The sequence below is a fragment of the Carex rostrata genome, chromosome 1 (assembly GCF_964058835.1).
Source record: "Carex rostrata chromosome 1, lpCarRost1.2, whole genome shotgun sequence".
In the NCBI taxonomy this organism is placed as follows: Eukaryota; Viridiplantae; Streptophyta; class Magnoliopsida; order Poales; family Cyperaceae; genus Carex; species Carex rostrata.
In genome coordinates, this window is record NC_135918.1 from 1,047,214 (window position 1) to 1,119,302 (window position 72,089).

Consider the following 72,089-nt stretch of genomic DNA (forward strand, 5'->3'; position numbering starts at 1 on the left):
TTAGTCATGTTCATCGGTACCGGGTAGACATATTTTGTGCTATTATAGACACACAACTATAATTGTCTATAATAGCTCAATAGCATATTTGAATAGATAAATTTAGAACTTTTTGTGGCTTGTTTGAATCCAAGAAATTCATTTTGAGTTTTTGACAAAGAACATTTAGTGAAATTGACTTCATTATATCTTAGAAATTGTCTAATTTTGATTTTCTTGTTTTTTCCAATCAGCTAGAGAATTTATTTGTTAATGTGCATACAATGGACAAATTCTCAAATTTAAATGGGTTAAGTGAAATAGTTAGTATTATGGTACAAACCAACGAAAATAGAGCACATTCTTAAAATTTTCTTCTACTAAAGTTGACATCGATTTTACCCATGACTACAATTTACATGGAGAGAGTATTTTTTTTTTGCATTGAACTTCATTAAAAAAAAATTGCATAATAAAATGTGTGTTCAATGAATGAATGATTGCTTAAAACATATGTTGAGAAAAGATTATTTGAGAAAGTCAGTGATGATATCATATTACGTCGTTTTCAAAAAATAATAATTTGAATAAATACGATTGAGTGATAATAAATGTGAAATTTAAAATCTAATAAAAAAATTAGATAATTCTTATTGTTTATAATAGGAATTCTTTTTTCTTTTGAAAATGAGACACTTTAGAACTATGGTCATAAAGAAAGTTCGAGGCCGAGCGTCCATTGTATTAAAACTTTTCATTTTAAGTATGTAAATGTAAAGTTATTAATATTTACTTTAATGTTATTGAAACCAGGGTTGTAAACAACGGTATGTGTTCGTCGGACGAATATGGTACCGCTAAATAATTAATAGAGAATAATCGGTTATAATCGAAAATAATTGATTAATTAGTTGAAAAAATCTATGAGTTTGATCACCGCCAACGACTAATCAGCTGATTAATCGATCTAAATGGACGTTTTTTACAACTCTGATTGAAACTTTATTCTTTGTAACGTAATTCAAAATTTTGTCTAAAAAAATACTAATAACATCTAAAAAATGGGGGGGGGGGGGGGGGGGGGTGCTCAGTTCCTAGCTGAGGTCCCTCGTACCTCAACTAAATATTTTTAAATTCTAAATAATATTCTTGAAAATACTACAAAAAAACAAACAATACAATCAAAACATAAAATTGACTACTAAATAAATATCCATTGCTTGTTTTTTTGTAGTATTTTCAAGAATATTATTTAGGATTTAAAAATATTATTATTAAAAAGAGGCCCCCATTTTGGGGCGGCATCTAGGGGTCTGCTATGTCTAGCTGAGGCTATGTCAAATTTCGAATTTCCCAGATTCGATGGTTATTTGATTTTTTTTTATTATGGTATTTTTAAAAATTTCGGCTTGTTTATTGCTCAAAATCTATAATAAATATAAAAAATTGTACAATACTCCATCTCCTAATAAAAAAAAAATACAATTAAACATTAAACTTTAATATGATTTCAGACCTAACCATGCACTTGCATCTGATGCAAATTAAGCATACAATTAGATCAAAGTTGATGTGAACTGATCGTCCAATTAAAACTTCTTCTAAATACATATGTCACACTTTTAAAGTTCATAAGCATTGCTTATGTTACTAATTATATACATAAAATATATTTTTTGTTAATTTAAATATATTAGTTCGAATTTGATAAAAAAAACATTATAAAGGAGTTTTTGTTACTTCGCTTACGGATTAGATACAAATCGAATAGTAGTAAAATTATATATATCAGTATCTTTGTTTATTTTTCGAATACATATACATATTATACAGATACAATGCAGATAAGATATTCATTTTTTAATACTATTATTTATTAAAAATGATCAAAGATTATAATATTTAATTAATTATAATAGTAAATAACATAACTTTATTTTATAATATATATTAAAGTATAAAGTATATATAATTAAAATTTAAAACTATATCCGTACGGACATCAGATATCGGTGTTAAATTTTAGAATACGGATCTGGATTTGGATTTGGATATATAATATCCGATCCGTTAGCAGTCCTAGGCGAGATATCATAAGCTGTAATTGTTTTTTTTTTAAGGTGTGACAAATATAGATCTCATCTAAAATATAGATTTTAAATTTAGAATTCATCTTAGATTGACGTGGAAGAGAATAGATCGTCCAAGATCTTACTACACATAACATTTTAATAATACAATGCAATTCTTCTGTAACTTTACGGACACTCCAGATTGCGTGGTGGGTGGGCGACGAATTCGGCTTGCCATAAACATAAAATTGGAAGCCCGGACGTGAAAGGATTGCTATAGGAAACTAAAGTTTGATGTCACCACAAAGGATCTAGATTCCAAAAATGTTAATCTTATGTTTGAAGCCTTGAATGCTGGCACTCACCGTGTGGGCCCACCCAGACATGGTTTTCCTTTTCCCAGGGGTTTGACAACATCGGACCGCAATTAGACCCCAGATTCGTCAATCACCACCGTCCAGACAAAATCTAAAAGACTCTTCCTTTCTCCCACTAAAAATGTATCACTCGATCGCTCTTTCCTTCCATGGATCTTTGATCGTCTAATTCTATATACTAACTTCCTCCGCTCTTCTCATCTCTATCCTCGCTTACAAGCTATCTGTTACCTTCATCTTCCATTTCTCAATCAATTGCATTAACACCCCTCGTTTTGGTTTTCGATCTCGTCGGTTTCCGGTATGAGTACATCTACAAACAACGAACCGAAGCCTCCAGTGATGGGCTACCCAGCCCCTCCAGCCCCAGCCCCAGCCGCAGCTGCCGCGCCGGCTGCCTCCGCCTACCCTTACCCAGCGCCACCTCCCCACGCCATGGGATACTACTATGGAAACCCGAATCCATCTTACCCCGCCTACCCAAACCCTAACCCTAATTACAACCCTGGTTTGTACTCTCAACCTTCCCGCAACGCTTTATGCCTTCGCCGCCTGGTCATGATCGCCATCGTCTTCCTCCTAGCCATGGGTGCTGTCACCTTAATCACCTGGCTCGTGCTCCGGCCCCGACTCCCCGCCTTCTCGGTTTCCTCTGCCTCCGTCTCTTCTTTTAACGTCTCCACATCCACCTCCGTCTCTGTTGACATCTCCCTAACCTTTACCGTTCAAAACCCTAACCACAAGCTCAGCGTCACTTATTCTGACATCTCTACTGACATCAGTTACCTCAGAGAAACCCTAGCTGACACCAATCTCTCTCCTTTCTATCAACAAAAGGAAAATACGACACAATTCAGTGCACATCTGGTGGCAGTAGGCCAGTATGTCAGCGGTGATGTCACAAAGGGAATTCAATTGGAAAGAGGGAAGGATAATGGAGGTGTGCATTTTCAGGTTAGGATCTTCTCCTGGGTGGTTTTTAACTCGGGTGGATGGCGAACTAGAAGGCATGTGATGAGGGTTTATTGTGATGACGTGGTTATTGGTATCACTGGTAGCAACAGCTCGACTGCAACTTCAGGAAAACTTTTGGGTGCCCCGAAACAATGCACAGTCAGTATATGACTGGTAAGTTTGTATATTGGTTTTGAAATAAATTTAGATTAGTTGAGCGTTTTAGTATTTTACGAAATCATAAGAGTATAAATTGGCTATGATTGACTAGATTAAGTAATTGTAGCAGTATCAACAATGCAGTCACCTTATCTCATTGTAAGCCATAATATATTTTTAGTAAAAATGTCATTGAGATGTTTGATGTGATGTTAATTCCTTTTTGAGGCATTAATTTTGAACTCGTTTGGTTGTTGGCTGGACTAATTTATTTGCAAGTCGTTCCTTCATTGGAAAATATTAACAGTACATTTTCTAACAGTAGTTTTTGCTGGGGTCATTTTAAAAAATAAATTGTACATTAGGAATTTGAGAGGTGTAAGGCTTTTGTTATAGGCTTGCTGTTTTAATTAGTTGACTTGTTCGCTTAAAGAAAAATCTTTTCTTTCTAATAGAAATAACATAATGGGGGTTCTAATGCAAGCTAGGATGTTTTTGTGCTGGGATTCCAATTTTACAACCGTTGATATCTACAGCAGAAGAAGGTAATATGTCACACAAGGACGTGGTGATTGTCCACAATAGACTTTTGCTAACGGGTAACCCGTGACCCGTTCCGGGTTACCCGTTACGGGTAACGGGTAGGACGGGTAAAGGGGTAGGTCGGGTACGGGTAAAACCCGTAACGGGTAGACGGGTAAATTTCCAAAAATGTATATCCGGTCCGTTTATTACCCGTACCCGTTGCGGGTTGACGGGTACGGGTACCGCGGGTACGGGTCCGGGTATCCGGGTACGGGTCCGGTCCGCCCATTTTTTTTTTTTTTTTTTTTCTGTTTTTTCCTTGTTTTTTTTTCTGTTTTTCTTTCCGTTTTTTTTTCTGTTTTTTTTTTCTGTTTTTCTTTCTGTTTTTTTTCAGTTTTTTTTTTTTCAGTTTTTTTTTTCAGTTTTGTATTTCCGTTTTTTTATTTTTTCTGTCTTTGTTTCTGTTTTTTTTTCCTGTTTTGTTTAATATTTTTTTTCTGTTTTTTTTACAGTGTCGTATAAATATTATTACGTGTTTATAATTCGATTTTTATAATATGAATAGTTCGATATCAAATAGAGTATATATATACATGAAATTATCAAGTCGCGTCTTTATAATTTATAAATGAATAAAATTTGTACCTTATATATAAAAATTATTCGTACGAAAATTTGTATATTTATACGGCTAAGTACAAATCTATTTATTTATTTCTTTAAGCAAGTCATTTTATTTTATTTTCAAATTCTCATTATAATAAAAACAATAAATTATAAATAATAATATCTTAAATTAATTTATTACATTAAAAATAATTATGAATAATTTGAAAACAATAGATTAAAAAATAAAAGTTACCCTCCTCCTTTATTCCGGGCTTGGGACCGGCTATGTAAAATAACATAGGCAGAGTTCTAACTTTTTTTTTGTTAGTAATTGTTCTTTAAAATGAATAATTTAAAAACTAATTGAAATGTTTAGAAATTATAATTTTTAAAATAACCATAAATATTAAAAGAGGTTAGAAAATTATACCGACACTACCTATCTAGTAGTTTGGATTCATATACCATTGTTCGTTTTCTTCCGCACCGTCTGAATCTGAATTAGGTTGAGGCTGCGGCTCGGTAACGCTTTCTTCAGTATCAGCTGCAGAAGATGATTCTTGAGCTTGATGTTGGTTGCGCTCGTCAGCATTAATCCAATCTTTCAAGCACACAAGTCTTTCAAAAACATGTGGACCCAATTTACTGCGTTTGTCGGAGAGGATCCTGTTCGCCGAACTAAAACAACTTTCTGAAGGGACGGTTGACACGGGTACGGCAAAGACGTCGCGGGCCATCATCGCCAGTGTTGGATAAGACCTTTGATTCCTCTTCCACCACGTCATGATGTCAACGTTTTCATTTTCGTTGCGCATATTCAAATAGCTCACTAACTCGTTTGTGGATGCGTGCGGTTCGCTATCTGATTGAAAATCTGCTAACAATCCACTACTGCTAGTGCTCCTGAAAGTGGAACTATTAAAAAAAAAAAAATTAGTGGACAAATATTGTAGATATTATAAATAATAAAGATTAAAAGCATAATGTATATTTATTCATACCTAGGACCAGCCCGGGACGAAGAGGGGTTCTGGTTGCCACTAATTCTTGAGTTGTATATGTTAAACATCTCAGCGAACTTCGCATCCACGTATGCCTCGACCCCGGTTGCGACTAAATGTAGATTATCTTTGTACGCTTCAACCATTTTGATCGTGTAATATTTCTTGTATGCCGGGTTGAGGCAGCTTGCAATAATGGCCAAGAGGGGTACATCTTCCCAATATTTTAGAAATTTTAGTTTCATGGCCTCTACAATCGGTGTGAGAGATTTATCGTGGGTTTCTGCTTGTTCCAAAATACGATAAACCTTGGAAATTTGATAGATTTGCCCCAACAACTCAAATGCCGTCGGTGAATACGAGCAGGATAGTTTGACGGTTGCTTCAAAAAAGGTTCCTAGAAATGTTGAAAGCCTTTCTAGTTGGTCCCATTCCCCAACGGTGAGTTCCAATTGCATTGCCTGAGGGGTGGATCCCCTCAAAAACTCCCCTATGACAGCTTTATAAGGAAGGCATCGGTTCAACATCCTATAGGTTGAGTTCCAACGGGTATCTATATCCCAAGGTACTTTCAACTTGCTTACTCGATAGGTTACGCACAACTTCGCAAACTCTTGTCTTCTTTCATGGTTTGAAACAATGTGGTTGAGGGCATCCTTAAATTTAACTATCAATAATTTTATGGCTTCTGTTTTAAGTCCCGCCTTCACGACGAGGTTAAGTATATGACAAGCACACTTTTGGTGAAACATTTCACCATTCATAATCGGGTTTAGTGACCGTTTAAAAATTTCAATGGAAGCAATGTTGTTGCTAGCATTATCGAAAGATATTGAAAAAACCTTGTTAGCCATATCCCTCTTAAGGTTATACTCTTGTAAAACCTCAATAATAGATTTAAAAATTACATTTGCGGTGTGCGGGGAATCTAACACTCGAAAACTTAATATCCTCTTTTGTAATACCCACTGATCATCGATCCAATGCCCAGTAATACAAGAGTACCCAAGGCCATGTTTACCAGCAGTCCATATATCGGAGGTAATTGAGACCTTGTTGGATTGATATGCAAATGTACCTTTGAGGTCATCTTTTATGGTTGTAAACTGTTTTTTTATTTCACCAACCAACTTTCTATGATGCATCCTCTTGTACATTGGTTGAGCACACCCCCGAATGACCAACCGGGCAAAGGCTGTGCAACCACCCATACTGATTGGTTGGGCTTTGTGGGTTATGTACCGGGCCAATTCACTAAGCATTCTTTTTTCATCAAATTTTGGGTTGGTTAAAGTACCATCCGGGGTGATTTGAGTTTGAATTTGCGGGGTATTATTCGGGTTATAGTTTTCACCCTTTCTAATATGCACATCAACATGTCTTTTAAAGCTACTCATACCACTAGCTTGTTTATAAACAAAATAAGGTTTCTTGCAATGGTCTACCTTACAATAAAGAGTTTTCAAGTAACCGTCGTCATCTTTGGTCACATCATACCATTCAAACCAATATTGGTTGTATTCGGGAGGTCTTCTAGCCTTCTTTGCTGCTGGTTGTTGTGGGGGGCGGGGGACAATTGGCGGAGGAGGAGCGAGACCTTCTTCTTGAATTTCAGTGACACTTGTCGAAGGAGTACCTGAAATAGGGGGGTTGAGTTGACTCGACGATGCAACGGAAGAAGTGCCTCCATATGCATACGGTGGTGGTAGTTGATGTGATTCTTGTGGAATGAATGTGTTTGGATCATTTGAAGTATAATACGGTGCACCCGTTTGGGGGTTTTGTTGATAATTTGTTTGTAGCATTTGGTCTCTTCTTTGATAATTTTGGGGAGGTTGTGGATAATTAGGTGGCGGCATTTGAGAGGAACTATCAAAAAAATTTTGTGAATAATCTTGTGGATAATTTGTAGTTGGTATTTCGGGGTCAAAAATATCGGCCGACATTCTCGCGATATCTTCTTGCACCGAATCACGATGAGATGACATTTTTAATAAATCTAACATATTCAAAAATAAATACAATTACTTAACATATTCAACAAATATATCTAACCTAATTATATAATGAATTTCAAATACAACTTTATTTAAAAAAAACAGAAAAAAATAAAATTAAAAAAATCTGGAAAAAAACAGAAAAAATAGGAAAAACAGAAAAAAAAAAGAATTTGAAAAAACAATGATAAAATCTAACCTATTGAAAAATAAATCTAACATATTAAAAAATAAATACAATTACTTACCATATTCAACAAATAAATCTAACCTAGTTATATAATGAATTTCAAATACAACTTTATTTAAAAAAAACAGAAAAAAATAAAATTAAAAAAATCTGGAAAAAAACAGAAAAAATAGGAAAAACAGAAAAAAAAAAGAATTTGAAAAAACAATGATAAAATCTAACCTATTGAAAAATAAATCTAACATATTCAAAAATAAATACAATTACTTAACATATTCAACAAATATATCTAACCTAATTATATAATGAATTTCAAATACAATTTTATTTAAAAAAAACAGAAAAAAATAAAATTAAAAAAATCTGGAAAAAAACAGAAAAAATAGGAAAAACAGAAAAAAAAAAAAGAATTTGAAAAAACAATGATAAAATCTAACCTATTGAAAAATAAATCTAACATATTAAAAAATAAATACAATTACTTACCATATTCAACAAATAAATCTAACCTAGTTATATAATGAATTTCAAATACAACTTTATTTAAAAAAAAACAGAAAAAAATAAAATTAAAAAAATCTGGAAAAAACAGAAAAAATAGGAAAAACAGAAAAAAAAAAGAATTTGAAAAAACAATGATAAAATCTAACCTATTGAAAAATAAATCTAACATATTCAAAAATAAATACAATTACTTAACATATTCAACAAATATATCTAACCTAATTATATAATGAATTTCAAATACAACTTTATTTAAAAAAAACAGAAAAAAATAAAATTAAAAAAATCTGGAAAAAAACAGAAAAAATAGGAAAAACAGAAAAAAAAAAGAATTTGAAAAAACAATGATAAAATCTAACCTATTGAAAAATAAATCTAACATATTAAAAAATAAATACAATTACTTACCATATTCAACAAATAAATCTAACCTAGTTATATAATGAATTTCAAATACAACTTTATTTAAAAAAAACAGAAAAAAATAAAATTAAAAAAATCTGGAAAAAACAGAAAAAATAGGAAAAACAGAAAAAAAAAAGAATTTGAAAAAACAATGATAAAATGTAACCTATTGAAAAATAAATCTAACATATTCAAAAATAAATACAATTACTTAACATATTCAACAAATATATCTAACCTAATTATATAATGAATTTCAAATACAACTTTATTTAAAAAAAACAGAAAAAAATAAAATTAAAAAAATCTGGAAAAAAACAGAAAAAATAGGAAAAACAGAAAAAAAAAAGAATTTGAAAAAACAAAGATAAAATCTAACCTATTCAAAAATAAATCTAACATATTCAAAATAAATCTAATTATTTCACAAGTTCACATAATAAATCTATCATATTCGAAATAAATATAACTTATTCAAAATAAATTTATCATTTTCAAAAATAAATCTAACATATTCAAAATATTTCACATATTCACAAAAATGAATCTAACATATTTTTTTAACCTATTAAAAATAAATCCGAATTTCAAAAATAAAATCTAACATATTCAAAATAAATCTAATTATTTCACAAGTTCACATAATCACATCTAACAAATCTAACATAAATTAAATAAATGTAACATTCAATAAATCTAACAAATCTAACATAAATTAAATAAATCTAACAAATCTATCATAAACTAAATCTAACATTCAATTTAAATTATACATTTATCTACAACAATAAATCTAATATCAAATTTTAAATTACTCTACAAAAATAAATGAATCTAACAAAAATGAATCTAACATATTTTTTTAACCTATTAAAAATAAATCCGAATTTCAAAAATAAAATCTAACATATTCAAAATAAATCTAATTATTTCACAAGTTCACATAATCACATCTAACAAATCTAACATAAATTAAATAATTGTAACATTCAATAAATCTAACAAATCTAACATAAATTAAATAAATCTAACAAATCTATCATAAACTAAATCTAACATTCAATTTAAATTATACATTTATCTACAACAATAAATCTAATATCAAATTTTAAATTACTCTACAAAAATAAATTAATCTAACATAAAATAAATCTAACCTTTAAATTTCGCGGAAAAATCTTGCGGGAGGTGCCGAACTTTGTAATTTTGATACCTTCGTAATTCCGTAACGGGTTTAGCGAACCTCTAATTCCGTTTGCGTATTGGTAAAATGAATTAAATTACAACTATATATTTTTTTAAAAATAAATTTAAAAATTGAGAATAATGAAAAATGAGAATTTGAGATTGAGTTTGAGGGATTGAGAATTTGAGAATTTGAGAATTTGAGTTAGAATAATAGAATGTGGAGAGGAAGAGGATTAGAGGGGTGTATTTAAAGAAAAAATTGGAGAGGGAATAAAATTTGAAAAAAAAAAAAAAAAAAAAAAAAAAAAAAAAAAAAAAAAAAACCGACGTGACCCGGGTGGGTCCGGCCGGGTTTGATTTGACCCGGACCGGGCCCCTCTTGAACCGGCGGTACAATTCAAAATTTGAATTTCAAAAGTGGGTACGGGTAAAGTTGGCGGGTACGGGTAACGGGTAACGGGTACGGGTAACGGGTACGGGCAACCGGGTAAAGGGTACGGGTAACGGGTACGGGTACGGGTACGGGTAGGCGGGTATAGGGGTACGGGTAGGCGGGTACGGGTTGGCGGGTAGACGGGTACGGGTACAACGGGTTATTTTTTAAATCACGTTCTCCGGTCCGTTTATTACCCGTACCCGTCTACCCGTCTACCCGTTTGTACCCGGGCAACGGGTACGGGTACCACGGGTAACGGGTACGGGCCGGGCAAAACGGGTGCTACCCGTTCCGGGTTTAGCAAAAGTCTAGTCCACAACATGCTCGAGAGCGCAAGTGTGTTTCACAACCAAAAATAAAATAAAAAATAAGGTGCGGATCCAAATGTCTAGCACAAGATGTATAGGACACTGAAAAGTTGTATTTGCAAGTAGAGGTCAAACTTGTTCATGACTATAATTCAGTAATTCTGATTATATTTGGTTTTCTAAAAGCTCTGGATGTCATTATCTGTGTTTTGTATTTTGTGTCCTGCTAAGATTTTGGCAATTTTTGGTTAGTCTAAGAATTTCAGTAGCTGAGTTGGTTAGTCTGCTGGAATGGGCAGGGGTCCAGGTTATGAAATTTGAACCGCTGTCCTGTAGTTATTTATTCTCTAGCTTTTATAAGCTCTGTACATTCCAGGTACATTTTGTAATAAAAAATAATTATAAAGATCCTCAATTCTGTTGGATCATGACCTGCAGGCGGTATAGGAATGCTTACTCCAGTCTAGGTCCATTTAACCCATCAGGTCAGGCAAAGTCGCAAGGATTACGAGCCCTCGGTAAAATCATTATTACTATAAATTTCATAATGCATATATAGAGCATTGTCTTTTGCCACCTTTTTTTGGCACTGGGGTTGTGCTGTCGAAATTATCTTTCAAATCCAATTTCAGATTCAACCAGCTGGTAGCTTAAATTGGTTATTTTCACTCTTGGTTTTTGGAGAGAAATATTCCTACTTCATCAAAACTCAACTGGAGTTACTTGACATGGCTATGAATGCAAAGTTTGAGATGAATCCTTGAGATATTAAGTTGTGGTGCATATAATCCTCAATCTGTCCATCTGTCCATGGGAATTTCTGTTCATCATCACTTTTGTTTTTTTGGAGAAGAAATTATGAGTGTATACAACTTGAGATTGAGACACTCTCAGCTAAATAAGCTTTGTCTGGTTTTGAGGGTTTTTTGCATCGAAGAATATAGTGTTCGACTGTTGTGAGATGAACCTTCAGTCTGGTGTGCATAAGATAATATTGTAAAACTCTATTAATTTCACAATTCATGTAGGATAATTCAATTCAATTAGAAATACGAACATACATATCGCACCCTATGCAGCTTTGCACAACACAGCGTGATATTGGGCGATGTTTATTCAATTTTTACTAGGATACAATTGTCGGTGTCATGTCGAACCCATACATGATAAGAGACCAACATAAGTGAATTGAATGATCTGTTTGATTCAGTGTTGTGTTGCATGATTCAAATTGAAGACTAGTATCCTTACCCACGGGGGACTTGTTTCGAAATTCCATAAATTAGAAAAAATTTGTATGTCTTAGGCCATGCTAACAACTGCATGGCTTCATTGACTCGTTGATTTTAGCCATGGGTCACTCTCAGTAGATTGTATACGTGTAAGTGCACCTGCTCAAATTAAAAAAACATTACTGGATCATTTTCTTCGTTTATGACTGATTGACATTAGGGAATGTACTATTTGAGTCTCAGTTTTAGCTTGAAGTGCCACAATTTATAAGTTAACTTACTATTTAAATCATACGAAAACAAAAGAGGGCATAAATTCCAAGTTATTTTATCTAGGGCTGTAAACGAGCTGGCTCGAGCCGAGCTGGGTCTTAGCTCGGCTCGTTTATTTTGGTCCGAACCTGGGCCGAGCGAGCTGGACCTAGGTCATCCGAGCCAAAACTCTTGGCTCAGCTTGTGACAAGCCAGTCCGAGCTAGCTCGCGAGCTGACGAGCTGGCTCGCTGAGCTTTATTGGACTGCTATTATACAAATTCAAAAATAAAAAAATAAGAAATCTCATTCAAAAAATTTAAGAAATTGTCCAGCAGGCACATCTTCAAGTAACTAAAGCCATATCCTTTCTTCCCAAACCGAAAATACATCAATTTTGCATAATTGCACCTTTGAAAATGAGACTAGACTTAAAATTATACGGGACTAAACCCTAAATTCACTGTAGCTTAACGAGCCGAGCTGGCCCGGTCCGAGCTGACCCCTGGCTCAGCTCAGTTCACTACCGAGCAAACTGTTAGTGAGCGAGCTAGAGGCGAGCCACGAGCCACGAGCCACGAGCCGCGAGCCGCGAGCTTTTTTTACAGCCCTAATTTTATCTACCCACAAGTAATAAAGAGAGTAGACGGGGGTTTTACAGATGGATATATATACAGAATTCTTTTGGTTCTCTTTTATAGAGTTATCTGCTGAAATCCTTGCCCCTATTTCAGAATTCTCAAATTCTTTCTCTCTCCTCTCTCTTCTTTCTCTCCTGAAAGATTTCAGGATTCTGAAATCTGGGTTAGAAATTTTAGCTGATCCTAATTCAAAGTTGCGAACTTTCCGATTTTGTTTCTTGATTCCTCTCAAATTGGAGTTTTGAATAACTGAAAACAATATTGTGGACACTGAAATTCTGACAGTAACGTATGGTTGTCTGGAGGCCCATGTCTTTTATCTCTATTTCTCTCTATTGGGTTTTGTAGAGGGCTTAAAAGGTATAAATATTCTAATTTTGTTTGGGGCTGAAAAGGAGGGAGTCAACATTCATTTCACTTAACCCTCCTAGACCCACCTCCCGATAGTATGTTGACTTTTGTTGACGCTACTGCTCTTGTGCTGGTTCTCTCCTCTCCTTGTTAGTATTTCTTTAAAAAGTTACACTAAGGTCTTCACTCTGTTAAGGATTGCTTAAGCCTTGTTAAGACCTCATCTATCTCTAACTAGAATTTTCTTGCCTTCTGAAAATAATAACAGGGTTTGGAAGGAATCGGTTCATCTCGCTACGTAAATTCTCTACCGGTCCAATTTTGATGAGAGAAGGCTTTTCTTTGGTACAGAATTTAAATGAGAACAGGGATCGTTGTAAAGATCAGAAATAATATTGGATAGGTTATGGGTATAATAATAGGTACCCAATAGAGCAAATGCACATGGTCTTTATGTGAGAGGTCATGGGTTCGAAATCCTTTGTTATAATAACAAGGGTATTAAATAGTTTGGTGGCTTGACCTCCAACCTTTGCTCAAAAAAAAAAAATAATAGGTACCCAATACATGTTAGGTATTTCAGGTTCTGGATCGGTGCAGTCGGCATGCAGTGTGATAGTGAACCCTCTAATTCGACCCAGCTTCAATATTCAAGAAGTTACTTTGGGAAAAATTTGATAGATTCAATGATACACAATCTAAATAGAAACAACTCTCATGTTTATGAAGCTTTACTATGAAAATACTGGTATTGAGATCCTTGTAATCTGGTAAAGCTAGTAAGAAACAATTCCTTTTCCACCTCTTTATACCAGGAATTAGACAACTATTGGCAGTGGCTGCAGGAACAGATATTTATGTTTGATAAAGGAAAAATTGTTTTGACTTGTTTAAGAATAAAGGCAAAAAAAAAAAAAAAAAGTTAAAGCAATACATCTTTGGTGTTTGGAAGTGATGGTTTAAGCAAAAAGGATACACCTCAACCATATTATTATTTTACATGATTACATGAGAATAAATGAGTTTAGATCTAAGAAGGAGAGTCATTTGACTTGTTGTAAATCAATTTTTTATTAATGAAATTGTTAGTAGGCATTTAAAACCATTAATTTTCAAAAAAAAATATTATTATTGCCAGACAGTTGAGTACTGGTATGGTAAGATCAATTTATCTCCCTAGCTTGAGATGTGAGGATTTAGGAATGTAGGTTAATTTGGGAATAAATAAGAAACAAAATTCAAATTTGGGCCAAACTCCGATTACTGACTATTGGCACTGTTATGGTTGGTGCCTTGTCAGATTCAGTACCAGTAAGTACTAAATGAAATGCAGTATATTTTTCAGATGCAAGGTCAAAGGTGCAGTATAATTTGGAATGTTCTGATTTTAGGTGATTGCATTTCTTAAAATCAGCTATTGCAGAAAAAAACTGGAACTTAATTTCCAAGTTCGTGAGACCTGCTTTGAATGAATATGATTAAAGATCATGCAATGTAGATATATGCTATAGTTAGTTCATTGATTTTGCATTAGCATCGTTCAATATATTGATCTAACTGTTTTATTAAGATGGAATAAGGACTTACATCTCTCCTAGTATCTCATTAACTAGGACAACACTCAAACCGTATTTTTTGAATTTTAAACCTGATCGGCTTTTCTAGGAAAAAAAACTTATATGTACATCGATTGGATCGTTTAGATCTTTGCACAATCTTCCGATCTCGACAAGAAATAAAGTACATAAGAAGATAAGTTTGCCAAGTACGCGACCAACTTTTGTTTGTTTATGGATGATGAGTGTTGAACCATTAGATGTCTGATTCTTTTTTTTGTTTGAGTTTAAATAAAATTATGATAGATATGTTGTTACGGCGAAATCCTATGTTAATTCTCATTTTCTTTCCATTTATTGGATGTGTTTGTTACCGAATTTGCTCCTGGATTTCATTCACTTTTGCTAGAGAATTATTAAGAGTTAAGTTCATTTTAAAACATGATATAATACAGAGGTTAATAAAGAACTAGTCTTTGGTCTAGTGGCAAAGATACATGATTTCTATGTAAAAAGTCATGAATTTGAAATCCATATAGGAAAAATTATTTGTTGTATTATAAGAGTATTAAATAGTTTGATGGCTTGATCTCCAACCTTTACTAAAAAAAATAGAGAGGTTAATAAGTTACATGAAACATCTTTCATGTGAGGGATATTCAAAATCGAGTAAAATATATTGGAGTAATTTGAAAATTTTAATCTCATTATTATATTGTGTTTCTCTTTTGTCATCTCATAGTCATCTCTGCGATATAATAAAAACAAATAATTGAAAATAAGATGGGATCAAACCTCTAATTTCATATTTGATTGATAAATTAGAAATAATAAACATTTTAAAAAGCATTCTCTGCAATGTAATTAATGAAAGGGGAATGTGAAGTACGCTCAAAACTACATTTTCTTTTCTTTGTTTTTAGTTAAATTCAATGATACTTTAATTAGGAGCTATTATAAGTCAATGATTAACCGAAATTGATCGCACTTTTTGTGGCGTAGTCGTGCGGGGTTTCACACATTGGCGAATCATGATAAAAAGCATATCATGTGCATATAATTTGTTGGTATTATAAAAACTAAGCTGGAGATTGCAATAATAAATAATTAATAATGCAATATGAATAATTGCGATGTCTTAGGTCACACTTGTGGTTGTTCATGGTATAATTTAAGACGCAACCTTTTGTCAGTTATCACACTTTTTATTTTATATTAAAAGCTACCGGGCCCAGGAGAAGCTTCCTCTCTTATCCTGTCCCTTATACCTGCCGCGTTTGCCGTTTACTTCAGTTGACATGCGTTGATCCCTATTATATTTTCGGAGCATATTAATTAGGATAGTATATACTATGTACTGTATTCTCGACGAAGATAGATACAATTTTGCGAAAAAAAAATGATGAGAAATTTAATATAAATAATTTTATTGTGCTATGAAATACTGCATGTTATATATATATATAGGACTTGGCTACGGTGCTATGGGTTGCATAGAGGCCTCCCGTGCTACGGCTCAATATTCGAGTTTTCAAAATCCTAACGGTCGATCCGAACCGTTCATCTTGTTCTCCATATTAATATGTGTTTGGAAACCAAATTTTACATTTTTTGGAAATTTTTTACTATTTTTTTAGATTTATTGAAAATCGTTATTTTTCAGACAAATCTGGACCATAAAAAACAGCGATATTCAATAAATCTAAAAAAATAGTAAAAAATTTCCAAAAAATGTAAAATTAGGTCTCCAAACACATATTAATATGGACAACAAGATGAATGGTTCGGATCGACCGTTAGGATTTTGAAAACTCGAATATTGAGCCGTAGCACAGGAGGCCTCTATGCAACCCATAGCATATTAGCCAAATCCTATATATATATATATATATATATATATGAGGAGGGATCAAGTTACAATAATTTTTGAGTTACAACAAGTTACAACAAGCATTTTCTACATTTTCAAAGTCTAAATCGTTAATCCAAACCGTTAAATGTGATCTCTACAATAAAATGTGCTTGGAGACCAAATTTTACATCTTTCGGAATTGTTTTACTATTTATTAAGATGGGTACAAAAACTAGTCAAATTCAGACCATTGAATTTTGTACCCATCTTAATCAATAGTAAAAAAATTCCAAAAAATGTAAAATTTGGTCTCTAAGCACATTTTAACATATCCATTAAGTTGAATGATTTGGATCAACTGTTTGAACTTTGAAAAGTTTAAAAATGTACAATGTTATCCGATGTCACCAAAAAAGGGTGTCATCCGATCCCTCCTCATATATATATAGAGTTAGGCTGGGGTGCTATGGATAGCATAGTGGCCTCTATGCTACGGCTCAATATTCGAGTTTTCAAAATCCAAACGGTCGATCCGAACCGTTCATCTTATTCTCCATATTAATATCTGCTTGGAGACCAAATTTTACATTTTTCTGAATTTTTTTACTATTTATTAAGTATTTTACAAAATTGTTGATCCAACGGTGGCTGCACAAAACAGTAAAACCGTTGGATTAGCGATTTTCAAAGTGGCTTAATAAATAGTAAAAAAATTCAGAAAATTATAAAATTTGGTCTCCAAGCAGATATTAATATGGAGAAGAAGATGAACGGTTCGGATCGACCGTTTGGATTTTGAAAACTCGAATATTGAGCCGTAGCATAGAGGCCATTATGCTATCCATAGCACCCCAGCCTAACTCTATATATATATATATATAAGGAATTTGGCTAATATTTTATGGGTTGCATAGAGGCCTCCCGTGCTACGGCTCAATATTTGAGTTTTCAAAATTCTAACGGTCAATCCGAACCGTTCATCTTGTTCTCCATATTAATATGTGTTTGGAGACCAAATTTTACATTTTTTGGAAAATTTTTACTATTTTTTTAGATTTATTGAATATCACTGTTTTTTATGGTCCAGATTTGTCTGAAAAACAACGATTTTCAATAAATCTAAAAAAATAGTAAAAATTTTCCAAAAAATGTAAAATTTGGTCTCCAAACACATATTAATATGGAGAACAAGATGAACGGTTCGGATCGACCGTTAGAATTTTGAAAACTCAAATATTGAGCTGTAGCACGGGAGGCCTCTATGCAACCCATAGCACCGTAGCCAAGTCCTATATATAAGGAGGGTTCAAATGCCTCCATCTTTTGTGCCTCCATCATGCTTCTATTTTTAAAAGCTTTAATAACTCAAAATTTAAATCTTAAAATTCAAAATAAAATCGTTGGATATTAACTACATCATTATGTATGCACATGTAAAAAATTATGTCATTTCAACTCTGTTTTGGTTGTCATCTTGAGCTTGTAAAAATGTATACTAATGTGGATAATTTATAAACGTTGATTTTTTAACTTATTGATTCACATAAAAGTAAAATTAAAATGTGATATTTTTTATGGACACAGAGAGAAAATAAAATAGATCACATCTAACGATTTTATTTTGACGTTTAAGCTTTAAACTTTGAGTTATTTAAGTTTTTAAAAATGGAGGCATTTGAACCCTTCTCTCTCTCTCTCTCTCTCTTTATATATATATATATAGAGAGAGAGAGAGAGAGAGAGAGAGTAAGGCTACCAATACCATACATTGCAATTAATGCATAGGCATGTTTGTACATTGGACTATGAATCACCGGATTCAAAGTCCAAATAATCGATCCAAACCGTTCATCTTGTCCTCCATATTAATATATGTTTGGAGACCAAATTTTATATTTTTTAGAAATTTTTTACTATTTTTTTAGATTTATTGAAAATCATTGTTTTCTTATGGTCCAGATTTGTCTGGAAAACAACGATTTTCAAATAAATCTAAAAACAAATAGTAAAAAATTTCCAAAAAATGTAAAATTTGGTCTCCAAACACATATTAATATGGAGAACAAGATGAACGGTTTGGATCAGTTATTTGGACTTTGAATTCAGTGATTTATAATCCAATGTAAATAAATGTCTATGCATTACAATGTATGGTAGGCCTTAATTACTCTATATATATTGAACTTCTTTTAACATAGTATGATAAAAAGCAAATTCCTAATTATAAATTTGGCTTTAAAAACTAATTTACTTTATGAACTGCTACAATTAAGCCTTAAATTTATCAATAATTAACCAAACTAAGCTTCCCATTTGTCCTATATATTTGGTCTCAGGTTTCATATATATACCTACAAATTCTAAAATTGAAGCAAAGTGGAATAGTAGTTCCAACACTTTCCCAAGCATTAATCATTTTAAGGCGACCATTAATTCTGCCCCTTGCCTATCTCTAATAGTGCACCTAAATACCTACTATCAAGCTAGCGTTTGTTAACCTAATAACCTAAGCATAATTCCTCCACTTTCTAGCTATATATAATTTAATCTTTTAAACCACAAGCCAATATCTGATAATTCATAGCATGCAACAGACAAATTGGTGACAAAGTTGTGGGTGGTGATAAAAGAAATGATGTGTGTGTGTGTGTTCAATAACGAAAGATAATAAATATATATATATTATATATGAATTAAAATAAAGATAATTCAATAGTGGAGTGAGATATGGGGTAGTGGGGCTCTTGCAATGGGACAAAGGGCTGGTTGTTGGCGAGTCAAATGTGGATACATTGGATGGTTTTAGAAGATTACTTGGGTACTTTCTTTTCGTTTCCAACTTGATCACATCAAGTCGCTAAAGGACTACCTACCCTTTCGACCACGGCTAAGGTCACCCCTAAAGGTTAGAGGGACCCTTTACCAACCGCATTTTTTAAAATGTAATTATAATGCTGAGAATGGAGTGGCCGATTGCTATTTTATGTGATATGTTGCTAGGTTTTCATTAGGGATGGTAATTGGCTTTGATTGAAAACTGTTTTCCAAAAAAAAATTAATTTGCATCTCTCTTTAGAATACATCATGTCCAACTCAAAAAAAAAAAAAAAAAAAATTCTCACATGAACAGTAAAATTAGTTCAAAAATTTTACAATCTCATTCCCATTTCTATTCCTCTCCGTCCCCGAACACGCCCTTATTGTGATACTTCTCCCATAATTTAATTAGCTCAGTATTTAAAATCCCAATCAGCGTATTATTTGGATTTTGTGTACACTTGAATTTTTTAATTTGACAATACCACATCAAAAATAAATATAAGTATGGTTTGTGTTTGCAATTTGTATATTGTGCTAGAATACTCATGAATAGAAATAGGAGTAGAACTAGAGTGCTCTTAAGTGAGCTTAACTCTAAAACTCATAAAATCAATTTCAAATGACGAATCCGAACCATTGAAATCCGCCTACCTTACGTGTGATGTATCTACATGTGAAATTTTTAAACATTCAAATTAATTTAATATAAAGTCAAGCGGTCAAAATTAGAAGGTTAATAAATTAATTTTAGTGCATTCATTTTTGAACGTTTTTTGACCGCTTGACTTTATACTAAATTAATTCGAATATTTAAAAATTTCACATGTAGATGCATCACACGTAAGGTAGGCGGGTTTCAACAGTTCGGATTTGTCATTTGAAATCGATTTGATCAGTTTTAGAGTTTTGGTGAGCTTAAGAGCACCCTAGTTCTACTTAGAGTTTGAATAACACCCGGGTCGGGTATACCCGACCATACCCGCCCGTGCCCGCCGCCCGGGGTACCCGTACCCGAGCCCGGGTATGGGTCGGGTACTCGGGTACGCGGGTACGGGCAAAAACCGGACCAGACCCGTTATTTTAGACCAATACCCGACCATACCCTACCCGAGTTTACCCGTACCCGAGTACCCGTACCCGTATACCCGACCACTGTTCATCCCATTTCAAAATTCAAAAAATCAGATTTTTTTTTCCCCCCCAAACCAGCAAAAAAAAAAAAAAAAACCAACAAAAAAACCGAAAAAAAAAACAGCAAAAAAAAAAAAAAAAAAAAAAACCAACAAAAAAAAACAGCAAAAAAAAAACCAACAAAAAAACCAAAAAAAAAAAAAAATACCCGTACCCGCCTTACCCGTCAAGGGTACACGGGTAAGGGTATAGGACGGGTAGGGTATGGTTTTTGAAAATTATACCCGCCATACCCGTACCCGTATACCCTTGTACCCGGGTATACCCGTACCCGAGACGTACCTGTACCCGTCCCGAGTATACCCGGAGTACCCGTACCCGCCCGAGTATAAATACACTAGTTCTACTCTAGAGATAGACCCTGAGAAATCTGATATTTAATTAATTTATTTTTCAAACGGCGTGTTCATTTAGTAGAAGTCGGTAGAACTGAACAACCTTATTGGCTTTACATGTGTGCTGGTAAGGGATGAAGGGAGGAGGTTTCATAACACGGACACATATCATATCATGTTCTTAAAAAAAATACAAATTAGTAGGTATATCTTGTGGTTTGGTACTTTGCTTTTTGTGTAATGGATTTAAATCCACCTACTAACGAACCTAATAAACTCAGCTGTCTATTATGAGTCTCATAGAAGCCTGGTCCACTCGAACAGGTCAGAATCTATCAGATTGAACCTGGTTTGTCTATAGCAAGTCCTGTTGATGCCTATAGTTTACCTTCTGAGACACTATTTAATTTATTAATCAATTTATTGTTAGATGGCATATCATGTTACTATTGATTGGTACCAATAAAATGTGACAAACGTTGGTTCTATTGTAAACGTTGCAAATAGGGGTGTTTTTTTTTGTTTGGTTTGGTTTGGTTTGGTTAAAATCAAAATAAAATAGGTAAATTAAGTTTTTATTTGGTTTTCAAAAATTTAACCGAATTAACTGAAATAAACTTACCAATCAAATTAATTAAAATTGAATCGAACAAATCGAACTAAATTTTGGTTTGTTCGGTTGAACTGGTTTAAATTCGTAAAAATTTAAAAATAAACATTTTTTTGTTTATTTTTTGAACTTTTAAGATGGATTTAAAAAATTTGTTCCATTCATGGTCTAACAGGTTTTTAACCGAACCAAGTGGTACATTATGTCGTAATTTATGATATTTTTTAATGTTTGGTTCAGACGGGTGACATGTTTAAAATTTTTGATCGGTTTGGTCTAACTGATTTTAAAATTTCTAAACCGAACTGAACTGTTAAACCAGTTTTAGTAAACTAAACTGAACATCTGAACCAATCCATTTAATAATTAATCAAAAAAACCGAACCATTTAAACCGAACCCCTTCAGTTCAACTAATTAAACGGGACCGGACTAACCCCCGTAGGTGAAAAGCAGAGAATAATGTAATTCGTGACTCAAGATATGCTTATATATTTTAGCAAAGACAATAGGTCATGTTTTTTTAGTAAAACTATGGTGTTTTTAAGGTTATCAAATTTCTTGGTGAACTCAAGTCTAAAACTCATTGAATCGACTTCAAAAGATGAATTCGAACCGTTGAAACTCGTCTACCTTACGAGTTATGCATCTACATGTAAATTTTTTTAATTTTAAAATTAATTTTGAATAGAGTCAAGTTGTCAAAAAACATTCAAAAAATGAATGCATTAAAATTAATTTATTGACCTTCTAATTTTGACCGCTTGACTTTATACTAAATTAATTCAAATGCTTAAAATTTTTAAATGTAGACACATCACTTGTAAGGTAGACAGATTTCAACAGTTCGGATTTGTCATTTGAAGTAGATTCGATGGATTTTAGACTTGAATTCACCAAGAACCTTGATAAACTTAAGAACACCTCAAGTTCTATTCCATGTTTTTTTCTTTTACAAATACTTGTAGCGCCTACAAGTAGTACAATATAGGTTATGTTAACAATAAGTTTATTTGGAAAGAAACCTCTTATCTCAAGAAAGAAATGAATAAATATTCAAATAGCAAAAGTACTTAATATATTCAATTTGGCCTATTAAAGAAGATGTCTAATTCAAAATTTTAACTATTCAAACGTATCGAAATCAATTATGAATACGAGGGTACATCTTTTTTTTTTTTTGTTACATCTATATAATAATTTTTTTAGATTTAACATCGTTGAAATTGTCTACATTAGAAAATTATAGTTGGAGAAGATTCCTTCAAGTTTGTTTCATGTGTATTTTAGTTCGATTTAATATATATTTGGTCTCTATATATATAAAAAAAAAAACTGAGGAAATTCAATTTCTAAAAATAATAATTGACTATTAGTTTGCCCAGATATGATATATCTTATTTAAAAAATAAAAATGCATTTATAATTTTTTTTTAGGGAAAAGTTGGCAGAGGCTGCCGGTGTAAATGCATTTATAATTGTAATTAGTTAATTTGAAATATATTTTTAAAGGCATGCATGTATGACAGTTAATATAAATGTCCGGAAGAAATGCTTTATTAATAAACTAAAAACTATCTTACAACGCGGTAGTAATAAAATGCCATGTTGACATAACAAAGGGAACGTTGAACTCCGCTGCTCTTCAAATAGAAGAGCGGGACTCTGCTATTCAAAACCTAACCGTTCATTTATGTTGAGATTCGTGCATGAAAAAATTTAACGGTTAGATTTTGAATAACCGAGTCCTACTCTTCTATTTGAAGAATAGCGAAGTCCGATCCACAAAGGGAACATACCGATTTATGACCTTCTATTTTTATTTTTCTAGAATAAGTTAGTATTTTACTCAACAATGGCTATTGAAGGTGAATGTAAAAAATATATAAGGAATTAAAAGAGCAATTTAGGAATATTTTCTATACTATTAAAATCTCATTTTTATTGAATTAAAGAGAAAATATGAATGTTTATGTACAATTATACACACGAGTTATCGACCAACGTTATCGCCTTTAATTTGGCTTTGTTCCTCGGTCAATACCCTCCAACCGTATTAGATAATATGATAATGATGCATATATATACATCGCTAAACTGCTCCTGTTTTGTCCTTTAGTAAGCAAAAAACTTAGGTGTGATAAGACCATAAATTCATGCACTGCTAAATGGGCCACAGAAATCGAAGAAATTCTACAAATTGTCTTTATTGCGGGTTCCGGGTTCGGCTCCACTTCAATTCTACAGATTGAATATATATATATTTTTTTTAATTACGCATCCTCTGTAATTAACGCAAGTTTAGACTGTGCGATCATAATTTGAATCAATTTGACTCGTATTCGGTGGCATAGTCAGAAATCGAATTCGAGATTTACCTATAATTTTGGATTTACTGGACAAATCGAGTTTGAATCGGGGTTCTTTTTTTTCTCAACGGATTCGAATCGTCTCTATAATTCTTTTTCCGTATCTGCCTTAGCTTGAGATGTCTATCAAATCAGGTCTCATTTTCCGTCTCTACATCTGTCTGAGCCGCTTATTTTTTTTAATTATGATTTTACTTATTTAAAATTGCTCTCTAGCTCTATTCTTTTTTCTTCGGACAAATCACATCTAATGATATGTTTTTTCAAATCGCACTATGTACATAAGTCGAATTCGGATTCAGATTTTTTTTTTAAATGAACTGCTACAGAATTGGATTGCGAAATAATACATGGCTCACTTTAAATAAAAGAAGCCGAATGGGTGGATTAGTCGAAGTGGAGAAAACAAGAAAATATATTGAACTAAAAATCTTTTCTGAAGATATTCATTTTTCAAATAAGATATCCAGACAGAGCGATATTTTGATAACACGAGAAACAGAAAAAAAAAATTTCAAAAAATCGAAAGATTGAATCTATGTTCAAGGAATCACACCTATCTAATAATCTCCATCTCTGCTCATGTATAAAATACATGAAATTTTTTAATATTCGTACGGATTTAAATCGAACTATCCGAATTCAAACTCAAAGTTGGAGTTAACTCAGAGGATGCGAATTTGGAATTTTTATTTTTTTGTCTCAAGCATACTATTTCAAGTTTATATGGTCAAGAACTCAAGATTCAGTTTTAAGCTGATGTTATTTTCTTATTGATCCGAGAGTATTATTGAATTGTACACTTGTTCTTAAAATAGAAAAAAAAAAATATGGACGGTCTTAACCTGGAATCCGTATCCTTCCTGGTACCTGATCCAGGCAAATTACAAACGAACGGTTCAGATTAATTCGATACCTACAGAAACTATAGAGGCCCTTTTCGAGATTTGTGCCTGAGTTAAAAGAAATTAATTTGAACCGTTCATTTGTAATTTGCTTTGAGTCAGGTACCTGGGGTGATCCGAATTCCTTAAAAGAATCCGCATCCTGTGCGATACGTCACATTCCTGTAGGAGCCAAACTTATTTATAAAGTGGAGCCTTCGCGCCATCCCATCAGCTTTTTTTTTTTATTTAAATGTCGAATTCAAGCTGTTAAAACAGATGCCTTTTTTTTTTTTTAATTGTTACGATTTTGAAGTATATTTTCTGCTCAATTAAGTGGTCAATAAATTAATGAATTTACAACGATATATGGATCATTTAATTTTTTTTTTTAAATCTTGATCTAGTAAAAGTCTTCAATCAATTAACATCTTGAAGACTTGAACTCTGGAAACCATACAATTTTATATATTATTTAAAATTATGTGAAGTCTCCAATCAACTAACTTTCTTAATTATATGTACATAGAGTCATAGATTGGCGAAAATATAAAATAATCAACAAATTTTGACTCAGTCGACCACATAACAATTAATAATAGTTTGTCGGTATTTTACTACGCCAGTTTTTCCTGTCAAATCGTAATCCGATTGATCGATATTTGGACTGGTATAGGCTGCTATCAGTCTACCAGTGAATTTTGCGCTTGCTGTCAAATATTTGACATTTCAGCTATTTGTCGTTAAAAAAAGGTGATACAGACCTACGCAGTTAAGAACTCCCAACCTCTTTCCCAAACAAATATAATTGAAATGTAAGTTCCACTATATAATTATTTCATCGACATGTCATATCAGATAAGGTTAATTTCTTTTCTTAGATTATTTTGGTTTGCAATAAATTTACAACTCTTGCTTAGCCACTAACCATAATGTTTGAAATAAAATAATAATAATTGGATTTGAAATTTTGAATGCATTCTTTGTCAGAAAAAAATAATATTCTAGACCTCCATTTTCACTAAATCTTGATGATATTAAATACGTCTCTTAGTCAACAGTGAAATTGAAAGTGTTGAATTAGAATTAGAATTAGAATATATTATTCCAAAAGGTACGGACGGACTTAATTTAATTAGTGATTTCGTCAAATAAAGCATTTTTTTGCAAATTATTATCATGACTGAGCAATCAAAAATTTAAATATCCTTGAAAGCGTCACAATCTGAAAGCATGAATTATGATTATTTATTCACCTCCACAAAATCCCTAATGCGCTCACTTAAGTCTGCTCTCCACTTACACATCCTTAGTTCCTGATCAGTTCATCTCTTTTCCATAAAATCTATAAAAACCAAACTCAAGAAAATTTTATATATATACCACCACATTAAAAAACCAAAGAGAACATTTATTATTTTTTTGAACAAAAGAAATCCCTCAACCATGACCATTGAAGACTGCGGTCATCATTGCAAGAAAGACTGCGGTAAACATGACGATGACGACTGCGACCAGCGCCGAGTGTACTGGCAGCTGTGCACATGCATTGTCGGCATCATCATCCTTGTTTTGTTCGTTATTCTAATAGTGTGGCTTGTGCTCCGCCCGACAAAGCCCCGGTTCTATCTCAAAGCCACGTCGGTAAGCCAGTTCAACGTTACACCTACTTTCGATTGTCTCACTACAGTAATTCAGGTATGTTTTTGAAGCTAAATTTCATAATCTATGAGTAAGATTTCAAGTATAGGTGTTGCAGTTAAGTATTATCTTTTATGCTTAAAATATTGAGATCATTAATTTTCTTTGACATATATATATTTGCATTATAGAAATTCCTTTCCATGACATGCAATTGGATTACCAGTTCCCTAATTCCTTTTTATGACTAAAAACTTAATTGTGTGCGCGAGAGTTTGTTTAATTTCTTCAGCTTTTCTGAAAAAAGGAAATTCTACTGGCTAACACAGGTGACAATAGCAGCACACAACCCGAACAATCATGTAGGTATTTTCTACGACCGCGTAGACGTCTACGCCATGTACAAATTCCAACAAATTACCGTGCCAACACAGCTCCCGTCGTTCTACCAAGGCCGCAACGACATAGCATTTTGGTCGCCATACTTGTGCGGCTTTAATGTGCCGATTACTCCATACCTGGGCAATGTTATCTTGCAGGATTGCAACGCCGGGTACATAATGCTACATGTGAAGGTCGACGGTCGAATTCGGTGGAAGGTCGGGAGCTGGATATCGGACCACTACCATCTCTCAGTCAATTGCCCGGCGATTTTGGTTACACAAGGAGACGAACCTTTTCGCTTTCAACAGATTACTTCTTGTAGTGTCGAGGTCTAACTGTCTAAGTGCGTGCTGATTTTACAGCAGGTGAATTTGGTTTAGTTTGTGACTACTAAAATATTGTTTATTTTCTGTCTTGAGGTTTGAAGGACACTGAGGAAGAAAATGCGAGATTGTGTGTGTATTTAATATTTATGTTAACTTCTCTTTTTGTATATTAAAATTTCGGAATTGGGTTCATAAGTGACGAGAAAGTTGAAATTAAGTTATAATATGGGGGCGAATAATAACAAATAAAATATAGGGTCGGAGAAAAGGTCACCTGGACATTTGGATTTAGTCCTGATAATTTCTATGTTTTTTTTTTTATTGGTTTAAAGTTGCCTGCTGTAACGGTCGTTGGAACTTAAATATCTGCTAAATCTCTGCAAGTAATTCAAGTTAGCTTTTCGCAAATTATATTGAGCGAATATTTACTGCAGTTTAATTTTAATTATAAAAATTAAACATCAAAGAATATTTGTTCTTGAGAAAAATATATGATCTTAATTAAAAAGGAACAAGTTCTCAATTCAAAGGAAGACTATGGCCGCAAATTTTGTTATTTAGTAATGATAAGATTTAGAGTCAAGTTCTTGGAAATTAATCTTGAGATATTATCATTGCTTGTATTCTTCCTATTTCTTGAATATCTCAAGATTTTTATTGTATTCCAAAAAAAAAAAAAAATTCTTGAGATATTCAAGAATTAGGAAGAATAAAACAATGATAAAAGGTAATATTATCATAAACCTATAATTGGTGTTTATATCCTGTGAGGTAAAAAAATATTTGAATTTAGATACAGTATGTTTGATCAGAATCCGGACTAATCCGGTTCGAAGTGGAACGCACGAGGTCCTTTATTATTCATTTTTAATATAAATTCCCTATAAAGACTATAATTGTATTTGTATAAGACAGGAGATTCATTTTTTTTTTTTTATGAAAGGAGATTCAATTCTTGAAGTGGTAAAACATTTTTGAAGGAGCCAGTACAGTCCTTTTCTTGGTCAGGTAAAAAAGGTTAAATAAAGCTGATGTAAAAGTACGGATTCTCCTTTTGATAAAGTTAAATTATCTTATTTGCTGCATCTTTCTAAAACTTTTCAGTGATGATATTAATGGTCCTTTTCCTTTCAATAATGCTACTGTTACTGAAGTTTACCTAGCTATCATAATTGCTCTGTTTCAGTGTTGGCACCGACCGAGTCACTCATCCGTCTCAATTAGAGTTACATCATGTTATCGTTATCGTACAGATACAGAGTGAGACGGAAATAAATATGCTGCAATTCTTTACGAGTGAACAGTGCTTTTCAAATGTATGCTTTTTCGAATTTAACCGTTAAGTTTTTTTCGAAAACAAATCTCCAAGTAACTCATTTCAAGATTTTAACAACTAGATTTCGAATAGCAGGGATTTCATGGTTACTACTTACTTTTGACTCGTTGGAATCGTAGCAGATTTGTATACAGTACTATGAAATAATATAATATTTTATTAAAGTTCAAACCATCGATCTTAATTGTTTTACATGATCTATGTATGAAAATATACTTACCAATATAATTTTTATATATTTTTTTTACATACGTAAGAAATCCCTTGACCCAAAAATTCTAAGCCATTTAAAAACAGTTTTTTTCCTACCTATTTACATAAATAGTAAAAAAAAATCTAAAATATATAAAACATGATCTAAAAATATATTTTTATATGACAATCATGCGATCATTTGAGCTTGAAAATAAAAATAGTAATTTGTAGTACGGATCAATATGTCCGAAATTTTTATTAATATCCAAAAAGAATTATAAAATTACAAAATCTATCCAACTTTTCAGAGGAATTCGAAATCTGCCCCTTTCGGTTACTCAATAACTGGACAAAATGCCTCTTTCCGGTTATTTAGTCACCGGATTCAGAAATTGAGACCGGTGACTAAATAACCGGTGATTAAATAACCGGGCTTTTTTTTTTACAAAATAGATTTTTTTTTATTGAAATATTAGAAATATTGAATATATTTCTTTAAAAATAAATATAATTTGATTTATTAGAAAGACTGACAAATAACCCGAATTAACTTTTTTCAGGCTAAATTTTTCGCAGCTGTAAGAAAAATTAATATATTTATTTATGTGTTATTGAAAAAAAATAAAAATATTTGAATTCTAAGTTATTGATCCTGTTTCAAAAGTCACTTCTAGGTAAATACAGAAAAAATTGTCATCCTTCTAGTATATTTAATTTCTAAAAATTGTATCTATTTTTGAAAAAAATACTTTAAGTTATTTAATGATTGTTATTCAAAAAGAATTCTCAAAATAGATACAGCTTTTTAGAAATTAAATGTACTAGAAGGATCACAATATTTTATGTATTACCTAGAAGTGACTTTTGAACCGCGATCAATAACTCACATTCAAAGCATATTTATTTTTTCCCAATAACACATAAAGAAATATATTAATTTTTCTTACAGCCGTAAAAAATCTGGTCTGAAAAATGTTGATCCGGATTATTTGTCGCAGTCTTTCTAATAAATCAAATTATATTGTATTCCATCTATTTTCAAATAAAATATTAAACATTTCTAATATTTCAATACAAAAAATTAAAAAAAAATCTATTTTGTAAAAAAAAAGAGAAAAAAAGAGAAAAACACAAAACCGGTTATTTAGTCACCGGTTTTATTTTTTGAAACCGGTTATTTAGTCACCGGGCCAATTCTGGATCCAATGACTAAACAACCAGAAAGAGAGACTTGGTCCGGTTATTTAGTCACCGAAAGGGGCAGATTTCAAATTCTTACGAAAAGTTGGGTAGATTTTGTAATTTTTTTGAGTATTAATAAAAATTTCGGTCAATATGTGGTTCTGCGCTATGTATATTATATATGGTTACCTCAATCCATATATGTATATATCTTAAAGTACGGTATCAGAGATTATATTTTTCTCTATGGTTTGCTTGAACTAAAGTTGTTAATGTTAATTTTTAAGACATTACCTGTGAAGTAACAAATCAATAATTCGATTTTTTTTTCCCTTAGAAAAACAATAATTTGATTCTATCATATAAAATTTCCAAACTGAAACAGTATTAAAATAAAATTGGAGATAATAAAACCTAGCAAATGTAGACATCCGTTCCCTTAATTTTCCTTATCATCCAAAGTTTCCATAAAATAAGATACACAGTTATATCACGGCACGTGTTCGATTCCGATCTCATTTAAGAGCTTATTCTAAATTTTGTTGATTTTGCAATATAAGTCTTTTCTTCGAATCTCTTTCTAATTTATGTAGATCAAATAAAGTTTATGTAATTTATTTTTGGTCCTCTTTCTCGCGTTGTGTATGTTTTTTTGTAGTGCCATAACTCTAATGTTACATGTAGGGCCGGTAACGAGGCGGCTCGGTCCGAGCTAGACCAAGCTCATGGCTCGCTCGTTTTAGCAACGAGTGAGTCATGAGCGAGCCAACATTTGAATCCGAGCTAAAAAAGTAGCTCATGACTCGCTTGTTTTGGCAACGAGCTAGCCGAGCCAGCTCGTGAAAGCTCGTGGGTCAAAAGCCCAAATGTTTTAGATAATATATTATAAAATCAACTATCATAAATTAAGTTTGTAACTAAATTCATACATATTAAATTACTAAATCTTCAAATTCATACAAACACAGTTCATAAAATAAATTGATGCATACTAAATTCACACAAATTTATATCAATGCACAAATTCATACTTGGACCGAGCTGGCTTGCCAGCGAGCTAGGCCCCAGCTTAAACTCATTTATTTTGAGTTGAGCTAGTGATGAGCTGGCTCGTTAATAGCTTGGTACACTTACAAACGAGTTGTTAGCAAGCGAGCCAAATGCGAGTCACGATCAATCCATGAGCTACGAGTTTTTTTACCACCCCTAGTTACATGCTATGCCTCGTGTGTTTTATATTATGATTATTTGCATGATGTGATTATTTTTCATGAATTTGACATGACACGTTGCATACGAAAGATCTGATCACGATACGGCACTTCATATGAACATGTGAGTCAAGCGTGATTAGGGTCTTTATATTTAAATTAAATGGTGAATCTTGAATAAATTAAATCAGAGTGAGGCAATGATACTATGCAGTGCATATTGGCTCGTGCTATGGACTCAAATTTTTAGTTTAAAAATCCTAACAGTTGATCCGAATTATTAAACATAATCTCCATATAAATGTGCACTTGTAACTAAATTTTACTTTTATTAGATTTTTTATTTTACTATATTTTTGATGGGTAAAAATCACTTGATCGTTATAGACTCATCTAAAAAACATTGATTTTCTACTCATCTAAAAAAATTTAAAAGAAAATTTTAAAAATATATAAATTTTAGTTTACAAGTACATATTCATGTAGAAATCATTTATACGGAGATCATGTTAAATAATTTGAATCAACTGTTAAGATTTTGAATATAAAAATATTAATATGTGATCACAATCTTTTTAAATTGAATCATGATATAACACATAAAATAGTCACAACACAACATGACATGTGATTCAAATTACGACGTCACTAATCTTGTATGCACATCTCTAATACCATTTGAGGAAAAAAAAAATTGAGTTTCAAAACGCCAATTTCTGATCTGCCACATACTGACCGCAGAAGATAAACAAAAATAACTCAAATGTCCAATGTCATACAGTCATACTGCACAATTCATTCTCCCGCCTTTTAGTGTAGTATGAAATGATAAACAGAGGATCCCTCCTATTTGTTTATTCAATTGTCTATTTAATAAGAGTTGCTTATATGTTAAATGATAAAATGTATGCATAAAATATGTTATTTATATACATAAATATAATACAATAAAAATATTTACAAAAGAGGTCACACGTGTGAATATCACCGATCTGTTTGCGTACTGGGTATGAGTTTTGATTCGGGATCTGTCTACACACTGAGTTTGAGTTCGTGGCTGTCACACCCCCGATCCGGAGGTGCGATGATGCAGCCGCGTCTATTTACCATAACAATATACGTAACATAAGGCATGGATCTTTTTATGCATTGCCAATAGCATCCATTATTTTTGCCACATCCCAATTTATTTACAATAATTATCTGACATTTTATAGTGGATGATGCTAGAGATATATTCTCTGCACCCTGTCAGATATAATAAACCCAAATCCCATGCCTTTAGGTGGACTTGCTGTCAATTACCCAGAAGCGCTCTTTATCTTCGTATAATAAACCTGTAACTCACAAGGGGAAACGAGTGAGAAATAATAAATTATTTCTCAGTGCTGATTGCCACTCAGATTATTGGATTCGAAGGAAATCCATATTCAGAATGAAATCACCGCACGAGAAACAACAAGTTTATTTCATAATGACGAATGCAAATGCTCAATAACAATATCCAATTGAATAACACAAATTATATAAATAAATCAGAACTCTAAGAATCTTATCAGAATAAATCGTTTGGGTCAAAATCTTTTAATACTTTAAGTATGGTAACGTTTGAGACCTAATCTTTATAACCACTAAGTCTGGTAACGTTTGGTTTCTTAACTTTACAATTTCTAGTCCGGTAACACTGATAGATACTATAACATGTATCTGTCGTGTCATGGCTTATACCGTTCTAACTATCCCGACACCTGATTAACAGAAACAATACTGTCATTATCGGAAAGAAAATCAATGATAAGACAGTTACCACAGTTCATTAGTCTTACAGTCACAATTCACATTTATTCAATATCCCCTATCCAACCGGTACTGGATTCAGTTGGGGCCATTCACCATATGCGTATAAGGGTCCTGGAGTAAAGTCTAGTAGCTAGCTAGACTTTACGTATAATAATCCTTTTTCTCCACTATATGGAGGTTCAAGGATTTCAGTATTCAATATTCATTCAATTCAATCACTGTGGTCTCAATCAATCATTTGCAATAAGAATAAACCAATCGATAAACAATATCAACATGACAGTCAACAGACTTATCTGTAATTCAGTTTCAGTTGTATTGGGCTATGCATATGATGCAATAGTTCAATCAATGCAGTCAATCAAATATTCAAAATGCACAGCGAGTTACGATTTAATTCCTAGTTATGAATCTCAGACTAATCCAATAACCTCGCACCTGATATCATAGGGCAATAAGCGAGATCACTATCAGTCTGTCCGTCTTGAACTTTCTATCTCATCTGTCTTTATTGTAATTAGTCCTATATCAGAATAATATATATTATGATCAATGCTTATAATAATTAAATATAAAAAAATAATTTACCTATTATAATCTTTAAATCTCAATTATTTGTTTATTCAATAAGCTTTGTTCAATATTTTTGTATAAATATCCCTTAACGTTTTATTTACATTTTAGTGTCATATAGTGCTTTATAATATCAAGTCATACATATAATATATCATATTTATAATCATCCCCAATTCTTGTTTAATTAAAATATCCAATTCAACCATACAAATCAAATTAAACAACCATTCAAGCAGATTGAATTAAGCCACACAATTCAACATCAGTTTATGTCAGCATATTTAACCGATAATATCAATTGAGTCTAGGTTCTCAATAACAACAATTCAATTTCAGTTGGAATCCCTGAAATAGGCGATTCCCAGTATTTTAGTCCATTAAAACAATTTCAGTATCTAGACCCCATATTCCAGTTAAATATGCTATCATAATCCGATTACCCAATTCAATAGCAAATAAACCATACAAATCGAAACCACATATTATAGAGAAGTCTGGTTACCTGATAATGATCAATTCAGAAATCCAATTCGAGTTGCAACGACTATTCAGAATCAACGCGACGTAGTCAGAAATCCAATCGAATAAACACTCGAATAAATTCTTTCTTTTTCAAAATATCTCTCTCTTTCTTTCTTTTTCTCTTCTTTCTTTTTTTATGTTTTATTTTGATTTTACGTTAACAAGAGGAGAGATTTAATTAATATAAACAACTTAGTAAATGGAGGTGGCATTAAAAATGGAGGTTACTCATGCATGGGGCCCACGTGGTAAAAGAAAATGCCACGTTAGTTCTCTCTTTATCTCTTTTTAAAAAATAAGATGGTATTTTTATACTTTAAACCCTCATGTTTCTCATAATTACAAATAATTAAAAATATATGTATTACTGGGGTGTTACAGTGGCGGAATCTAAATTCAGAATAAACGGGTGGTATTCATTTAATTCTGATTTATTAGGGTGGTATGAAAAAAAATTCGGATATTTTACATGTCAAATATAATATTTATATTTTTATTGATGTAGCATAGTGGAAAACAAAGATTCCTGTAATCATCATGTTTTTTTTTTATATTAGGATTATTTTTTCGAACTTTATCTAAAAAGGAATTAAATTTTTAGATTAAATATAATATAACATCAAATAATGTATAATATTTTTTATAAATGATTCACATAATAAAGTAACTAATTTGTAATTAAATTAGGTATATCAAATAATTTTTAAGTCGTATGATTAAAATTGACAATATATAACTATTGATTGCTCCAGTAATTGAAATTATTAAATGACATGGCATGTCTTCCTGTCTAAAGGGCCTTACAACTCAATCATTTTTTTAATGAAGTATTAATTTTGGTTTTCAGTTGATTCAATTTAATTATTCTGTTCTATAGTTTGTTTTATAATTCGTGGCGTTATTAATAAAAGTATGCTTCTAACTGTCTATCACGTATTCATGTGGCTTGTTAGCCTATTTCGAGGTTGAAGACTCCGACATTTTTATTTTTACTCCATTAAAAAATTATTTTAATAATAATAACCAAAGTTTAGCAAATATTTTAAAAATACCCCACCGTGGAAATTTTCCACGGGCTGGAATTGAAATTCCCATTTTTTTTTTTTTGTATTGAAATATTGGAAAGTTATATCTATTTTTGAAAAAAAACAAAAACTTTAAATTATTTAATAATTATTATTCAAAAAGAATTCTCAAAATAGATACAACTTTTTATAAATTAAATGTCCTAGAAGGATCACAATATTTTCTAGATTACATAGAAGTGACTTTTGAACCGGGATCAATAACTCAGAATCTAAGCATTTTTATTTTTTTCCAATAACACATACAGAAATATATTAATTTTTCTTACGGCCGCAAAAAATCCGACCTGAAAAATATTGATCCGGGTTATTTGTTACAGTCTTTCTAATAAATCAAATTATATTGTATTCCATCTATTTTCAAAGAAATATATCCAACATTTCTAATATTTCAATACAAAAAATAAAAATAAAAATTCTGTTTTATAAAAAAAAAAAAAAAAATGGGAATTTCAATTCCAGCCCGTGGAAAATTTCCACGGGTGGGGTATTTTTAAAACTTTTGCTAAACTTTGGTTATTATTATTAAAATAATTTTTTAATGGGGTAAAAATAAAAATGTCGGTTGAAGACTTATTATTGAAATGATATAATAAAGATTTCTCTAAGATGAAACAAGATAAATTCAAAAAGATGATTATCAAGTGGAGAGCGAATGGAAGAGACACCAAAAAAGAACGGATCCTCATGGGTTTGGAACCTCGTTTAATGGACTCTTCTTTTATTGAATCAATATTATGCAATTAGAAAATTACTAACAAAAATATTATTAAAGAATCTTAGAATTCTTTATTGAATTCGATGAAATGGTTCTTTAATAATGATTCTTTAATATAGCTAGAATGACCCTCTCTTTATATATCTAGAATTACCCTCGCAAATTGCGGAAGTATATAATAATTCTATTCCAAAATAGTCAAAATATATACGTAAATAAATAAAGGGTAAGGCTAATATGCTATAGGTTGCATAGAGGACTACGGTGCTACGGTTCAATATTCAAATTTTTAAAATTCTAACGGTCGATCAGAATCGTTCATCTTGTTTTTCATATTAATATGTGTTTGGAGACCAAATTTTACATTTTTTGGAATTTTTTTTACTATTTTTTAGATAGGTAGAAAATTAAATATCTGAATGGTGCAGAATTTTTTAGATCAAGTGATTTTCTAGCAAATTAGTCAATCACAGGCTCTGCAAGTTAAGACCTTGTACGTAGACTTTTCACAGGGTGGAGGCCACAGAAGATTTCGTTTCATGTAATTTACTAATTTACTAATATCGTACCCGCGCGTTGCAACGGGGACATATTATAAGATTGAATAGAATATGAAGAGACATTTTTGTTTGATATTCACACAAAATAAAAAAAATATTTAAATGAAAATAAAAGATACAAATGAAAAAAAAACAGAAATCAAAATAATAAATAACAATAAAAGAAACAACATCAAATGAAAAAAAAAATCAAATATAACATGAAAAAGTTCCTTTAATTATTATTATTATTTAATATCTAATTTTCTCCACAAGCAAGACAGGCCATTGAATGATTTAGAAGAGAAATGATATGTAAAGAAACAAAATTGAAAAAGATATGATGAAATGATTTAAATAAGAATGAAAATTTCTCTATATATCATTTCTTTACATAATTGTTCTAGATATTCTTCATTTTCTTTTCATATCAGTAATGATTTAAATAAGAATGAAAATTTCTCTATATATCATTTCTTTTCATTCCATCATATGGTCCAAAGGACTTCGGACAAGCAAAATTCAGAAATAATTTAATTGTAAGAATTCAAAATAGCTGTAAAGACAAATAAGGAAACATATTTCTAGTAATTTATTCAATTTTAATGTGACAAATTATGTAGCAGTTTGTGTAGTGAGTATGATTTTAACTAAATTTAGACTTCTACAAATAAAATAGATGTATTTAATCAAAAGAAGACATGTTATGTGTCACACCCCCAATCCAGAGGTGCGACGATTACTACCACATCTATTTACCATTTAATTAACATAACATAAGGCATGGATCTTTTTATGCATTGCCAATAGCATCCATTATTTTTGCCACATCCCAATTTATTTACAATAATTATCTGACATTTTATGGTGGATGATGCTAGAGATATATTCTCTGTACCTTGTCAGATATAATAAACCCAAATCCCATACCTTTAGGTGGCCCTGTTGTCAATTATTCGGAAGCGCTCTTTATCTTCGTATAATAAACCTGTAACCCACAAGGGGAAACGAGTGAGAAATAATAAATTATTTCTCAGTGCTGATTGCCACTCAGATTATTAGATTATTGGATTCGAAGGAAATCCATATTCAGAATGAAATCACCGCACGAGAAATTATCAGTTCAGTTCTATAATGACGAATGCAAATGCTCAATAACAGTATCCAATTGAACAACAAAAATTATATAAATAAATCAGAACTCTAAGAATCTTATCAGCATAAATGGTTTGGGTCAAAATCTTTTAAACCATAAAGTCAGGTAACGTTTGGAACCTAATCTTTAGAACCATTAAGTCTGGTAACGTATGGTTTCTTAACTTTACAATATCTAGTCTGGTAGCACTGAAAGATATCATACATGTATCTGTCGTGTCAGGGCTTATACCATTCTAGATATCCTGACACCTGATTAACAGAAACAATACGGAATCAATATCACAATACTGTCATTATCGAAAAGAAAATCAATGATAAGACAGTTACCACAGTTCATTAGTCTTAAAGTCACAATTCACATTTATTCAATATCCCCTATCCAACCGGTACTGGATTCAGTTGGGACCATTCACCATATGCGCATAAGGGTCTTGGAGTAAAGTCTAGTAGCTAGCTAGACTTTACGATATATTAATCCTTTTTCTCCACTATATGGAGGTTCAAGGATTACAGTATTTCATATTCATTCAATTCAGTCACTGTGGTCTCAATCAATCATTTACAATAAGAATCAAGCAATCGATAAACAATATCAACATGACAGTCAACAGACTTACCTGTAATTCAGTTTCAGTTTTATTGGGCTATGCATATGATGCAACAGTTCAATCAATGCAGTCAATCAAATATTCAAAATGCATAGCGAGTTACGATTTAATTCCTAGTTATGAATCTTAGACTAATCCAATAACCTCGCACCTGATATCGTAGGGTAATAGGTGAAATCTATAGCAATATGTTCTTCTTGATCATTCTGTCTCATCAATCTTTGTCATAATTATGCCTACATTAGAATAATATATTTTCTGATTAATATTTATAATCATTTTATTAATCCTTTTTATTTTAAGTACGGATTAAGGTCAAGTCCAATCAACTAATTTCATGTCCAACAATCCAATGTCAATCAATCATTTAAGTATAAAATCTCAAACTTAAGTTTAGTCCAAATAATTCAAATCCAACAGTCAAGCTCAATTTAATTGTTTTTCTTATTTACTAATCAATGTCAAAGACCTATAGTTCAAATCAATTTTCATTCTCACATTTTCAACCGGCTTTTATATCCGTAACCATAATAAACTACTACCAATAGACACTGATTTTCATAATATATTCACATCACTAATCCACTTAACAATTCATTAAAAAGGGATAAAGATACAAGTTAAAAGAATAATGATACCCTAGTTTGAGATTGGTACCGAAAGGTACAGATTAAAATTTGAGATCTAAACGAAAATTCAACAATTCAATTACCATAATAATTATTAAATTTAGATCTAATTGAAGAACTCATGGATAATAATGGACCTCAAGCATTCAATTAAAACACACTATTAAAACATACCTAGCTAGTGCCAACGTTTCACTTCCAAGAAGAAACAAAGATTGGTACAGCAATCCAATTTCAAAGTTTATTTGAAGATATATATTCGCCTCTGTTGTCTCATGGAAAGAGTAAAGAAAAATATAAATGAAAATACAAAGTTTAAAAGAAAGAGAGAGAGACCATTAATTAAGGGATATATTAAGGTGAGGGTGTTTCACTGAGTATAGGCCGCGTGGCCTTAGTGCCACATCATGCTTATTATTATTTTTTTTTTCAAACATTACAAATTAGTCCAACAACTTAAACAAAATTGTATATTACTCCTTTACATGTATTTATATGTCTCATATCACTTCTAACCTTCAAATATTTGTTCCTTAGTCTTTCAAAAATTTCAACATGTGACATTCACTTTTTATAAATCAATTGCATATTCAGAGAATTCGTATTTAGTAAATATATATTTTATTTAATAACATAATCAAGTATTTTATCTATTACCTTCAGTTATAAATTTCAAATCAGTATTTTACGATATGTTACATTATGTGATTGGAGAGTTGATATTCAATTTGAAAATTCATCTTTCAATCTCAGCAATTGATAGATCAGGACAACTACGTGCATAATATAAGAATGGAGATATAGTAGTTGAATTGAAATTGAGATTTTCTGTGGCCTCTATCATGTGGACTGATGGCAACCAGAAAAAAACTTTGAATCTGGAGAAATATTTTTGGTTCAAGTTCATATCACGATTTATTTTTCCGATCCATCTATAATTTGATGGTACTCTTTCTCTTTCCCACTATTACTTATAATATTTTCAATAATAAAAAATTGTCGATTTTAGTTGAGATCTTTTAGGTTGTTACTGGTCAGTGAAACCTTTTTTATGTACCACGTCTGATTTGAGCGCGTATCCTCTGAGATATCTCAACTTTTGCGTGACGGACGTGTCCGCTGAGGTTATGATTATATCATCCTCTTTTCCCTCTCAGACAGGGTTGAGGGTTGTAAGTTTCCATCATTAGTGACATTTTCGCTTTTTATTATTTAAAATTAAAAGGCATCACTTTTATGGTTTCGTAGTGGTGAAGCACGAGACGAGAGCACAGATATGTGAAATGATAATACAAATTGGAAAGAATGATAGGAGGATTATGCAGCACAACTGCACAAGTAATTGACCAATTTTACATAATATGAAATTTCGTCTCCACGAGCAATCAATTATTTCAACGAAATAGATTAAAGGGAAATAATTCATTCTATTTGAAACTTTTTGCATTAGGTTCTGACTTCATTTTTTATGGGTAATTCACTAATTCAGCCTCTTTTTTTTTTTTATTAATTCACGGACAAACGCATGAAATTTTTTTATCACCTCCTATCCAGGTAAATTCTAGCGCATATTCTGAACGGTTTCATACAGCACTAAATTTTTTGTTGTAAATCTTAAAAACGTCATTTTTTTTGGTTGTCTGTCTGTCTGGAATCTGGATGAACGGATCTTTTCTGACATGTCTTCCAAATTTTCTCTGAATTTACACAAAGTTTGACACCGATTTTTCATCTATTGTTGTTTGTGTGTCATTCTCTTTGTGACTACAGCGTGGCGGGTCCATTACAACTTTGGTATATCAAATTAATTTCATTTGATATTTGTAACGTTTCGTTAACAATGCGATAAATAAAACATAGCAAATTTCATGTGGTGTCAGCAGTCAGCTTACAATCTTCTTCATGTCCATTCGCACAAGCACAACACTTTCTTAAAGCGCTGGATGAGTTAAAAATTCACCCGCCACACCCCAACTCGCCTCTCTCTCTCTCTCTCTCTCTCTCTCTCTTTTCATTCAACTCTATCACTTCTTGTAGTCTTCATTCTTGATACAAATCTCTCCCCTCTCTTGGTTCTACCTTCTTGAACAGAGAGGAGAATGAGAAAGAATGCGGCAGCGAGTAGATTTGAAAGCGGATCCGGTTGTGGAGCGAGATAGCATTAGGGTGATCAATATCTCGATTGGAGCTCGACGGTAAGTAGATTCGGTCGTTGTCGGAGCGCGGCGGAGGTCGAAGAAGTGGATCCGGTCGTGGAGCTAGAAAATTTATGAGAATAAAGAAGTAAATTTAGAAATTACGGTAATTTGACCTATTGTAAACATGTGCGGAACTAGAAAATTGGAATTGAGGGGGTTGAATGAACAAGTGTAATGTAATTTCAATTTATAAGGGAGACTACTAGTAATAAATTTTGCAAAAATTAAATACTTGAAAGGATAAAGTTACAAAATTTTAATTTATGAAGGGTGCTTAGCATCCTTTCTCATATATTATGTTTCACCTCTGATTGTAAATATATTTTTTATCGATGAAATTGTTAGTTGGCATAAAAACCACTAATCTTCAAAAAAAATTCACCCGCCGCAAAGTCACAGTGAATTAATTCCATTTTAAAATGTATAAATATCTTTTTTCTTATTTCAAAATATATTAAAAGAACACGTTTGTTTCGTTATATTGAGAAAATTGAGTCCAATGCTGGATATATTTTATTTCGTTTTAAAATATGATTAAAAGTTAATTCTCTTCCTTCAATTTATGTACATTTATTGGTGTGTACATTAGAATTAAGTAAAATTTTATAGATTATTCATTTCATTATTACGAGCACAATTGACACAATGGTTGTGATCCGAGACGGTCAACAAAGAATAACAACCATTCCTAATTTAAGATATTTAATAACTTGATCTGTTCAAATTACAAAAGTTATTAAATATTCAAATATACTTATTTGTGTGAAAGTTATTAAATACTTATTATTCTCATATGGATTAGTTTGGTATCTCTCTGGAGTATGTCACGTTGATACAAAGGTTAATTATAAGATTTTGGTGGTTGTAATATTAAAGGAAAAGGAGGGTATTTGATATATATTTGATGTATATGAACTGATTTCATTTTTTTTCCAATAATGCTTGTTTTCTCATTGCAAGTATAACGAGTTTAACGTTGAATATAGTTTCAAAATCATGCTAATTATTTTTAGTTTTTAAAATTTGGCCAACAACACTTGACGAAGGCTAAGTTGAGAATGGAATTAAATGTATGGATAACTTCGTCATCACTTAAGAGTGGGAATAAATATAGTGGTTTTAAGCTATCAAATTTGATAGGAGAATAAAAAGCTATAGATAATCTGATAACTCTTATCTCCTGTGAAAATAGTCATGTATTTGATAATCAAGTTACTGAAATTTTTATTAATATCCAACATTAAATAAAAATTAATAGAAATATCCACAATTATTGAAGAATTATAAAATTGTCCAAACCGTTGAGAATCTTAGCGGTCCAATTTTTTCTGGACCGCCAGAATTCTCCGCAGTCCAAAAACAATTGGATCATCGAGATTCTCGGCGGTTTAGACATAAATTCATTTTCTCAGGCTTAAGCCAGAATCGGTTGAATGTTTTGGATTTTTTTTTATTAGAAATTTTTATAATTTATAATTTTTCTATTACAATATTAGAAATATTTTTATATTTATTTTAAAATAAATGAAGTACTATATAATTTAATTTATTAGAAAGATTGCCACAAATAACTCTGGTTAATATTTTTCAGTCAGGATATTTTGCAGTTGTAAGAAAATTAAAATATTTCTTTGAGTGTTACTTAAAAAACAATTTGAATCTAAGTTATTGATCCCGGTTCAAAAATCATTTATGGATAAATAAATAAACTATCGTGGTGGTTCTAATACATTCAAATTCTATGTTATTCCATCTATTTTTTTAGAAATGATTTTAGAAAAATATTAAAAATATAAAATAGCTTCTAGAAAAATAGATTGAGCACCTTAGAATTTGAATGTACTAGACCACAATAATTTCTTCGTTTACCCAGAAATGACTTTTGAACCGGGATCAATAACTCAGATCCAAAATATTTTTATTTTTTTTCCTGTAACATACAAAGAAATATTTTAATTTTTCTTATAGCTGCAAAATATCCGACTGAAAAATGTTTGATCCAGATTATTTATCGCAGTCTTTCTAGTAAATTAAATTCTACATTATTCCATCTATTTTCAAAAAATTTAAAAATATTTCTAATATTTTAATAGAAAAAATAAAAAATCATACAAATTTCTAATTCAATAAAAAAAAACTATAAATCCAAAACATTAAACCGGTTCTGACAGAAAAGCCACCTAATAAATATATAAAAAAAAATGAATTTATATTCTGACCGCCGAGATTCTCAATGGTTTGGGTATTTGTATAATTCTTCAAAACTTGTAAGTATTTCTTTTAATTTTATTTTAATGTTCGATATTAAAAAAAAAATGACTACCAAGTTCTAAGAAAACATTCTTGGCGGTCCAGAAAAAAATCAGATCGTCGAGATTCTCGGTGATTTAGCATTTTTATATATATTTTTTAAAATCGAGGTATTTTTATTAATTTTATTTTCATGTTGGATATTAAAAAAAATGAGGGATCAAGTTAAAAGAAGATAACGTCAATTATTTGTTTCTTTAATTAATCAATGGTCACGTGTTTGCGAGTGGTTTTGTATTTTGGTAAAGACGTGTGATAACTTCTACGATCCATTCTCTTTCCAAACACAACTTTAAATATGTTTGATAATGAGACAAAATAAAGGGATGAATGTTTATCTTCACCTTATTTTATCTCCGGTTCTTATTCTTCTTCAAATATGGCTATACTTTAATCTTATCCCACTCTCAAAATAGTAAAATAGTAAAAATTGATCTTTACTATTTGGTTTTATTTTGTTTTTGTACTTGTTATGTACTAACTTGTACTAAAGCAGTTTCGCAAAGAAAGCAATTAATGTTGTATAAATGGGATGGTCTGAGTTACTTTATTTTAAGGTAATTATGCATTAATTTTAAGGTTCAAACTGCTTAATATAATTTTCATATTAAAATGTGTATGCAGATTAAATTTTATATATTTTTTGAATTTTTTTTACTATTTTGTTTTTTGATGGTTCATAATATTTTTGAAAAACAATGATTTTCAAATATTTAAAAAATAGTATTTTTTTTTCAAAGAATGTAAAATTTGGTCTCAAAATGAATTTTAAAATTGGGATCATGTTGAGGGTTTGGAGTTTAGAATTTTCTGAAAAATAATGATTTTCAAATATTAAAAAAATAATAGTAATTTTTTTCAAGAAAATATAAAATTTGGTCTCTAAATGCATTTTAATATGAAGATCATGTTGAGCGGTTGGAATAGATTTTTGAACTCGATATCCGAAAAAAGAATGTAAAACACAAAATAGTCTTTGCTTTTTAAAACACCTTAGCCATCCCTATATAAATTGTGAGGAATGGAATGATGGTATCTGACTAACTCGAGGATTTTGTAAAAGAATTCAATATAATATACATTTTTCCGATAAATACTAAAAATTTTGTGCATGTTAATGTGAGTGCTAATAGAGGCGAAGCCAACATCGTTGAAACGCTTTAGGGTCTGTTCGGCTGACAAATGAGAATGGGCATGGGTACGGGATTTGAACTGAAAAACACTGTTTCCGTGGGAAAAAAAAAATTCAGTTTCCCACGTAAACAGTGATTCGCCCGAACAGGCTCTTAGAGTTTTGGTTAACCGATTTCGTCAGTTGGATTGAAACAGCGGTGGATTCATCTCAGCTGATGAGGTCATGTCAGTTCTTGAATTCACGGTTAATTCTCTTGCTCAGATTCCTAATTAGTTCGTATCAGCTAATCATAAAATAGTTTTATCCTCTTTTGATCTCACAAAAAATATCGCAATTTTTAATAATAGAGAGTAGATCAATTTTACTGTTACTGTCCACCATGTGAAAATCATTTTAACTACACAATTAATATCATTTGTGAATGATTTCTTTTTTATCAGAGACTTTCGTAAGTTAGATGGATTGAATTTTATGGAGTTATGCAAATTCCTATCAGCATTTAGTCCACATATAATGCCTCGGCAAAAGATAGATTGTCAGTAAATCTCCCTTAAGTTGCTTTAATTGTTAAATTGTGTAATGGAAAGCTATTTTCTGGCATTCTTGATAATGATGCTTCAATTTTATTAATGTTATTTTCAAGGTTTATGATTCAAACTGCAACGGGGCCTAATATTTGATAAGATTTGAAGACATGTCAGCAATCAGCATCAACTTCTTTCTTTTCTATTTCTATTTTTTAAGTGATTTGCTAATTGCTATTGTGCATTTGTGCTTAGGAAATGAATTGGATTTTGCTAATTGTTATTGTAAATTTGGAGATAAGGTAACTAATTAGATACTCAATAAAAAAAATTACTTTAACTTATACTTTCCAATACTCTGACTTAAAATTTTTGCTTCAATCAGAACGTTCCAATCTCCACTAAAACTCAAAATCCAAGGGAGCAGTTGCCCTCCTTTAGGACCATGTGAATCAATCTCCACAAGTAATTGTTTTAGTAAAATTTTTAGTATAAATTAGTGATTTAAAAATTACAACCGATTAAATAAGCGAAGACGTGATTCGGTAGGTGGCTTGGACGGAGGCGAAAAGAGAGGTACGTAGGCGATGCGAACCAATACCCATTTAGAAAAATAAAAAGAACCTGAATCTGATTTCTGTCTACCTCTGATTCAAATTCTAACTTCGCCACTAAGTGTTAATCTAACTTATATGGAAAACAAATTTCGCCAAAACTATTTGAAAAATAGTTGTTATCGCAATGAAATTTTCATGAACTCTTGTAGTAATATAGATTTTAAAAAGGACCCTAAAAAATGATAATGTACGTTTAAAACCTAATATTGATAAATTATCGAATTAAGCAAGTAAAAAAAAATGGGTCGATGTGCCTATATAGTCTTTTTTTTAGACAGGGGAAGGGGAAAAAAAATTTGACGGTTTATGTTTTGCGCTGAATGAATCAGAACTTTATACTCTTTCTCCGTGATTTAGGGTCTGTTCGGCCGACAAATGGGAATAAATATGGGTACGGAAATTGAACTGAAAAATACTGTTCCGTGGAAAAAAAACTGAATTTTTTATTTTCCACGTGAACAGTGATTCGTCCGAACAGGCCTAATATTTTTATCAGGAAAGCAGGCAAAATAACCTAATTCAAATTCAATATATTTATATTTTTAAATTTTAATGCTTAGATATTTTAGAATATAATTGGGAGTTGCAACTTGTAACCCGGACGAGTATTGTCACTTGTCAGAGACAGAGAGAAGTACTAGCCCTACGTTAAGCAATTACTCCCCCGCGGAGCAACCTACATCTGAACTATTTATTATTTATTCGGCTGCATACAGCCATACCTCATTTACTCCCCTTCCCCACCACTGCTCTGATCTTCAAATCCTCACTCACCTCAATCCAACAAAGCTTCTTTCAAAACCAAAACCAACTTGGACACCAAAAGAGGAACACTAAAGAAGAAATAAAAACGGAGAAGAAAGAAAGTCTCCACAATTAAACGATGACTATAAAAACTTGCGGCAATCACGGAGAATGCGAGCGGCGGCGGTACTATAAACGCCTCTGTGCATTTTTTTTGGCCCTTATCATCCTTGTTTTGTTCATAATATTGATCGTGTGGCTTGCGCTTCGCCCCACCAAGCCCCGGTTCTACATCCAAGATGCGACAGTTCGTGAGTTGAATGTATCTTCCTCTGCTGACTTGCTCTCTACCATTATTCAGGTTTGTTATACACACTCTGTTTGATCCAATTGTTGATTCTTTTATTCCAATTCAACGCTCAGGTTTGTTATACACACTCTGTTTGATCCAATTGTTGATTCTTTTATTCCAATTCAACGCTCAGGTTTCTTATTGATCCATCGTTCTTTGAGGACTATGCCACTATTGCTTACTAAATTAGATGTAGCTCTGCTCTACAAATTTTCTGATTAGACTATAAATTGCCTTTTTTAGTTTTCTATTAGGGCCTGTTTGGCGTGATATTATTCACGTGGGAAAAGAAAATTTACTCGGATTGAATTTTTTTTTTCCCACTTTAACAGTAATTTTTCAGTTCCTATTCCTATTTCTATTACTACTGAGAACGCGGAACACGCCCTTATTTTTTATAATAGATTTAATTTTTGTTGACAGAATTATCTATTTGATCACACAGGTAACAATTGCTACCCGTAACCCGAACGACCGTATCGGGATCTACTATGACAGAATAGACGTATACGCGACGTACAAATACCAACAAGTCAGCATTCCAGCGCAGCTGCCGCCGGTGTACCAAGGCCACAACGACGTAGATATATGGTCCCCTTACTTGTATGGTGCCGATGTGCCGATCGCTCCATACCTAGGCAATTCTATCTTGCAGGATTGCCAAGCCGGGTTCATACTGATACATGTCAAGATCGACGGTCGAATCCGGTGGAAAGTCGGGAGCTGGACATCGGGCCACTACCACCTGTTCGTCACATGCCCGGCATTCTTGGTTACCCAAGGGAATACTCAATCGTTTCGCTTTCAACAAATGGCGTCGTGTAGCGTTGAAGTCTAAATTAAGTTGTTAATTGATTTTCTAGTAAGTGCTTTTTGTGAAAGCTCTGCTTATTTTTAGTTAAATATCTTTTGAGGTGGCTATAGAAAGGTAGGTGGGATCTGTGGGGATGATGACAAAAAATAAAGGATACTGGATCATTAAGGCGGTGTATAGTTGCTTCTGAAAATTAAAGGTGTATTAGTGTTCAACTTTTGTGTTTAATTTGTTCATTAGAATAATATAATAATATTTGCATTTTTAGAGACAATAATGCAGTTACACAAAAAGTTGAAGCTGAGCTGTCATGATAAGAATGGCTCACTGCAATTATTGGGACAATATCTGGCGGCCCAAGTAATTTACATTATTAATTAAGTTAAGAGAGATAATAAATTAGTTAGTTTCTTTTAGGCCTCAAAACTCATGTAGAATTGTAGATTTGGGAACTTAGAGATCCGAGATTGGCTCTTCAACCGAGGAGAAATCTTCCTTGTAATCTTCCAAACAGGAGAAGAAAAGGAATTAATTGGGACAGGTCGGCTGCTGTCTCCTCTCAATTTGTACCAAATTCACTGGACCGTGCAATGTAGAATTGTAGACCGTAAAGGTCCAGATCATTGTAGCAAACATTGATTTTTAAATTCGGAGAGCTTCAAGCCTTGGCCATTTATAAACGCGCTTCTTTTGAAAAGTCTAGGCAAAATATTTTTCTTCTAATATTGTTAGTAAAAATATTTTTTGGGTCCATTAACTCAATTTTATGCCTCCTCTTTCTTTTCTCTTCGTTTTCTTTTAAATTTTAATTACATTAATCTTGATAATTAATATTTAACCATTTTTATATTGTTCAATTTTGTAGAATATTTTTTTTTATTATTATTCAGATTTAAAATTTAAAAAATTGAATATTTTAATTTAATGGAAATTAAATCTCAAATGTTATACTAAATTCTAAAGATTGAGCCATTTACTTATCAATCGTACTCTCCATTATTTTTTTATTATTCAATTTCATGTACCCATTAACTGTGGCATCTGCAGTAGATCCCTTTATAGTTGCTAAATCAACAGTGAAACATTCCTTTAATATACATTTTTATACAAAACCACGTTAATAATCCATAAAGACCGAAAATAGACACAAAAAAAAAAAAAAAGACTTTCAGTCATATTTCTCCAAATAAAAATTATTTACATGATTAGAGTTGTTACATCCAAGCTGTACATTCCCTCCAATAAAAAAACACCATACCAAACCTAATGAAAATTATATATGATGTGCCTGACGCGTACACTTGAGAAGACCATGTGCCAAGCCAAACCTTTGTTTCCTTTTCATATCGTTTTTCTTATATTTCGCGTGGCAAAATTTAATTCCAGACATAAAAGGTACTTTATTTATAATTCTGTGGTCTATCGACTATATTTCCATCACCAACTAAATGGGACCCACTCTGACACTAACCCAGCTTGAGTCGTTGTTGACCTGAAAAGCGTACATGAAGTAGCGTAGCCGTCAAAATAGCAACTGCTACCTTTCAGTTCAAGAAACTTCTAATTTTCGTTTCCGGTTATTCTCTGTTTTGCATATATAAACACATTGCTTGAATTCCAATTCGAGTAATGTAATTGCATTTGTTCATCGAGAGAGAAAAATATATTTACAAAGCAAAGAAATAAAAACTCAAATGTCAAAATAAAATTACAGACATGCTTAATTACTGAAATAACTATTAAAAATAATGAAATATTGATCAATATTATTTTAATAGCTATTAAAAAAAATATAGAATTATACGACACTTGTGTGCTCTGCTTCAAAACATGCGCTATGAAAACTGATTTAATCTATTTCTTGTTACTTTAAAAATTGAAAGTTAGAGAGGCGTTAAACAAAAAAGTTTGAGATCAGCTAACCATCAGCACATCCGAATTAATAATATTTTTTTTCCACTGATATTTGATCATTGCAATAGTTAATCGCTAGTATGAAATGACTGGTAATAATTACTTTTTCTTTCTGAAAGAAAATCAGTGTATATCGTGCTTGATATAACAATTCCGAGCAAGTGGGTGTCAATTTCATAGTGATTTGTTAGGTCTCTTTCATGTGTTAATGAAACGATTGATTCCATACTCCACCGCTGAGGGGATTCAATTTGGTTTACTTCAAAAACACAAGCATTATGATTGTGATAAAGCCTTCCTCTAGGGTGTCCTTAGTAAGTGTGGTTAGAGGTCACTTTCTCTGATTAGTTCTCTCCAATAACTATAAATAAGAGGAGCAAAACTAGGTTGTGATGAGCACACCTCCAAAAGATTATCGGATTGACTTCGGACTATGAATCTAAACCGTTAAAATTCAAGTACTTCATGAGTGATGTACGTGCATGTAAATTTTTTAAAGTTTCGAATTCATTTAGTATATGGTCAAGCGGTCAAAAAAATAATGAAAAATTAATACATAAAAAATTAAAAAGTTAAGAAATGAGTATGTTTGGATGTGTCAAGAATAGAGGCTATTCTAGAATAGCAGCTATTCGGAATAGCAATGTGCATCCAAACAACATTTTTGTTATTCGGAATAGTCAGAATAGCTGCTATTTTATATTCCTTGTAAATGTTAAAATAGCTACTATTCAAAAATGTGAAATGAGAGGGAAAAATGATTTTTTCTCGAATTTTCGTCAACACACTCCTGAAATGACAAAATTGAACTACCTTATGTTATTTCTACGTTGTGATAATTTGTTTAAGATCCAACTTGCTTATATTTTCTCTTAATTAGCACCTTGTTAATACTATTATTTATTGGTTACAACTATTCACTATTCCAAATATACAATACAAACAATATTTTTACTATTCCGAATAGCACCATTTTCACACTAACCTAAAAATCACTAATTTTTCTCTATTCTTATTTACTATTCTCAAATTTCGCTATTCTAGCTATTCTAGCTCTCATCCAAATGTATAAAAAAGGAGAAGTATTTTATTTTTGTAATATATTTAAGGGGTGTACTATTTGTTAAGGAAATTAATTAATACGTTTCATTGTACAAGCAACACAATTTGAATATTTGTTATTAGTTTGTTCTTTTCTTTGAAAGTATTTCCGAACAGGGTGTTTTAATTTTCATATCTAATCATTAAGATCATATTTGTTGTGAACTGTGAAGAGGTGAAACACAATAAAAGTAAGATCGATGAATTAAATGTGGAGTAAGTTAAATTTAAGACTTAGTCGGAATAATTTATTCACACTCAAGGGCGGATTTACATGGTCCTATGGGAGGTAGCTGTCCTCCTCTAGATTTTTTAATTTTAATGGTATCTATCGGTTTCGATCGACTTTGCTCATCTTTAAAAAAGAAATTGCTCCCCTCTTGATGTTTGATTTATAATTCGAATTAAATTTAGTATTAAAATCAAAATTTTTTGTTTTAAATTATGATTGGTAATTATAATTATAAGTTAGAGTATAAGAAATTACAAGTTAGGCCATTGGAAAATATAAGTCAAAGCATTATTTTTTTATCGAGTACCAAATTAGTTAATGGATTTTAATCCGATTAGATATTTTTTTATCCTCTTGACGAAAATTCTGAATCCATCCCTGCTCACACTTGTTTTACTTATAAGACCCACTATCATAGATATATATTTATTCTCTAATATCTTTTTTTTTTCAAACGGATTAATTAACTTGCATTTAAGCTATCAAATGAAGTATAATATAGAAGAAGTAAGATGAAGCAAGTAATTTTTTTTAAAAAAAAATAGTAGCAATCAATCATGACGTAGAAGTATAGTAGCAAAATTTTGGAACGGACCACGTTTAAGTTGGAATTAGCCGTCAACATAGCATGAGCTGTTTTAGTTTAAGAATTAGTTATATATATTAATTACAACAATGTCAACGAAATATTTACTTTGAAATTGGAGACTAGAGATGGAATATGATTAAATAGCTAGGGTTGGGCTTGGGCACTTGGGCATGTGCTAAGTTCTAGAATCGGCTTGTCGCCTCATATTTTGGTTCATCAGTTTGCTCAGTCTTTGACATCAAATTAAAAAATTGAAATATGACCAGTTTTACTATATTGTTTATTCAGAGGAGCATCACCATCAAACGAGCATATGATGCATTGTTTACTAATTTTATTGCCATCTCTAATGGACAGTTAGCATGTGCCCATAGCCCCATAGGCCATAGCTTGCTTGGGTTAAAATCAAGCAGCCCAACTAGGGATGGTAATGGAATAGGATGGGTTAGTGACAATTGACAAGTCTGAAATTTAGTTGCGCCTAATTTTATATACAAGTCGTACGATTATTACCATCGAACCTAAAAATTAACAAAAAAGGGTTATGTCATTGAATTTTTTTTTTAAATTAACAAAAAAGGGTTATCGAATGATACGTTGTTAACAATTTAATATTAATTTTTGAATCTATATATATTCCCTCTTGAATATTTTTGTGTTGTTATATTTTATATTAGTATAGATCACTTATTATAATGCATTAAATGATATTTTTATATAACTTTTATAAGACCCTTGAAATTGTAAAAAAAAAAAAAAATTACCAGGGGTTGATTACATGATCGGATAGCTCATATTACTTAAGATGGAATAAGTGGAGTATGTAATATCACATAAAAGCTTAAGTTATATTACATGAGGAGCGAAGTAAAACATGAAAAGTAATTAAGATGTTAGTTTACTCTACTTGTAGGACCTACTGTTAAAGACATACATTCATTCCTCGATTTCTTTTTCTTCATTAGTTGACAATTTAATCTATGACTTAAATAACACATTCCAAGCAAACAAGAATAATTTAAATCATGACTTAAAATAACAAGTTTGAATTAAACAATAATAACTAAAGTTCCCTTAACTTTTGGAGTAAGGGATTTAGTATTTCTCAATTTTAATTTTAAGTAGCAACCAATTATATGGGTGATATCTCCATTCTATTATTAAGCACATTGGGTGTCCGATCCGCCAATGGCTACGATTGAAAGATGAAACTTCGGATTTGATCTCAGCCCTCCAATTACATAATTTATCTTCTTTTGATTAAATACATCTGATTTATGTATAAAAGTCTAAATTTAGTTAAAAATATACTCACCACATGTGTTGCCACACAATACGTTACAATTAAAATTGAACAAATCTGAAATTTAGCAATATATTTATCTATTTCCTTATTTATTTGTTTTCATATTTCTCCTCTTCAATTAAGAAGACTCTACCTTCCATTTTTTTTTATTTCTTTGTTTCCTTACTTCTTATTCGTTTCTATATGGATCACAATGGAAACTATTTTTTTTTATTTTCTTCTTTCTCTTTCTTTGTTTCTATACATATTGCTGTGGGCAATTTAGAATATATTTCCAATATATAATATATCAATGTGTGTGTGTATGTGTATATTCTAAATTAGAAACAAAGAAGAAGAAGAATATAAATTGGAACGTGTGTGTCAATATATATTTCTCTTATAATATGTGTGTGTATATATATTATATTATATATTGATATTGAATTGTTGTATGATATTTAATATTAGATTCAAATCGAGCTATTATTTGATACCATTGGTACTTAAAAATAAAGAATCATCACATCATCAAATTGTTATCAGATATCACGATTAAAGTTAATTAAAAATACATAATCATATAAATTTTCTATTAACATGTGTTTTAATTTTTAAATAATTATTATTTTTATTGATATATTTGTTTCTTATAATATGTTCCCGTTGCAACGCACGGGTATGATACTAGTGATTAATTATGCACATAATTGTTTACCGTTTCCAAGCTGGACTGCAATTTGAAACTCAAATAATATATCGGTTTACAATGATCTTTTTACTGGCGCAGGATAAGTATCTGGACACTTACGTTTTTCTTTAATATTTAAATTACTACGGGTATGGGATGAAATATTTAAGAATAATTATAACAAACCCCCCACTCTCATCCCCCCATTTTCTCCGCACTCTCTCTCTTCCTTAACTGTCATATACCCCCCACTAATTTTCCTAAAAGTTTCCTTTTATCCCCCCACTAATTATAAGAAACCCCCCACTCCCATCCCCGCATTAATTATGCATTCCTCTAATAACAATTCCCGCGTTAATTATTGCTTTAAAAACAATATGCGCATTAATTATACTGTTATCTAATAACAATCACTGTTAATAAATGCTTATCTGTTAATTGATGTTCAAAAAAATATTTATCATTATTTATGAGAAGTATTTATCCTTGTAACATAGAGTATTTATCCATGTAACATAGAGTATTTATCATTATGTCTGAGAGTATTTATCATTGATGTTTTACTGTAAGTTGCAATTATGTCTGAGAAGTATTCATCTATGCAATACAAAGTATTTATCTATGTAACATAAAATATTTATTATTATGCATGAGAGTATTTATCATTGATGTTTTACTGAAAGTTGCAAGTATGCATGAGAAATATTTATCCATGTAACATAAAGTATTTATCCATATAATGTAAAGTATTTACTCATGTAACATAAAATATTTATCATTATGTCTCAGAGTATTTATCATTGGGTGAGGGGATTGTTTATTTAATGGTCTCCAGTTGTGCGGGGACGATTCAAAAAAAAAGGAAATTTTGTGCGGGAACAATTAATGAATTAATTTATTATTTCATAAATAGAGATCATTGCATAGGGTTTAATACCTGATAAATTCAAGTTAAATACTTCGATGCTTCAAGTTAAATACTAACAGTTTTTTAAACGCTCATTAATGATTGAGCGGTCCCCCATGTTTAATGGTCCCCAGTTGTGCGGGGATGATTCAAAAAAAAAGGAAATTTTGTGCGGGGACAATTAATGGATTGATTTATTCTTTCATAAATAGAGATCATTGCATAGGGATTAATACTTTGAAAATCGAGGATAAATACTTTGATGCTTCAAGTTAAATACCCGCAGTTTTTTAAACGCTCATTAATGATTGAGCGGTCCCCCCATGTTTTTTTTGGCAGTATCTGCGGGGATAAATGCGGGAATAGACCTGCGGGGATTGTTATCGCTGTCCAATATTTAAACAACAGAATAAAAAAGAATGACCAACTATCATTATCGAGTATCAATACCATGTCTGTAAAGATTGAGAAGTATCCCATCTCTATATCCAAAAAAAGTGGCACTATCTTCACTGAATCTGTATCAACCGAGGTACCTGAGGTGCAAGTTAAAAATCAGGACCCGTTCTTTTAGCTTGGCACAAATCTTAAAGTAACCCCCTACGATCACGGTAGCTACCGAATTGACTTTGATCTGAATAGACTTAATCTGGACCGTTCGTTCTTTTAAATTGAACCTCAGGTACCTGGGCGGACACGGACTCATCTTCACTAGCCTAATCGCAAATAAAGCTGGAATATGCAAAGGAGGATGTGCATCCAATCGCCTCATATCTCAAGGTAAAGAGGTAATGATTAACGAATATCCAGGATCATAAAAGATTGAATTTCTGGATCAGAATATTTGGGAAAGACAATCGGATACCTGCTCCTATAATGGAGAAAAATTGGTAGCCTGATCGCACGGTTCGCAGTGAAATTCCAATGATACAACGGATGTGGGTACAAATTATCAAAAATAATTAAAAGGTACTACTTTTCTTTTTTTTTTAAAAGGTTACTACTACTTTTCTTTTCTTTTTTTCTTTTCTTTTTTTTGAAAAAGGTTACTACTACTTTTCTTTGCTTAACTAAATCGGAGAGAGAAAAGCAGCCAACAATGTTCGGATTTTGGACCACATTCACTTTCAAATTTCAATCCTATTCAAGAAATCAATTTTCTGAACTGGATGTTTGTGGTCTAATCTTTACCGACTTTCTTCTAGAAAATGGTTCGCAATTTGAAATTTTAGATTTTTCTAATTTTTTTGGGCAACGAGATGGCTATTTATTAATTCGTTATCTTTGTTTTCCAGGACACAATTCTCATTGATTTATGTGCATTTGAGCATTTCCTCGCAAAAGATTGTATTTGCTCGTTACTCTAATGTTCAAATTTCAATCCTATCGTATTTGAGCACTCTCGGACATCCTTTTTTTTTTTTTTACATTAACATGTATGTTATACTTTTAAATATTTATATAATTAGTTTAAACATAAAACTAATTATTTTTATCAAAGGTTTAAATAACGTTTATCACGTCATAGCGGAACGAACAAAAAAATGGCACTATGACCATATGACGTCGCTATAGTGCCAATAGCGCAATAATTTTGACAGTCTGAAAACACTATAGTGCGTTATTTAGAACTTTGATTTTTACAGATAATCATGAAGGAATATGTCTGTAAGACTGAATATTCGAAATATCAATCAAATTATTATTGATAAAAATATAATTGTCGTTAACACTTAGCTGGTTTCTTTTAACATTTTTCAATTCCTTTTAACACATAATTATAATGTTCAAGGCACATCCAGTGATGATACGGAAGCCACATGTACACATCTTGATAATTGTATATATGCAAGTTTCAAACCGAACGAAAAATGTTAAAAGAAATAACTAAGTGTTTACAGAAAATTAAAATTATTACAAGTAATTAATTTCGTATTAAAAATACACAGTCAATTGGTTATTTTTTTTATTATATATTAACAACATCTACCTTATTGTTAAATTAGACAACTACTTAAATACATACATACACAAATTATCTATTAAAAAAAACTAGATAAAAGTGAACACCAAAATTAATAACATATTTCTCTTATTAGCTGTAATAGAGTCGCCCAACATATTTTTTGGGTTTATTATCTGTGCTTACTTTTAGAAGCTAATATTATACCAGAAATAGCAACGGACGGATCGCATTGGGCCTGGTTTTTTTAATCTGGATCCGGGTAGGGAAGGGGAAATAGTGGATAAAAAAAAATTCCTAAACAAAAAGAAGAAATCAAACTCATGAGTCATGAGCTCTCGGAATAGGACGGAATAATGTTACGCATCGGATCAACAGGGGGAGACGGTCGACGGGTGTTGTTATGCCTTCTCACAACTAAAAGAAACATGACCAAATGACTGGGCTGGGTTGGGCTGGGTTGGGCTGGGTTGGGCTGGGCTGATCTCTCCTGATCTACATTCTTTTAGATGTATCGGGTCGGACCCGTAGTTGCATCTCATGTTAAGTTCGGAATCCCTTTTTTCATCTGATTTACAGCATCTGTACAAAACTTTTAAGATAGTGAACAGAATAACACCCCCTCCATTTTTGTTGTTAAAAAAAAAAAAAAAGAGAGACAATGATGCACTGGAAAGTTGCTTCGAGGTTTATATGATGCAATGGTAGCACTACAGCAGATTTGGGTATCAGCGACCGGAATTTTAGTCGTAGAAAGTGAAAGCTCCGGTTGCAGATACTCTCTCCGGTCGCTGATATTCCGATCGCTGTAAGCTTTGTCGCATATACTATTACGATGACATCACCGGTCACTGAATTACGTCAACCGGTCGCTGATAATATTTCTGCGACCAATTTATTTTGTCGTTGTTTTTTTTGCTGACGTCAAAAAAACAGATATCTGCGACCAAAATAACGGTCGTTGATAGTTTTTTCCTGAGACAAAAAAAAACGGTCGCTAGTACTTAAAACCGGTCGCAGAAAGTGTTATGTCAGATTTTTAGAATTTTTATTATTATTTAAATTTGCACCATTTAATAATTGATACAACACGTACCAACATACTACATAATATACATACAAGACATCAATACATGAATACACATAATACAACATAACATCGATACATACACATAATACAACATAACATCAATATATACACATAATACAAGACATCGATACATACAAAACATATATAAACATAAATATCGGAAACTGTATACCATATCATCAAACATAAAAAACAAAATGTCAAGTAAAATAAACATAAATGTCGAATAACAATAAGTAACATATAATCTAAATGTCAAGTACCATCTAAACCAGAAATGTCAAAACAAACATCCGAACAAGATATAAATACCTAACCATCTAAGCAGTACCGTCGCTGCCAACATCTGAGAACTGCCCCTCGTCATCATCACCATCATCATCCTCGTCATCCTGAGGAGCAGGCGGCGAGGCCTGGTGCGAGCCCGAATATCTGGCCTGTGAGGTTGTAAGAAAGTAGTTTAGATAATTAGAATTTAGGGATTTAGGGTTTAGGGTTCACAGTTAAAACATACTAAAATATCGAATTTCATACCTAAGAAGCTCTGAACCGAGCCGCCATCCGAGCCTCCAACCGAACCTCCATCCTATCAAGTACTCGAGAAGATATCATGTCGATATCTTCTTCTGTGAGATGCGAAGCTGGCGACATAGAAGAATATGAGTGTGAAAAAGCGAACAGCGTCAGCACCGGTCGCTGATACTGAACCGCCATCCTATCAAGTACCCAAGAAGATATCCTGTCGATATATATGAAACAATTTGCTCTTTTGGATGTCATAGTTGATTAGTGCAAACTATTACTGATTTATAATTTATTCCAAAAGGCAAACTATTACTAATTTATAATTTATTCCAAAAAGCAAACTATTACTGATTTATAATTTAATTTAATTTTATAATTAAAGAGGGTTAAAAAGTATAAGTATTTATAAAAATATAAGAGACAAAATTATTAATTATTAATTTATAAGATTAGCCACCTCTAAGGCTCTAATAATTAACACCTAGATCTGCCTTTTTGTACATTTCTACATCAAGAAAAGAAAATTAACCACAATTAATTTAAGTACTCTTATATCTATCGGCACAGGCAGTAGCATTTGCATGACCAAATTTTATCTTTAACAAAGCCATCCAGTGGCATTTGCATGACCAAACTTTATCAAATATAACCCTAAATCAAAACAGTCCGACATAGTAAGTAATAACTAGATAAATGTCTAAATTACGCTCAAAATTACTCCAAGTCAGAACTTGAGAACCGAATTACGATCAAAATCAAATCAAAAGGCTGAAATTATGCTCAAAATCAAAATTACCTTGCAACAGTAGAGACGGCATAGGTGTCAGCACCGGCAATCCTTCTTCTTCGCGCAGGTGGATGGTCAACACCGGCTGCTCGTTTTTCACATTTTCCAGAGAGGAAGGGAATGTGACAGGGAATCAACGAGATGGGAGAGAAGCTGGCGAATGGGACAGGGAATGTAGTTTAGGATTTAGGCATAGGCCGGCGGCAACGATTTCCGGTGGCGCGAGAGAAGCTAGGGTTCTGCGGAGAAGATGGCGCGCGCCTTTATTTTTTATTTTTATCAAAACTTTCAGCGATCGGCGCCATCGCCGGTCGCAGAAAGTGCGTCGTCGCCTCTGATTTTTATTGCATTGTTTTTTTTTGGAAAAAATAGACTTTCTGCGACCAGCGTCAGCATCGGTCACTGATACCGGTCATAGAAAATCCGTTATTCTGTAGTGTAGTGATATAAACAAATAAGTGAGTAACGATGTTATTAAACCGGAAACAAATCGGCTGTATTAATGGAATAACAGGACTTGTTATTCCAATGTCAGCTGTTTAACTTTGTTGAAATTTGCATATGAAAAAGTATTTGTGTAGCGATTCGTGCACAAAAAGAATCTGAGCGATTGCGTTAGAATAACAGGGTAGGAATAACGGTCGATTTTTTTTTTCTAGTCAACCATTTGAAAATATCGAAATGACTTGTGTTTTGAGAATGGCAAAAGAAAGACTATTAAGCAACTTATTTTACTAATTATATCTCTTGTGCGATATTGGATAGGTTCTGTCAAGCCACAGGTGCAGGAGTGCACTGCCATATGGCTCCTCGATATATTAGATGATATTCCATTGGACCCAATTTTTTTATAAATACGAGGGTTCTAAATAGCTAGCTATAGCGGCGCTATAGCTTTTTGGGACCATAAACGCTAAGCTATGAGATAAAATTGCGCTAACTCAGCTACGACCGCTATAGCTATAATAGCTGACCGCGATTACCGCTATATGAGACCCGCTATAGCTACCGCTATGCTACATGGTTTTCTACGATAAGTATACTAAACCAAACTATATGCTTCTATTTTTATTTGTGATTTATTCTATCATTCTATATCGAGAAATATTCAAATACTAATTCTTCATTTTGATTACTCTTTTTATAGTATTCATTTGTAAAATTATTATCGTTCGTTTCAATTGAAAGCTGATTTTGATTATTATTATAATTATAAAATGTTTAAATATGTATATTGACTTCATTTACCTTATAAAATTAATTGCTTTTTGTCTATTATAATATGTAATACCATGAAGTATAAATTATTAAATAATGTTACTTTTTAATTTTTTTTTCCTTCTTATTTGCGTAATTGATAAAAAGTATAGACTTAGATTAGTTGTCATTTAATTGTTACATCAATTCTCTAATATTGATTATGTTGATAATTAGTAGAAATATAGAATATAAAGTTTGAAAAGGAAAAATCGCTATGTGTGATAGCTTCCGCTATAGCTACGCTATTCGCAATAGCTTTTTTTTGTTGTCTCCCCGCTATGCCGCTATAATCGCTATTTAGAACCTTGATAAATACCCAAAAGAAATATAAAATTACGAAATCTACCCACTGTCTGATTGAAATTCGAAAAATACCCAATCTGGTTAACCAATAACCGGATTTGGGAAAAACTTCCGGTTAACCATTAACCGGTTACCCATTAACCATTCAAAACAATATATCCGGTTAATGGTTAACCGGAAAGTTGTTGTTGTTGTCGGTTTTTTTTTTTTTTTTTTAAACAGAAAATTTTAAATTTTTTATTTTTTGTATTGAAATATTAGAAATGTTGAATATATTTCTTTGAAAATAGATGAAATACAATATAATTTGATTTATTAGAAAGACTGCAATAAATAACCGGATCAATATTTTTCAGGCCGGATTTTTCGCGGCTGTAAGAAAAATTAATATATTTCTTTATGTATTATTGGAAAAAAATAAAAATGCTTAAATTCTGAGTTATTGATCCCGGTTTAAAAGTCACTTTTATGTAATTCAAAAAATATTATAATCCTTCTAGGGCATTTAATTTATAAAAAGTTGTATCTATTTTTGAAAAAAAATATAAACTTTAAGTTATTTAATAATTGTTATTAAAAAAAGAATTATCAAAATAGATATAACTTTTTATAAATTAAATGCCTTAGAATGATTACAATATTTTCTGGATTACATAGAAGTGACTTTTGAACCGGGATCAATAACTCATAATTTAAGCATTTTTATTTTTTTTCCAATAACACATAAAGAAATATATTAATTTTTCTTACATCCGCGAAAAATCCGGCCTGAAAAATATTGATCGGGTTATTTGTTGCAGTCTTTCTAATAAATCAAATTATATTGTATTTCATCTATTTTCAAAGAAATATATTCAACATTTCTAATATTTCAATACAAAAAATAAAAAAATTTAAAATTTTCTGTTTTAAAAAAAAAAAAAAAAAAACCAACAACTTTCCAGTTAACCATTAACCGGATATATTGTTTTGAATGGTTAATGGGTAACCGGTTAATGGTTAACCGGATTGGGTATTTTTCGAATTTCAATTATACAGTGGATAAATTTCGTAATTTTATATTTCTTTTGGGTATTTATAAAAAAATCGGCCATTGGACAGTTGGACCCAAATCACTACCAAATGGTTCCTGTGGCAGAGGAGCAGGACTCTTCAGCATGAAAATCAAGTACAAATTCACCTCTCTTTTTGTGTTAGATATATAACCCCTAGCCCCAATGCAGAGTGGCTTAATAACTTTAGTTTAACTATGCTGTTATGTTTTTGTTTTGATCCAGCGTATAAGCTGATGAACATTGTGCTTGCTATGTTTGCTTTTCACATATACACTGAATCAAAATGATGGTGTAAGTTAACTATTTTTCTTTAATGGAAAATGGGCTTAGGCCTTTTTAATCAAAAAAATATATTTGAGTAGAATTAGAGTGTTCCTAAGTATAAGTTTCTTGTGAACTAGACTTTAAAATCTATCAGATTAGTTTCAAATGATGAATCTAAATTGTTGAAATCATTTTACTTTACGAGTGATGCGTCAACATGCAAAAATTTTAAAATTTCAAATTAATTTTATATAGAGTCAAGTGGTCAAAAGACGTTCAAAAAATGAATGCATTAAAATTAATTTGTAAACCTTTTAATTTTAACCACTTTATATTAATTTAATTCAAAAAATTTAATTTTTCACAAGTAGACACATCACTTATAAGATAGAAGGATTTCAACAATTTGAATTCGTCGTTTAAAACTAATTCATTAGATTTTAGAGTTGAGTTCACAAAGAAGACGGATAAACTTAGGAACACCCTTGTTCTGCTCTATATATATTTCATGTTTTACAGCATGTTTGAAATTCAGTTATTTCCTAGGGACATTTCGCATCTTACAATGTGAAGACAAAATTCAACAAACGCCAAAGAAAGATACAAGAAATATTCCTCACATCAATTCTCAACTGTACTGTGCATTTCTTTACCAACATCTGCTTTCTACATCAGTCATCTCCTCTTTATTAAGACAATTGCAGTGATAATGAATATTCGAAGTAATTTCTGCTAAAATCCTATTAATATTTGGTGCATTGAATAATGAAGTTTGCAAGCTTTCTATTTACCTTACTCGATTAAAATAGCAGTATTAGTTTCTTATCTAACATTTTAATATTTATAATTTGTACTAAACCTGGTTATATTTCATTGTAACTCTCAGTGTATTTTGTGGTTGATAACATAAATATTATTTCTGTGCAACTCACATCAACATAATGTTTAGATGGCAGTCATTTGATCGGCAACAAAATCTAGTGTAACATTTTACGGACAAACAAATAATATTCACGCAAATGTTTTGTGAGAAATACAATTGATGGAATACACTATAGGCTAGATTTTCCTCTTTACGTCTCCTTTTCTTACTTTCTTATTTTTTCTCTGTTTTTTTTTTTTTTTTTTTTTTTTTTTTTGTAAAACGGATTTCTACCCAGAAAGTTAATAAAAAAAGAGAGAAATGTTTTGATCCCTCGAATCATCATATCCAAGCGTGTTCTCCAAGTAGTTTAATAGAATTTTTTTTTTAATATTGTCTAACTTCTAATTTCAATGCTAATATCCAAACATTTAAAACTATGTTTATGACCTCTATCTGAAAGCATTTATACATAGTTTTAACTTTTAACTATTATCTCAAGCCAAAAAAAAGAAATATTTTTTTCACCCACTCTGTTTTTTATTTTTTTCTCGGATCATTCTAATCCATTTTTTCGACGATCCGTGATGAATTTTACAAATCTAAAAATACAAATATTTTCTATTCGATTTTATCTTTCAAATAAGACTCATGAAGAAATACTTTTGAGTAATTTTCAAGTCATTTGTTTTTTTAAAGTAAAACTCACGAGCACTTTAAATTTTCAAGTTTTTAAATATCAGTCTACAACTATTAAAATTTTCAAGGCTTTGTACATGAGATTTATATGTTTTGTACATGAACTTTGTGCATGCAGTGTAATTGTTAAGGTTTATACAAAATATTTGAAGACTTGTGAAAAGAGATTTAAGTTGTTATGAAGCAAAATGAAAAAAACTGAAAGTCATATAGATTTAAAGTAGCAAAAAAAAGACGACACAAATATAACTCGAAAGTTATTTTTCATGGATCTCATTTGAAAGAGAAAATTAAGTAAAAATGTTCGTATTTTTAGATTCGCAAAATTCATCACGGATTTTCGAAAAAATGGACGAGAATTATCAGAGAAAAAAAAAGGTGGGTGACATGAAACGTTCCTCTTTTGGCTTAAAGACAAAAGTAGTTAGGAGTTAAAACTATCTAAATTTAAAATTTTAATGATTTCAGATAGAGGTTTAAATACTTGCGAGTGACATTTTAAAATGTTATAAAATGAGGTTTAAATGTTTGGATATTAGCGCTTAAAATGAAGGTTAGACAACATTGTAAGTTTTTTCTATTAAACTACTTGAGGACACGCTTAGAGATTTTGTTTGGGGTAAAATTATCAGGCTCCTAAAAAAAAAAGACTATACTAGGGGTGGTAAAAAAATTCGTAGTTCGTGATTCGATTTGGGTTTGATTTAAGTTTAGTTCGATTCGAAATTAGTTCATTTTGAAACAAATCAAACCCAGTTCGGTTCGAATCTTATTCAAAACAAACTTAAACTGGGTATAATTCGTTAGGTTCGAATCTCAAATAATACAACTAATGGATTCAACCATTAATTTTAATAATACAGGAACCAAACTTATATCACAGCTTAAAATTGTTAATATAATGATAACTTATAATAAGAAAATGTTTTAGTAGTGTAACAAATTAACAATGTAATAAGTTTCATTTGATTAGGTCCATACCGTAATTTTAATCAATCCAGTAGCATAAAAGGTAATGAAATATTGAACTAGCCTATAATCCATTAGTGTGAATTCGTGAAAAGTAAAAGGAAATTGTGTGAATTTTGTCCTGCGAGAAGAAAACTAATGAATAAACTATAGGTATAATTAGGACTGTTAAAAAAAATTGTAGTTCGTAATTCGATTGATTTCGATTTGAAAAATGTGTAGTTCGCAATTAATTCGATTCGAAACAAATTAAACTCAGTTCGGTTCAAATCTTATTTAAATTTAAACTCAAATCAGAGTAAGTTGGATTTGGTTTGATTCGTTGCGACCCCTAGACCCTAAATTATTTCTCAAATAAAATAAAATAATGTTCATGTGAAAGTTTGTCTTCTGCTTTGACAGAAGGAAGACATCAAATGGCCCGTTAAAACTCCAGCACAATATTATCTGGCGACTGAATTGTTATATATGGAAGGGAACAAGGATAAAAATAATAATAATTGACAGATACGACATTAAAGTGCTCAAACACAACCCCGTCATGATTCACCAATCAGTTTAGTTTTTTAGCGGCTTACCATGTTCACCTGGAGGCTGCCGATTATTGTCTTAGAGAAAGAAGTACCGAATTTTATATTTTTAGAAATATTTTAATTATATTGTAAAGAATCATGAACCACCCTCAGTGCAGTAGTACGATTTTTTTTTTCTTCGAAGAGGCACATTTAATTTTTGAGAATAATATTTAAATAAAAGATCCTGAATATGCAATGAGTTATTTAATAGAAAATTATTTTGTAAATAATTAGAAAGAGTATTTTTTTCGGACACTATAAAAGAAACTATATCAATGGCATAACTTTTTAGATACTTAATTTTTAGAGTTTTTTTTTAAAACCATCATCAAATAATAAAAATTTCCAAAACCAACTTGATTATATGTTTTTTACAAAAATCATCACCACCGAATATCATGTTCGGTATGAAATTTAAAAAACCGATCATGATGTTCAGTATTAAGTGCTACACAATTTTACACAAAATCCAACCTATCGCAATTAAAACAAAGCAAACTGAGCACCACGTTCGGTTTTCTTATTTCTCAACTCAAACCGAACATGGTATTCATTTAAAAAAAAAAAAAAAAAAAAAAAAAACTTCAATCTTTGTAGATATTCTCTGAGTCACTTCTATCTATAAACAAAATTCTTTATGGCCAATACATATTTCAATATGGTGTGGAGAGTTCTTGACATACGGACCCACCAGTTTATATTATACATGGCATTTTATGTTTTTAATTCAGTAAAGGAAAGCCACGCATTTTTCATGCTTTTATCTGCCACAAAGAACATGGCTTCAACCTTTTTCATGTTTTTTTATCACCTAACTAACGCATGAAGTCCGGTTTTTAATACTTTCAAACGAATATGCTATGCAGTTTTTAATTCTCCAAACCGAGTTTGATGTCCATTTTTATTTTTTTACATTCTAACAAGGAATAACATCAAAATAGGTTCAAATTCAATATCGATCGATCATAAAGTCCGGTTTTTAAAATTTGATATTGACGATCATCTTCTTTTTTTTGAAACTATATTGACGATCATCTTCGGTGGTGATGGTTTTTGTAAAAAAGATTCTAATCAAGTTGGTTTCGAAACTTTTGATGATTTGGTGATTGTTTTTCTTTTCTTTTTTTAAAAATATTTTTTAGATACCGTGAGTACTGATTCGTTAGAAATGTTGCACATGCACACATATAATCACACATAATTCTTTGAAAACTCTAAGACACTCATAGCTATTATTATTCCTTAGAGTTAATTCTTGCAGAAATTAAATTTAGAAATACAAAATAAATTAATCTGTTGATCATTAATTCAAATTTTAAAATAATTTGTTGACAATTAATTTATTGTGTTCACAAAGAAGTAGCAAAGAATTTGCATAATACTTGAAAAATATTCACAAATGTTCACCAGCAATATTCTCCATCCCAACAAAAAAATCACTCAGATCTTCAAAAAGAATATAATACTACAAACACTTAACACAGAGCTTATTACATGCAGTTGAAGAGAGTTTCTTACTTGTAACGTTCAAAAATAATTTTAAAACAATACGAGCAGATTTTGCTCAATTGCTCTTTCCGAAAATTAGCATTAAAAATATACTACAGTGATGGAGTTTTCTTCACCTTGCTTGTTTGCAGAAAGTGAGAGATACCTCCTGCTGGTGGCTTATCCATCCAAACAGGGTGTTAAAGTGAGGGAGCAAGTTTGGAATGAATAGGACAGAAAGAATCATCTCTCTGTTTTTTCTTTTCAATATGTTATATATATATATATATATATATATATATATTTTTTTTTTTTTTTTTTTGAATTTGAAGAGGGATCCGATATTTTTTTCATAGTATTTAAAAATTATGTAGTATTATTTTTGCAAAAATATCATAATTAGTAAGGCCGCAATAATTTATGAACCGTAAAAATTTGTTGCGGCCGAAAGACTGCAAAATTATATCGGCTCACAATCTAGAGTTCAATCATACCGAGTTGTATTCTGATTCAAGATCTTGGAATGTAAGAAATTATTAGCATTCATGAATCACAGTGAATCATACATCTTATTAATTTTGAATATTTTGAAGGATCTAATTTTATGAAAAAATCGGAAGAAGATATTGAAAGAGGCAGCCTTGTGATGTGAAAAGTAGACTTAATAGATGGTCCTTGACTTGTACAAATTACTGGAAACCTCCATTGGTTACGATTAAATGTTCATCCCAGCTCATTGATTCGGTACTTTCTCTATATTCTTTTGGACGCGTCTGCCACGTCAGAAGGTGGGCAGAAGGGTGAATAATAACAACTCTGTATCCTCTATTCCTCTATACCGTATTGTCCGTAGATCTTAGATTTATAATCTCGACCGTCCGATCAAAATATGAACCAATTCTGTTTCTTTCCTGCCCGAGTACTTTTACACCCTGTTTGGATGGAGGGGAGGTAAAGAACAGAAGAGAATGAAATGGAATAGAAATGAAGATTAACATATTCAACCTCTTTGTATTTGGATGATTAATGAAAGAAAATAAATTTAACTTTCTTTTTCCTCTCATTTTTTGTTTGGTTAATTAAAATTTAGAAGATTAATGAGAAATTTGGTGACTGTTGTAGGTTTGTGATAAAAAACTTATATGAGAATTATATTAGTAAGTTATATAGTTGGACATTTGTGTTATTTTTTATAAAAATATTTGCAACAAAATTTCTTTTCATCCATTACACTCCAAATTGGAATGGAAATCGATTCTATTAATTACAATGATATAAGGTTAAACCTTTCATTTCCTGTACTCTCACCTCCGATATAATTTTGTCAACCAAACATGATTCGATGAAAAGTTTTATTTTCTTTCCATTCTCTCCCTTCCTCTACTCTCCATCCAAACAAGGTGTAAATCTTCGTGTCACTATGGATCGGGCGGTTCAGATTTCCTCTCCAAAATTTGAATTGGTGCTACGATTCTACTTGGGGGTGTCAACGGGTACGGTAAGGGTCGGGTGGAAGCATTTTCATACCCGTACCCGTCACAAATTATCCTTACCCGTATCAAATTGCTTTATCCGTACCATACCCTTACTTGTTGTAGTTGTTAGATAACGAAACGGTAGCGGGTAAATAACGGTTAATACTTGTATAATAATTCTTTTTATTATTTTTTAAATAAAACACTAAGACACATTTATTTGTCACATATATAATCACATTACTAATATGAAAATTAATTCCAACTAAATTATTATTAATTTTTATCAAAACACAAATATATCTGTTCTTTAATTTAAAAAAAGTCATGCATGCAAATAAAAACAAGATGGTCAATTATTCAAGTGCTTTAATGGTGAATTATGTTTAACACAGTTACACAAATAATCAATTGTTCAAGTTAGAAAATTTAATAAATTTTGTTTTTCAAGATCAAGAGTAGTTGCCAGTTGGACTGTTGGAGATGGATAATAATTCAATCCTCATTAAAATATATAATATAAATAATTTTTTTATATAATTATCCGATCGAGTAACGGGTACGAAATAGGCTTTATCCGTACCCTCACCTGTACCCGATAAGTTTATGAAAAAAAAATCTTATCCATATCCGTCTTATTGAATATGGTATGGATCAGGTAAACGGATAAAAGGGTCCCATGGTGCCATTGACATCCCTCATTCTACTATCAGTTTTTTTTTTTTTTTTTTTAATTTCTTCTTGGAGCATGGCAGCATGCAAGATTTCCTAAAAGTCAGTTTTGTGTGCACATGAAATGGGAAAGACGCCTAAGCATAGTGACAAATAAATTATTTGGATTTGGTTCAGCGAGGTCAAAAATTCGTGATTCGGAAATCATTCGGAATTATTCAGATCAGAGATCTCAGTCATGTAAGAGAGCAAAAAATATGTTATGAAAAAATTCGAGAAAAATTCACGAATAATTTGTAAAATTATAGAAAAATTCATAAAATTTGCAAATTATTCAGATTTAATTCAATCAACCGAATAATTCGACATTCGATTCGACATCACTGAAAAAAATAAATTATTTAAATTTAATTTACAAATCTTGTAACTGTGCGCCCAAAAGTCAAATATATATGAATGAAAAGACGACATCATTGGCCCGTTAAAAGTTCGCCCAATATAGTCTAACTAAATTGGAATTGGTATATGAATATGAATATGAATATGAATATGAACTAAAAATAAGTATTAAAAAAGACGTCGCTGTAATCCAACTTAGGTTTTCTTTTCTTTTTCTATCACAGCTCTACAGCAGAATAAAAAAAAGGGAAAATAAGTGGGAGACTCGGAGAGCCTTCCTCTGAAGTCTGAATGCGCTAGCGTTGACTCGGGCCAAAACAAATAAATAGCAGTCAATTGCAAATATACGCGTTGATCTCGTCTCACATTGCACAAATATGATTGAACCTTCCAAAGAAATCTAAACCATCTACTTCTATCGAACAGTTCAAAACATTCCTGACAATACCATTATCTGGACAATTATGACCGTCGATTTCAAATAAACTGTTAAGATCTGCTTGACCATTGAATTCCGTACTAATGAAGAGAAATCGAATCCACAGGCACCCCCATTTGTCTTCCATTTCTTCTCAATTTCCTTACCTTCTCTCTGCTTCTTCCTTTCTTCTTCTTGCTTTACCCAGTCGTCATTCCAACTACAAAACTTCCCCATTTCTCTTTTTATAACGGAAACCCACCAAAAATCCCCCACGAACCAATCAAATGCCATCCAACACTAACCAGGGGGGTTGCTGCGCGCGTTGCTGCTCTGGTCTGTTCAGTCTCGGCTTCCTGGTTTTAGTCTACTGGTTGATCTTTCAACCCCACCAGATCCGTGCCTACGTGGATACTGCTACGCTGTCAAACTTCTCTCTCTCCACCACATCAGCTCCCTCGCTCTCCTACAACCTCAATCTGACCCTCTCGCTCCGCAATCCCAACCGCCGGATCGGGATCTACTTCGATCGCCTCTCCGCAGCTGCTTTCTACGACGGGTCACAGCTGGGCCCCACGGATTCTGATTTTGACCCTTCCTTCCAGAAAACGAAGACCACCAAAGTGGTGTACCCAGCGTTCGCGGGGCAAGAGAACAATTTGGGAGGAGGGGTGGGAGATGCTTTTAGCAAGGAACAAAAGGAAGGAGCGTATAATGTTCTCGTAAAGTTACATTCGAAATTGAGGCATAAATTATGGTTTGTGAAGGTGCACTTTAAACCCAAAATCGATTGCTGGTTAAGATTTCCATTAATGGCAAATGGGAACGTTTCGGTGGCTGCATTCACCAAGTGTCACGTCGACTATTAATATGCGAAATTCCATTTATTATTTTATTTATTGATGTTGATATTTCTCTGATTTAATTTAGAGTGAGGGTTGTGATTTAATTTGGATTTTGAAATTACATTTTCGATCTACATTGATATTTATCAGATTGTATTCCATTTCAATTTAAACTGTAAGTTCATTGATCGACCTTCTAGTTTCATTTACTTTTTAAAAGGCCTTGATTTAACTAGTTTTGGAGATTGGTTTCCAACAGCAGGGGGTGGGGGTTGATTTGCCCAAATTAAGTAATTGGATGCATCTGGCAGCCACTGCCCGATTTTAAAAATAAAATAAAGTAATTGGAGGCAAAAATGGGAACTTAAAGGCATAATGGAATTGGAAACTGCGTGGAGACGGGAAATTTTTTTTTTTAAATTAGAAATTAATAAAAAGACAGAAAGAGAAACAAAAAGAGTATGGAGGTTGTAATATTGGTATAAAGGTACAAATTTTATCGATCTAAATAATCAAAAGAGTTAAAATAGGTAAAAATTATATCTATCTAAACTTCAAAAAAAAAAAAAAAAAACACTTTAGATTGGTAAGAGTTATGCCGTTCTAAAATCCAACGATCTTCTATAAAATAGAAAAAATATATGTTATGACTGGTGAAATTCTTATCTATCTAAACTCTTTTAAATTTTTAGATCGACAGAATTTGTACTGATCTTTCTATCAATATTGAAACCGTTGTACTCTTTCTATTTCTTTCTCTACCTTTTTATTAATTTCTACCCAAAAAAAAAATTCCATGGAGGTGGGGGTGTGGAGAGTTCTAATTAATATGAAAAAAATTTGCTACGATCCTGAGGGAATTGTAGGGTCCTAAAATTCCAAATCCAACATTACATTAGTTTTGAGATTCGTGCATAAAAAACAACTATAAAAATTCATACAGTCTCACAAAATAAAAGGATGGATTTGGAATTTTAGGACCCTACAATTTCCTTAGAATCGTAGCAGATTTATTTCCAATTAATATTCAGTTAACTTAATTTTTTTTTTATAGATTTTAAGGTTCGTGAACAAACAATCAGAATACCCTCATGAAGTAACTAAAAAATTAAGTTAATGCAGACATACGAATTTGAGTATGCTTGTTAGACGCACAAACGGATAAATTAGGACGTTATTAGAAACTGATACCTTGTGAATCTTGATGTGATTGAACAGTCGGAACTAGTGTTTTCAAATACGGTTTTTATGCAGTATGCAAAAGGCTACCGTATGATATATACGATATATAACTGCATATACAAATTTGTATTGTTGTATACATACTTATATGTACAGATTATTTTATTAAATATTAAATATAACACCTTTAATTAAGATTTATAATGCAACATCATTAGCTGTATCGTTAATTGATAGCCCAAGTATCACCTGTGTTGTCCGATCAAATTCAATGAGTTTCGATTAGGAACGACACAGACATGTTATAGCTCAAGTAGGAATGAATAAGGATGAAAATACACAATAGTCCAAGTAGAATTGAAAATAGGGATAAAAAATCCATTGGCCCAAAATCAGGGATAAAAACGGAGCGGATAGTGGTAAAACTATATTCATATTATTATTTTTATTTTATGGATATAAATACGAAGTGGATGTCAGACAGATACAGATACGAGTCAGAATCATATTGGATATTAATTAAAATAATATAAAAAATATGTTAAAAAATATTAAAGTTCAAAATATTTATCTAATTATAATGGTGCATAATATAAATATTTCATAATATATTAAAATATATAGTATATATTTACTATTCGGATATAGATGATTGAAACATAAAATCATATCAGTAGCCTTTCACACGGATATTCAGATATAGAATATCCACATCAAAGTTTTTGAATGTAAATCAAATAAGGATCGGATATTATCCATAATGTTCTCAGCGAAATCAGCGTGCTCCGCGTATGCTCCGAACTGCGGGTCAGTCAGATCAATCCAAGGATCGAACTCGTACGGGATCTGCTGATATGAAATTACGTAATTTACACTAGTTAAAATCTACGCTAAATTATTCTAATCCTCGTCCCAATTAATGTGTAAGTCAAATTCTCGATTATTTTGATTTTATAACAATTATCGATTCAGTCGGTCGAACTGAACCGGTTAGTCAATATTGATCATTTACTTTCATGCCATCGAGCTTAGCATTAATCTTAATTTATAATTTCGTCAAATATTGATCATTCGCTTTGATCTAAATTAATCTAATTTTAATATAAAATAATTCAGTCTTAATAATTTAATTTGAAGATA

The 72,089-nt window shown here is 31.6% G+C and overlaps 4 protein-coding genes and 1 long non-coding RNA gene across 8 annotated transcripts; 4 read left to right on the forward strand and 1 right to left on the reverse strand.

Annotated features, from left to right (window-relative positions):
- The first annotated feature begins 2,535 nt into the window (after positions 1 to 2,535).
- On the forward strand, positions 2,536 to 14,100 carry LOC144551035 (uncharacterized protein At1g08160-like). Of its 2 annotated transcripts, none has more exons than XM_078298833.1 (3): positions 2,536 to 3,556; positions 13,448 to 13,601; positions 13,736 to 14,100. In XM_078298833.1, the coding sequence occupies exon 1, from the start codon at positions 2,732 to 2,734 to the stop codon at positions 3,551 to 3,553; it is 822 nt and encodes a 273-aa protein (XP_078154959.1). In that variant the 5' UTR covers positions 2,536 to 2,731; the 3' UTR covers positions 3,554 to 3,556; positions 13,448 to 13,601; positions 13,736 to 14,100. The 2 variants fall into 2 exon arrangements, with proteins under 2 accessions (XP_078154959.1, XP_078154966.1); XM_078298840.1 differs by having other exon boundaries at positions 13,448 to 13,582.
- An 11,961-nt stretch (positions 14,101 to 26,061) lies between these two features.
- Positions 26,062 to 27,397, forward strand: LOC144551051 (NDR1/HIN1-like protein 1). Of its 3 annotated transcripts, none has more exons than XR_013510747.1 (3): positions 26,062 to 26,493; positions 26,766 to 27,310; positions 27,365 to 27,397. XR_013510747.1 is itself a non-coding variant. In XM_078298862.1 (3 exons), the coding sequence occupies exons 1-2, from the start codon at positions 26,242 to 26,244 to the stop codon at positions 27,153 to 27,155; spliced, it is 642 nt and encodes a 213-aa protein (XP_078154988.1). In that variant the 5' UTR covers positions 26,062 to 26,241; the 3' UTR covers positions 27,156 to 27,163; positions 27,248 to 27,286. The 3 variants fall into 3 exon arrangements, 2 of the variants coding, with proteins under 2 accessions (XP_078154988.1, XP_078154978.1); XM_078298862.1 differs by lacking the exon at positions 27,365 to 27,397 and having other exon boundaries at positions 26,766 to 27,163; positions 27,248 to 27,286; XM_078298852.1 differs by having other exon boundaries at positions 26,766 to 27,397.
- A 4,790-nt stretch (positions 27,398 to 32,187) lies between these two features.
- On the reverse strand, positions 32,188 to 32,832 carry LOC144551088 (uncharacterized). Its single transcript, XR_013510752.1, has 2 exons — positions 32,700 to 32,832; positions 32,188 to 32,660 (listed from the first exon to the last, which is right to left on the reverse strand). It is a non-coding gene; the product is annotated as an uncharacterized LOC144551088 (long non-coding RNA).
- Positions 32,833 to 46,207: 13,375 nt separating this feature from the next.
- On the forward strand, positions 46,208 to 47,611 carry LOC144551068 (NDR1/HIN1-like protein 1). Its single transcript, XM_078298875.1, has 2 exons — positions 46,208 to 46,594; positions 47,031 to 47,611. Exons 1-2 carry the CDS (start codon positions 46,373 to 46,375, stop codon positions 47,421 to 47,423), a joined length of 615 nt encoding a protein of 204 aa, XP_078155001.1. The 5' UTR covers positions 46,208 to 46,372; the 3' UTR covers positions 47,424 to 47,611.
- A 21,527-nt stretch (positions 47,612 to 69,138) lies between these two features.
- Positions 69,139 to 69,986, forward strand: LOC144551079 (NDR1/HIN1-like protein 3). The gene has a single exon (XM_078298886.1). The coding sequence runs from the start codon at positions 69,210 to 69,212 to the stop codon at positions 69,789 to 69,791; it is 582 nt and encodes a 193-aa protein (XP_078155012.1). The 5' UTR covers positions 69,139 to 69,209; the 3' UTR covers positions 69,792 to 69,986.
- The last annotated feature ends 2,103 nt before the right edge of the window (positions 69,987 to 72,089 follow it).

What these genes read in the sequence shown, in the direction of transcription:
- LOC144551035 (XM_078298833.1), top strand. Translation starts at nt 2,732, where the DNA reads ATGAGTACATCTACAAACAACGAACCGAAGCCTCCAGTGATGGGCTAC.
- LOC144551051 (XM_078298852.1), top strand. Translation starts at nt 26,242, where the DNA reads ATGACCATTGAAGACTGCGGTCATCATTGCAAGAAAGACTGCGGTAAA. An exon ending in GTCTCACTACAGTAATTCAG is followed by an intron (nt 26,494 to 26,765) that starts GTATGTTTTTGA and finishes TGGCTAACACAG; the next exon opens with GTGACAATAGCAGCACACAA.
- LOC144551068 (XM_078298875.1), top strand. Translation starts at nt 46,373, where the DNA reads ATGACTATAAAAACTTGCGGCAATCACGGAGAATGCGAGCGGCGGCGG. An exon ending in TGCTCTCTACCATTATTCAG is followed by an intron (nt 46,595 to 47,030) that starts GTTTGTTATACA and finishes TTGATCACACAG; the next exon opens with GTAACAATTGCTACCCGTAA.
- LOC144551079 (XM_078298886.1), top strand. Translation starts at nt 69,210, where the DNA reads ATGCCATCCAACACTAACCAGGGGGGTTGCTGCGCGCGTTGCTGCTCT.